Source organism: Sminthopsis crassicaudata, chromosome 3 (assembly GCF_048593235.1).
Source record: "Sminthopsis crassicaudata isolate SCR6 chromosome 3, ASM4859323v1, whole genome shotgun sequence".
In the NCBI taxonomy this organism is placed as follows: Eukaryota; Metazoa; Chordata; class Mammalia; order Dasyuromorphia; family Dasyuridae; genus Sminthopsis; species Sminthopsis crassicaudata.
Genome location: NC_133619.1, coordinates 232,029,244 through 232,101,332, shown reverse-complemented (window position 1 = coordinate 232,101,332; position 72,089 = coordinate 232,029,244).

Genomic DNA, 72,089 nt, shown 5'->3' with positions numbered 1-72,089 from the left:
TATGCATTTGCATCTCCAGATAAAGGGAGATTTATATCAATGTACACTTACCATCTGTTATAAGTCATGTGGAAAGAAATCTCAGCAGAGAGAGGATAATCAGATTTTCGAAAGTCATCAAGTAAGATGCACAATACAGTATTTTGTGCCTCTGTTACTTATATAGTACAGGGAAGAAAATGGTGGGCAAGAAATCTGGAGATATGGGATACAATGTCTTTTTTCCAATACTAACTCTTGGTTCAGGTTCAGAAAAGTGACTTAGTAGAATTGGCTCTTAATACCTTCATCTGCAAAAAAGAAACAACACCTCATAGAGATATTATGAGAATTAAATGAGACAATAAATGTAGAACTACAATGGGAAAAATGTAAAACACAAATTGAAAAGATTTAGCAGCTGTTTTGATGCCATAGTATTCTCTTACCAAGTCACCTTAGAACAGATGCAAGATTAGGGAAAGGATGCAGTAGATACGTAATCCCAGAACTGAACTCAAAAAGATTTATCTTCCTGTGTTCAAATCCAACCTTAGACACTTACAAGTTGTGTGACCTGAGGAAATTACTTAACCCTTTTTGCCTCAGTTTCTCCATCTGTAAAATGAACTGGAGAAGGAAATGTCAAACTACTTTAGTGTCTTTGTCAGGAAAACCTCCAAATGAAATGACTGAACCACCACAATCCTGTCTACTTTCCCCTCCCAGAGAGCCAACCCATCTTAAAAATAATATTTTATGTAGAAAGAGGCAGAAGAGAAGAACATTGAGCAAAACCAATCAACAAAATTTAAAAATATGAAAATATGAACAATATTTCAAATATGATAAGGTAATAGTGTCTTTTCATTTTTTCCAGAGCCAGGACTGTGCTTTGGCTTTGCAATTTTGCAATGTACACTTGTTGTTTTTTTTTTTTTTTTTTTTTTTTTTTTTTTGTAGTTGTTCTTTACATTTGCATTGCTACGATTATATATATATTTTAATCTCTGTTTATTTCACTCTGCATCAATTCATATATGTCTTTATATACTTATTTATATTCATTATATTAGGGTTTCTCATAGTTTAGTATACTATATCAGATTAGTAAAGTATGATGATATATCACTATAGTAAATTGCTGGACTTGAAGTCAGGGGACTCGAGATAGAACCTTGCCATAGGCACTTTACTTCCATGAAAATGCCTCTTAAATTCTCAGAACCTTTATTTCTTTAAATTTTATCCTCATAAAATGTGGATAACAGCACTGTACCCCCCCAATTAATTTAAAGAGTTGTTATTAGGAAAGTATTTCTCAGTTCTTAAAGTCATTTTTTTTAAAGAAATTGTCTCTTAGTTGTAACATAAAAATAAAACCAATGCAAAAAAGGGATTTATTTTTTTCTCCTTGAAGAAAAGAATTTATTAGGAAATATATATATCTCAAGAGTTGGAATCTACTTTTCAGATTTTACTAAAAGCACAAAGTATCAAAAAGAACTATACACATACATATGCATACAGTTCCGCAGGAATAGAAGTGACCTGGCATGGAATGGATACAACTTAAGAAGAAGCTTGCTTTAATGAGAATACTTTACACTGCAAGCAAAAGAGCAATATAATTCAAACAATCAACTATGTTTCTCAAAAATTGTAATAGGTAGAAGTTGAAACTAGACATTGATGTGAGAGAGAGAGAGCAAAGAGGTTAAAAACTGAAAAACTAAAAGAAAGATTGACTTGCTGATTCTTAGATTCTGTCCCAACCAACTTGGAGACTTTTGTTAAAGCCAACAAGAAGAACACTGGGATAATAACATGAGCAAGTCCAGTGTGTTATCTCCCTGAAAAAAATTATTTTGGTTATTGGGGTTTGCATATTGGAAAGAAGTCAAAAAGTCAGTTAAAAAACAGAATTATATAATTTAGAATTTTTTGTTGGGAATTCCTTTGGAATACTAGGGAATATAAATTGCTAATAATCCATGATCTGAGACCCAAATATTATAGTTTCATCCCTAGAAAGTAATACTGAAGTGGAGAAAAGGAAACTCTTTTTGAAAAGTACCATATTTTCTCCTTATTTCTTTGTGAGTACCCAAATGAAGACCGTACAGAAGAACTATAAAATAATAACTCTAATATCACTGATAACCACAGAGGCATAATATTTATTGACCAAAAGTTCAATATTATGGAAAATGAAGTCAAGTGGGCCTTATGAAGTCTTACTAACAATGAGTTACTTAAAACTCTAAAAGACAATGCTTTTAAAGTGCTGCGTTCTATATGCTACCTAATAGAAAAAAGTAGAAATGTCTACTGTATTAGAAAAGAATCAGTTTACATTCCAGCCTCCAACAAAGCATCATGTAGTTAAAGCTGTGATTATTCTAGCAATAATATATAGCTGTGAGAGTTGGATTGTAAGAAAACTGAGCACCTCAAAATCAACACTTTCAAATTGTGGTATAGGAGAAGACTTTTGAGAGTCCCTTGAATAGCAAAGAGTCAAATCAGTCGATATTTAAAGAAATTAATTCAGACTGGAAGTACAAATGCCAAAGCTGACATTTACATACTCAGGCCACATAATGAGAAGACAGGAGTCATAGGAAAAGACCCTGATGTTGGCCAAAAGGAGAAGGGCACCACAGAGAATGAGGTGAATAGTTAACAAGATAGAAGCAATGAATATGAATTTGAACAGACTTCAGGTGATAGTAGGGGATAGAAGGATCTGACTTGCTGTGCTTCATAGTCACAGTCAGATGTGACTGAACAGCAACAATAAATCATCCCCTAGAAAATAAACACTGTGGCAGAACTTTCTCTCAGAGACACCAGGGGTGTTGAATGAAGTCTAGGGAGTAAAAACAGGAATGCAATCCTATAAAAAAAATTTCAAAACCTTCTTTAAAAGAAGGCTTTAAAAAAACCTGACTATCACAATTCAAGAAAAAATGAGAGTGTGACTTGAAAAGGAGAACTCAAGTGTAGTGCCCGAGATCCCAGCAGTTCACAAGGAGTTTCGTTTCTGTTTATGTGTTTGTTCTTTTAGAACTATAGACTTGGTGGTTGTGCTTCTAAATACAGGTGGGAAGAAAGGACAGCAAAAGACTTTCAAGGAAGTTTCAGAATACAAGTAGAAATAGTTACTTCCCAAGGTTGGGGCAATGGAAGTATAAGAAGAATCTGAGGTCAAAGGATAGAAAACCTAGCTGAATTTTAAAAGAGGCTAAAACTGAAGAAAAAAACCAACAACAAAAACCTCTTTAAAGTTAGATTTCAAGGATTCATGCCAGGAAACTTGTGGATTTGCAGCTCCTGCTCTAAGGAAGGGCAAAAAGAACCTCTGAGAGAAAAAAGGGGAGAGAGGTCAGTATGAAATTCCTCTCCCAATCCTTCAAAAGAGTCCTTCCCTTCACCCTATTTCAGCACCCATGAAATCCAGAGCTTGAAACTGCCAGAGGCCAAAGTGAAATCCTGGCTCACTGAGTCCAAGTTAGAGCATATCCCTGAAGGGAATGGAGAGAGGCTGGACTAAACCTGGTCCACTGACAACTAGAAGAATCTGAATAGCTATAGCAGCACTGAGGCAAAACAGAGAGAAGTCTCAAGGGAAACAGACCTAGCAGGCCAGATGCTACTAGACAGGGAAGGGGAGGGACAGATGTCTTTTGGAAGAATCTCTACCAAGTTACAAAGGCAATGGAACTGAATATGCAAATGAGAAATAAGCTTTATTCCAGGGGAAGCCTCGGGATTCTTTGATGTTGTTCCCCCAGGAATCAACCAACAACAGCTTGTTGAAGGGGACAGAGTAGAAAAGGACAAGCACAAGGCAAGCTGGTGTCACTGACTACTTTCACAGGTTTAAAACCAAGTAGCTCAAAGTTCTTTCTAGACAGGCAGATCTTTCCCAGACCTCTCAGTCTTGGGCTACTGAGTCACAAACAAAATGGAAAGAAGAGGGAGAAGATGACCCAATCAGGATCAGTATTTATCCTGATGATTTGCAAATATAAACCATAAAAAAGACTGCCACAAAACATCTTTCTTTTGTGGTCCCCTTATGAGAAAGCTACAAGCTTGAGTTTCTCTCAAATCTACATGACTACTAGGTCGTATTATGGATAGGGCACTAGGCCTAGAGTGAAAAATAACTGAATTCAAATATAAATCAAATGCTTACCACCCATCTCCCAGAGTTGTGAGGTTCAAATGAGATAATAATTGTAAAGTGACACGCACATAGTCATATAAATTCTAACTTTTTGTATTATTAAAAGCTGTTAAATAAATGTCAAAATTTTAAAATTATTTAATATTAAACTTTTAAATAAAAATCAAATTTTAAGATTTTAAATCAAATTATTTAGCATTTGAAGTTATTCTTCCAATACCTCTCTTTCACAATCCCTTATGGTTCTCTCTCTGATTCCATGTACTCGATACAAACCAAACTACATAATTAAACTTCTTCTATAATTCCCTATTCCCCATATCCATGCAATTGTATATATCCCTTTCCTTGTCCACTTTTTCTTCTTTCCTTTCCACTTTTAGTTGCTCTCCTTCTCCTTCCTTGCCCTTCATGAATCATATAAAAAACTTGCTCCCTGAGGAATTTTCATTAATTAATCCTCAGCAATTTGGTACAGTTTATTCCTTAAGTTTTAAGGAAAGTAAAGATTCTAAGAGATAGAGGAAAAAAGGAAATGAATTTATTTCTTTTTTTGCTAATAGTTTTTATTTACCTGATATATGCATGGGTAATTTTACAACATTGACAATCGCCAAACCTTTGTTCTAATTTTTCCCCTCCCCCCCAGATGGCAGGTTGACCAATACATGTTAAATATGTTAAAGTATAAATTAAATACAATATATATATATATATATATATTTGTTTGATAACTTTTTGAGCATAGTTCCAAATTGTTCTCCAAAATGGCTGGATGTATTCACAATTCCACTAACAATGTATCAGTATCCCTGTTTTCCCACATGGAAATGAATTTCTGAAAAGGACAGGATAAGATTTGATGTTTCATGAGAGGTTAGGAGGAAATAGAGCAAAAAGATGTGGAAAAGAAAGAAGACAAATCAGTAAAGAAGGATAAGGAAGGAAGCAATAATTTATTAAGAACTCTCTTTTAAGGAGTTCACAAACATTATCTAATGAGATACTCACAACAACCCTAGGGGTTAGGTGTCATTATGATTTTACAACTGAAGAAACAGAGGTAAACAGGGGTAATGTGTGGCTTGCCCACAGTTACACAACAACTAAAAGTCTGAATCTGGACTTTGACAGGTATTTCAGACTCTTGGCTCAGCACTTTATCTGCTAGAATAAGAGAAAACTGATTATTTAACCCCAGTCTGATCACTTCTTACTCTGCTTTTTACTAGTATTTAAAGATGAAGTTTGTCCTACCTATGTACTTATAGATCTACATAAAGAGTTCCTTAATGACAACAGCCATATTTTTGTTTTGCACTGTCCACAGGGCTTGGGGCACTAACCTGCATAAGTAGTAAAGTTCTAGAGCTAGTTTAAACTAGCTAGAGAGCCACTTATTAAAAATTCAGTGTAAGCATTTATACTTCAGAAACACACTATAAATCAGTCTTTATTATTTTGTTGATTTCTAGACTTAAGAAAGTATTGGAGAAAATGTTAATGATAGAGATTTTTTTTTTTTTTTTTAATCTCTGAGGCTGGGGTTAAGTGACTTGCCCAGAGTCACACATCTAGGAAGTGTTAAGTGTCCGAGACCAGATTTGAACTGGGTCCTCCTGAATTCAGGGCTGGTGCTCTACCCACTGCGCCACCTAGCTGCCCCAATTATAATTAAATTAAATTTAAATTTAAATTAAAAAATTTAATTAAATTAAAATTAAATTAAATTAAAATTTAAAGTGGTGTTATGGATCTAAATTATTGTGCATTGCCTAATGACTGTCCCTTCTAATTTTCCTTCCTATTTTTCCATAATTCTGTGAGTTGTAAAATACTGCCTAGCCCTTTTTGTCACACCTGAGGGAAGAAAGAGCCTTTTTCTTACAAGTATACTCCCACATCCTTCATTCCAATTAGATTGAAACAAAATTTTTTTTAGAAATATGATCTAGTCTTTTCATGTAAATTCTACTCATTATGCTTTTAGTCATATATCTTTCATAGAGTTTCATTAATCAAATCCTTTATTCATCATAAAAGCAAATAAAGTCACGTTACATGGAAATAAATCTTCACCCACATTTAACGGGGGGGGGGGGGGAAGAGGGGGGGGAATAGGAACACAATGGTAGCCCAACATCAAAACACTCTAAAATCTATTCACCATTACCAATTATCCTACTAAGCAATATGCATAAAGTCCCTTCAAGGTAAAACATTTTTGCACTTTTTTGGGTCTTTGGTTATGTTGGTTATGAACTATATATATATATATATATATATATACACATGCATATATAAATACACACATGCTTATGTATATATATATATATATATATATTTATGCACACATTCATACACACATGTATGCACATATGCAAAGAGAGAATATATTACTGTCAGTTACATGGAAAATATGTTCACAACTGACTCTGGGGGAGGGGAAGAAGAAAGTATACATTTTTAAGTTAAACCTGTTTTACTGACATTTACTCAATCACTTTTGAAAGTCTAGACAATCTATAAATTTAAATTTTAAAACTACAAATCAAGTTCTGATATATAGCATTTCCTATTTCTTGAGTTATGAAAACACTAAAAATTTAAAATTGATATTCAATAAGGGAATTAGAGATGATTCTAGCACATACACACTTTATATGTTAAATTACTTTTTGGACAACAATTATGTCTAGGCAAAAATCTTTGGTAGTCACTATTTGCTCTTAGATGAAATAAAAATCTTCTTGGCATTAAAAGCCTTTGCAATTTGACTCCCAAACTTCTTTAGTCATACAAATGCATCATTGCCCATTCTGCACTCTGTTTTTTTCCATGCAGAATGACTTATTAGCTCTTTACTATATACAACATTCCATTACCTACCTTGATAATTTAACAAAAGCTGTAACTGATCAGAAATGCATTCTCTCATAAACTATATTTCTGAGAATCCTTAGTTTCTTTAAAAGCTCAGAAACTCCTACATAAGATTATGTTTGATATTTGCATTACTGGTGTACTCTACTGATTAAAATTTAATTAAATTACTTGGTATATACTTCATGTTTATTAATTTGTGTTTATTGAATCCCTCCAATAATATTCTGAAATATAGATTTGTATTTTTAAAAATTTTTGTTGTTGCATCTCCACAATACTTAGCCCAAAATCTTACACAAAGAAAGCACTTGACAATGTTGTGCCACAGTTCTCTTTTATTATACTAACTTAGTTTCCCTAAATTGTCCTGCCTAGTTTCCCCTGAATTGTTCTGCCTCAGTTTCCCTGAATTGTTCTGCCTCAATCCCCTTACCTGCAACTCCCCTATTCAGTTCATTAAGGCTTATATAGCTCAGAGGTTATAAAAATTGTCAGTGTGTAAACTCAAGATAAAGGGGAGTCCAGCCTACCTGGCTGGACACATCTTTAACTCCCAGTTTGTTAGAATTTATGGTCCTATCTCCTATCCTGTCATTGTTCTTCTTTATCCCAAGTTACCAGAATGTCAGGTGCTTCCCCCCACCCCATCAGAACCAGATTGATAGTCCATTCACAATCTCAATGCTCTGACTCCACCCCTGCCTCAGTCTACTCCTGCAGCTGAGCCATGTGTGTATATATATGTCATTGAGAACTCACATCGATTGCTGGATGCTTTGGACATCAACCCTGGGGGCAGCATGCCCCCAGCACAATCTCTCCCTCTCAGAAATCCAAATAAAATATTAAAAACTATCTAATCTCTATCTTGCCTCAGTTTCTCCAGAATTACAACAAATGTCATTTTTTTTAAGTCACTGAACAATGATTTCATTATTTTTACCATTTTTTATGGTTAATGGAATTTTGCCATTGTTTGCAAAGCATTTTGCCATTATTCAAATTGCTTAAAATATAAAAAATATTATTTGGACTGATGTATAATTATCAATAAAGCAGTAGATAATCCAAAGTGATTTCTACTTTGTTATAGACATTAATTATTTTACAGGAAGTTTGGCTTCCTGAATTATTTCTTTGTTCTCCTAGTGAAATGGATTTTCATTTCCTGATCATACACTGAAATATGGATTGGGAAAGCTACCCAGACACATACTATATGACTGGGGAATCCAGTAAAACAGTCATTAAGAATTTGTTGAAGCTTTACCATGTGCCAAATCCTACACTAAAATGGGACTTAAAATCTGCTATACATGGATTATTAGTAGGAAGTTGTAGTAAACTTAAGAAATTTATATAAAGATCAAGAAGCCTTTTTTTCTTTTTGTTTCAAAAACACCTATAATTTAAAGGTCAGAAATAATGTTACTTTTTTCTTGGCAGAAAAATCAGCAACTTTTAAATTGTAATAATTATAGAAGGGGATCCTCTCATAAACTATTCATAAAAAATGGTCTACTAACTCAGCTTAATACTTGTTTAATACACAAAGCTACAACTAAGCATTAACTTTGACTAGTATATAATTACACAAGGCATATGTTCCATATTCTTCCTAAAATAGTTACTGTTCAAATCTAAAATTTCTATCCTTCTGAAATGGAAAGATAATACTGAGCTAGCTCCCATTTAAAATTACTAGACTACATGCCAGAACTCCAGATTTTAAGGGTGTCCCATCCATATCTTATAGTAATTCCATTCATGAATCATAGGTATATCAAAGAAAATATAGCACAAATAGTTTTAAGTATACAACATTACATCCTACATATATATCTTTGCTGAAAATAATGCACTTGATAGTAAACAATAACCAAATGTTGAACCATTGCTTCACCAGAAAAGCACACAAAAAGGGGTGGGTAGTCAGAAAAGATCATATTAGATCACTACAATTTCTTGTAACTAAAATTGCAGTTCTTTCAAAAAATGAATTGTTTCTCTTCATATCTTCAGTTACATCTTCTTCTCTTTCCTCCTACTTCTGCCCTCTTCTTTCTTTCTTCCTCATCTTCCTCTTCCTCTTCCTCCTCTTTCTCTTTCTCCTTGTTCTTCTTTCTTCTTCTTTTCTTTTTTCCCAACCTCTGCCCTTCACCTCTTCTTTATTTCCTCTCAAAATAACTTATATCAATAAAGTAATATCTAGTGCACACCCAGTCCCTCTAAAATTAATATTTAAATATTTGGGTCACATATACATTTTGTATTTATTGAAGCATATAATAAAAATTTTTGCCCTATTTTAATTTGAAGTTCTACTAGTCAGATTTTCAGTTTATTTTTAACAATTATTTTCAAATAGGTAATTCTTTCCAAAGTAATGTGTGTGTGAAGTTTTTTGATCACTGATTTACTAAGATCAATAATTTCTGCTTCTTTTTTCATTTTTTCCTATTTAACCAGTTTTCTATCTCTTAATCATTGCCAAATAGTTTTCATTCATGATATTTTTGCTTTGTAATACACTTTTTGGTTTAGAAATCTTATTGGCTTTTTGTCTTTTTTTCCATTATTTTTCTTAATAATCACAATATTTTGTTCCTTTTAATGAACTATGTTATTATGTGTTTGAGCCTTATAAAGTATCACCTTGGTATTTAGTATACTACTAAATCTGTAAATTAATTTCTGGAATGTTGTCATTATGTTTTTTGTTATAGTGCCAAGATCCAGGTTGAACAACTAGTTATTTCAGTTATTTATTTTTAAGTAGTGTTTTGTAATTGTATCTTATAAAAGTATTGATCATGTTTTGATAGACTGGGCTGTTTTATCCATTATTTTTAAATCCTGCACTTAATTTTTTTTAATTAAAATTTTTATATACATAATAAAAGAGAAAGATAGTATTATTCACCTAATTATGAATTTCAATTTTACAGTGTTTTCTTTTAAAATATACAATACATTTAATATGCAGCTTCCAAAGCTGTCCTACTTGTCCTTGATTTCTTCTATTCTCTCTCTCTCTCTCTCTCTCTCTCTCTCTCTCTCTCTCTCTCTCTCTCTCTCTCTCTCTCTCTCTCTCTCTGTCTCTCTCTCTCTCTCTGTCTCTCCTTCCTCCCTCCCTCTGTCTGCCCTTCCATAGTAAAATTTAGAAAAAAAGGGGAGGGCTAAAAACTCTACCCACAGGGAAAAATATGCATAATCAAGCAAATAGAATTTCCACATTGGTAGTTTGACTATGTTTATAAGTTTTGTTTATTTTGTTTTTTGTTTTTGTTTTTTTTTTACTCCATCACCTCTTCCTCAGAAGATCAGCAGCATGTTTTATCACCATTATGTTGTACTAGGTTGTTCATTTCAGTTTTTTTTTTCTTTTAAACTCAAAGTTTTTTTTTTTTTTTTTTTTTTTTTTTGGGGGGGGGAACATTGCCATGTGCACAGCAGAACATGAGAGGAAACAAAATATAAAGTAATAAATTTGAAATTCAAAGAAGCATATATAATAAATTTTACACATTGGTTTCATAGCTGCTTTTTTTTTGCTACTTGTATGTTTTCTTTTGTTCTCTGCCATGCATTTTTTATTTTATTCTTTTCTTTCCCTTCCTCCAACAAAAGGGATACAAGTAAACAAAAAGATAGATAGATAGATAGATAGATAGATAGACATAAACATATATATATACAGAATATATATACATACATATGCACATACATATAGCAGATTTAGCACATAGCACAGATAGCAGATTTCTATACATATACATATACATTAATATGCATATATGTAAGACCATACTATGTTTGTTGTTCTCTTTCTTCTGAAGATAGATAAGATATTTCTTTATATATAGATAGATAGATAGATAGATAGATAGATAGATAGATAGATATAATGTGTGTGTGTGTATTTATATATGTCATTGAGAACTCAATTGCTAGATGCTTTGGACATCAGCCCTGGGGGCAGCATGCCCACAGCACAAACTGTCCCTCTCAGAAATTCAAATAAAATATTAAAACTATCTAATCTTTATTTTGCCTCAGTTTCAAATCTAACTCTACCAATTCTTCTATTTTCTATATTACAGCAATATTCCAACTCTAGTTATTTTAGTCTAAACTCTATCTTTTATTCTTTTGATATATTCTATCTAATAGAATATAACTAATTCTATATACTATACTAATATTATTTTACTTCTACATACTATTTTGCCCTCTTATCATTTAATCTCCCCTCCCCAAAAAGAATCCTTCTTTTATCTTCTTCATCCATCCCTCCCCTTATCTTCTTGTTTCTGTATAAATTTAGAAGGCTTTTATGGTGTGTGTGGGTGGGTATGTATGTGTGTATGCATTGTCCTCTCTCTCCGCTTCTTATGAATCTACATACCTTATATTATACTATACTCCTCCCATTGTATTATTCTTTTATTCTCTTATTTCTTTATCAATTATTTAGAAGACTTTTATTTCTTTTTAAAATATATATGTTGTTCTTTCTTTAACACAGATTTGAAGAGCAGGGTTTTCTTTAAAACTCCTTCAATTATTCTCTTTTCTCTCCCCATAAACCTCATTTCTTTTTAAATTTAGAAGACTTTTATACCTTTCTAGATATATATATATATATATATATATATATATATATATATATATATATATATTGTTCCCTCTTTAACCCATTTCCAATAAGAATAGGGTTCCAAAAAAACTAGCCTCAACCTCAATCTAATTCTTCTGTATCAGTTCTTCTCACATCTCATTTGTAAAAGTGATTATTCTTTATTCCTTTCCTGACATGATTTTGCTTATTAAAATCACAATACTCAGCTCTACCACAGTCTTTCTTTAGAAACACCTAATTTCTAATGACAATTTTAGACCATATGGTTTAGATTTCTATAAAATTTGTTCTTATTGAATTGATTATAATTAGTCTTTGGTATTTATATTTCTCTTGGATCTCAAGGAAAATTTTCTAATAAGTTCAGGTCTTTTTCCAACAAAATCCTGAAAGTATAGCATTTCATTAAATGTCCTGTATTATTCAGGATTATATTTAACTTTGCTGTGTTTGCTTTTCAGTCACAGCTTCAGTTCTTTTACTTTTCTAATATATGGACCAATATGTAGGTCATTGCTAGATCTTGTATCTAATTGTGGCTCTGCTGTATTTAATGGTTTTTCAATTGTTGTTCCTCACATTTTCTCCTTAACCTGGAAGATTCACAATTTGACTATGATATCCCTCTAGGTTTTCCTGGTAGAATCTCTTTCAGGTGGTATTTGGTGGATTTTGTTGTTGTTGTTTGTACTCTCTTCTCTTGTTCTAACACTTAAGGACAATTTTCTTTAATTAATTCTTATATTATTGTGTAATTTTTTCTTATTATAGGTTTCAGGTAGTCTCATCATTTTTATACTTGTTTATATGCTAATATAGTCATTGTCTCACATGGAATAGATAATTAGCCTTAAGTGCTTGATTGTCTGATTCAAGCATACCATTTTGGAGTTTCATCCCTCTACAAATAATATTCCATTACCTTTATACATCACAACTTATTCAGCCATTCCCCAATTGATGGGCATCTACTCATTATCCAATTTTTTACTACCACAAAAAGAGCTACTACACATATTTTTGCATATGTGGATACTTTTCCTTCCTTTATGATTTCCTTGGAATACAGAACCAATAAAGGCACAGCTGGGTCAAAAGTTATGTACAATTTGATAGCCTTTGGTCATAGTTCCAGATTGCTGTCCAGGATGGTTGGATCATTTCACAATTCTACCAACAATGCATTAGTGTCCCAGTTTTCCCACATTCCCTCCAACACTTATCACTGTCTTTTCCTGTCATTTTAGCCAATCTGAGAGATGTGAGGTAGTATCTCAGAGTGTTTTAATTTGCATTTCTCTAATCTATAATGATTTGTAGCATTTTATCATATGACTATAGGTGGCTTTAATTTCATTATCTGAAAATTGCCTGTTGATGTCCTTTGACCATTTATCAACTGAGCTCATTTGATTTTTAAAACCTTTTTTGAGTTCTTCTAGAAGTATTTTTGAGCAGGTGACCATTTGATATTATTCTTTGGGGTAAAAGAGGCTTTTTCTTTATTTTCCTTATGTGAAGATGAACATTTTCACTATTCCCATAATAACAATTTATGGTTGAGTTCCTTCTCCTTTGCTATTCATTTTTTAAACATTATAATCACCATTATTGTTGAGTTGTAGAAGATAATGCTTCTGGCCTCAGGTATTATTTCAGTTCTTTCCTATGGCATAGAACCCAAACTGAAAACTCCACTCTTCAACAAATGCTCATAGCCAGAAGCACCTCTGCCCAAATGCTTCTGCATTTACCAGGCATTAGCTTGTTCCTTCTCACCCAGAGCTGCTTCTCAGCAGGAATAACATCAGGTTTGGTGTCTCTTATCAGCAGAAGTTCCCTCAATTTTTAATGCTCAAATACCAGACTCCCCAAACTGTCCAGGAGATAAAATTTTCTTGCTGTTTGAGGCCAATAATCCAGGAGGAGTTTATACAACAAAGGGGACAAACCTTTGACTTGGTAACTTTTTTTCAGGTCCTCCCTAGTTTCCTCAGGAAGACTACTATTCTGTCCTAACTCTTGTTTATTTTTATCACTCTTTATTAGCACTGAGGTGCTATGTATTTTTTTTTTTTTTTTGGAAATTGGAAGAACTTGGAATTTTATGATTTATTTTACAATATTCCCAGAATCTAGGCCCTATTCATTCAATTCATTGTTAAGAGTTTTAAATTATTTTGCACTTAGTTTTATTGACAATGCTGTTTCTTTGCATAAATATTTGTCCTATCTCTGCTTATTATAAGTCTTGCTAAATTTGTATGAAATTTTTATTTTATATATTTTATAATATCATTTATTATTTTAAAATATAATAATAATAGCATAATATACATAATGGAGCTCTTATCCATATCCTTGTAATATTTAATTTTTAAAATTAATTAATTTTAATACACATTGCTTTATGAATCATGTTGGGAGAGAAAACTCAGAGAAAAGGGGAAAAAAGATGGGAGATGAAAAAATAGAAAAAAGAAATGAACATATTATGTGTTGATTGATATTCAATCGTCATAGTACTTTTTTCTTTCTATATGTAGATGGCATTTTCTGTCCAAAATTGGGATTGTTCAATATTGATCATAAAAATGTCAATTAAGACAACTATGAGATACCACTACACATCTTTCAGATTGGCTAAGATGACATTAAAAGATAATGACTAATATTGAAGGGGATGTTGGAAAACTGGGACACTAATATATTGTTGATAGGATTGTTAACTGATCCAAGTATTCTGGAGAGCCATTTGGAACTATGCCCAAAGATTTATCAAACTCTATCCTTTGATCCAGCAGTGTTTCTATTGGGCTAATATATAAAATGAAAATATCTTAAAAGAGAGAAAGGGACCCACATGTACCAAAAATGTTTGTGGCAGCCCTTTTTGTACCAGCAAGACGCTGGAAACTGAGTGGATGCCTATCAGTTGGAGAATGGATGAATAAATTAAATATATGAATGTTATGGAATATTGTTATTCTGTAAGAATCAATTCTGTAAGGATGAATTTATAGAGGCTTGGAGAGACTTACATGAACTGATGCTAAGTGAAATGAGAAAAATCAGGAGATCTTTGTACATTGAAACAAGAAGATTCTTTTTTTTTAATTTTAATTTTATTTTATAATTATAACTTTTTTTTTGACAGTACATATGCATGGGTAATTTTTTACAACATTATCCCTTGCACTTACTTCTATTCAGATTTTTTCCCTTCCTCCCCCCAACCCCCTCTCCCAGATGGCAGGCAGTCTTATACATGTTAAATATATTACAGTGTATTCTAGATACAATATATGTGTATAGAACTGAATTTCTTGTTGCACAGGAAGAATTGGATTCAGAAGGTAAAAATAACAGTTTACACTCATTTCCCAGTGTTCCTTTTCTAGATGTAGGTGATTCTGTCCATCATTAATCAATTGGAATTGGATTAGCTCTTCTCTATGTTGAAGATATCCACTTCCATCAGCATACATCCTCGTACAGTATCATTGTTGAAGTGTATAATGATCTTCTGGTTCTGCTCGTTTCACTTAGCATCAGTTGATGTAAGTCTCTCCAAGCCTCTCTGTATTTCTCCTGTTGGTCATTTCTTACAGAACAATAATATTCCATAACATTCATATACCATAATTTACCCAACCATTCTCCAATTGATGGACATCCATTCATCTTCCAGCTTCTAGCCACTATGAAAAGGGCTGCCACAAACATTTTGGCACATACAGGTCCCTTTCCCTTATGGCAGGGTCAAAGGGTATGCACATTTTGATAACTTTTTGGGCATAATTCCAGATTGCTCTCCAGAATGGTTGGATTCTTTCACAACTCCACCAACAATGCATCAGTGTCCCAGTTTTCCCACAGCCCCTCCAACATTCATCATTATTTGTTCCTGTCATCTTAGCCAATCTGACAGGTGTGTAATGATACCTCAGAGTTGTCTTAATTTGCATTTCTCTGATCAATAGTGATTTGGAACACTCTTTCATATGAGTGGAAATAGTTTTAATTTCATCATCTGAAAATTGTCTGTTCATATCCTTTGACCATTTATCAATTGGAGAATGGCTTGATTTCTTTTAAATTAAAGTCAATTCTCTGTATATTTTGGAGATGAGGCCTTTATCAGAACCTTTAACTGTAAAAATGTTTTCCCAATTTGTTACTTCCCTTCTAATCTTGTTTGCATTAGTTTTGTTTGTGCAGAAACTTTTTAATTTGGTGTAATCAAAATGTTCTATTTTGTGATCAATAATGGTCTCTAGTTCTCCCTTGGACACAAACTCCTTCCTCCTCCACAAGTCTGAGAGGTAAACCATCCCATGTTCCTCCAATTTATTTATGATTTCGTTCTTTATGCCTAAATCTTGGACCCATTTTGATCTAAGCTTAGTATGTGGTGTTAAATGTGGGTCCATGCCTAGTTTCTGCCATACTAATTTCCAGTTTTCCCAGCAGTTTTTGTCAAATAATGAATTCTTATCCTTTGGGTTTGTAAAACACTAGATTGCTATTTTTATTCACTATCTTGCCCTGTGAACCTAACCTATGCCACTGATCAACTAGCCTATTTCTTAGCCAATACCAAATGGTTTTGGTGACTGTTGCTTTATAATATAGCTTTAAATCAGGTACACCTAGACCACCTTCCTCTGAGTTTTTTTTCATTAGTTCCCTTGCAATTCTCAACCTTTTATTCTTCCATATGAATTTTGTTGTTATTTTTTTCTAGGTCATTAAAATAGCACTAAATAAAAAGATTAGTTTGGGGAGTATTGTCATCTTTATTATATTCGCTCGGCCTATCCAAGAACACTGAATGTCTTTCCAATTATTTAAATCTGACTTTATTTTTGTGGCAAGTGTTTTGTAATTTTGCTCATATAATTCCTGACTCTCCTTTGGTAGATATATTCCCAAATATTTTATACTATCGACTGTTATTTTGAATGGAATTTCTCTTTGTATCTCTTGCTGTTGGATTGTGTTTGTAATGTATAAAAATCCTGAGGATTTATGTGGATTTATTTTGTATCCTGCGACTTTGCTAAAATTCTGAATTATTTCTAATAGCTTTTTAGCAGAGTCTTCGTGGTTCTCCAAGTTTACCATCATGTCATCTGCGAAAAGTGACAATTTGATTTCTTCATTTCCTACTCTAATTCCTTGAATGTCTTTCTCGGCTCTTATTGCCAAGGCTAGAGTTTCTAGTACTATATTGAATAGTAATGGTGATAGTGGACAACCTTGTTTCACTCCTGATCTTACAGGGAAAGGTTCTAGTTTATCACCATTACATATGATGTTTACTGAAGGTTTTAAATATATGCTCCTTATTATTTTAAGGAATAGTCCATTTATTCCTATACTCTCAAGCGTTTTTAGTAGGAATGGATGTTGGATTTTATCAAATGCCTTTTCTGCATCTATTGAGATGATCATATGGTTTTTCTTAATTTGATTATTAATATGGTCAATTATACTAATAGTTTTCCTAATATTAAACCAGCCCTGCATTCCTGGTATAAATCCCACTTGGTCATAGTGTATTATCCTGGGGATGATTTTCTGAAGTCTATTTGCTAATATCTTATTTAAGATTTTAGCATCAATATTCATTAAGGAAATTGGTCTATAGTTTTCTTTCTCAGTTTTCGATCTACCTGGTTTAGGTATCAGTACCATGTCTGTGTCATAGAAGGAATTTGGTAGGACTCCTTCTATCCCTATTTTTTCAAATAGTTTACATAGCATTGGAGTTAGTTGTTCTTTAAATGTTTGGTAGAATTCACCTGTAAATCCATCTGGTCCTGGGGACTTTTTCTTAGGAAGCTGGTTAATAGCTTGGTCTATTTCTTTTTCTGAGATGGGACTATTTAGACTACTTACTTCTTCCTCTGTTAATCTGGGCAAGCTATATTTTTGAAGGTATTCTTCCATTTCATTTAAGTTATCGAATTTATTGGCATAAAGTTGAGCAAAGTAGCTCCTAACTATTGTTCTAATTTCCTCTTCATTAGTGGTGAATTCACCCTTTTCATTTTCAAGACTATCAATTTGCTTTTTCTCTTTCCTTTTTTTAATCAGGTTTACTAAGGGTTTGTCTATTTTGTTGGTTTTTTCTTTTTTTTTTTTTATTTTATATATATATATATATATATATATATATATTTTATAATATTATCCCTTGTATTCATTTTTCCAAATTACCCCCCTCCCTCTCTTCCCTCCCCCCGACGACAGGCAATACCATACATTTTTTTTTTAAATTTTTTAATATATATATATATATATATTTTATAATGTTATCCCTTGTATTCATTTTTCCAAATTACCCCCCCTCCCTCTATTCTCTCCCCCCGACGACAGGCAATACCATACATTTTACATGTGTTACAATATAGTCTAAGTACAATACATGTGTGTGAATATCATTTTCTTGTTGCACAATAAACATTAGAATCCGAAGGTACATGCAACCTGGGCAGACAGATATTAGTGCTAACAATTTACATTCCCCTCCCAGTGTTTCTTCTCTGGGTGTATCTACCTCTGTCCATCATTGATCAACTGGAAGTGAGTTGGATCTTCTTTATGTTGAAGATTTCCACTTCCATCAGAATACATCCTCATACAGTATTGTTGTTGAAGTGTACAGTGATCTTCTGGTTCTGCTCATTTCACTCAGCATCAGTTGATTTAAGTCTCTCCAGGCCTCTCTATATTCCTCCTGCTGGTCATTTCTTACCGAGCAATAATATTCCATAACCTTCATATACCACAATTTACCCAACCATTCTCCAACTGATGGACATCCATTCATCTTCCAGTTTCTAGCTACAACAAAAAGAGCTGCCACAAACATTTTGGCACATATATGTCTCTTTCCGCTCTTTAGTATTTCTTTGGGATATAATCCCAGTAGTAGCGCTGCTGGGTCAAAGGGTATGCACAGTTTGATAACTTTTTGGGCATAATTCCAGATTGCTCTCCAGAATGGCTGGATTCTTTCACAACTCCACCAGCAATGTATTAGTGTCCCAGTTTCCCCACATCCCCTCCAACATTTGTCATTATTTGTTCCTGTCATCTTAGCCAATCTGACAGGTGTGTAGTGGTATCTCAGAGTGGTCTTAATTTGCATTTCTCTGATCAGTAGTGATTTGGAACACTCTTTCATGTGAGTGGATATAGTTTCAATTTCTTCCTCTGAGAATTGTCTGTTCATATCCTTTGACCATTTATCAATTGGAGAATGGTTCGGTTTCTTATAAATTAGGGTCAGTTCTCTATATATTTTGGAAATGAGACCTTTGTCAGAACCTTTGTTTTTAAAAATATTTTCCCAATTTGTTACTTCCCTTCTAATCTTGTTTGCATTAGTATTATTTGTACAGAAACTTTTTAGTTTGATGTAATCAAAATCTTCTATTTTGTGATCAATAATGATCTCTAGTTCTCCTCTGGTCATAAATTCCTTCCTCCTCCACAAGTCTGAGAGGTAGATTATCCTCTGTTCCTCTAATCTATTTATTATCTCCCTCTTTATGCCTAAATCATGGACCCATTTTGATCTTATCTTGGTATATGGTGTTAAGTGTGGATCCATATCTAATTTCTGCCATACTAATTTCCAGTTTTCCCAACAGTTTTTTCCGAATAATGAATTTTTATCCCTAATGTTGGAATCTTTGGGTTTGTCAAAGATTAGATTGCTATAGATGTACCCTTTTTTGTCCTTTGTATCTAATCTGTTCCACTGATCTACCGGTCTATTTCGTAGCCAATACCAAATGGTTTTGGTGACTGCTGCTATATAATATAGCTTTAGATCAGGTACACTTACACCACCTTCCTCTGAGTTTTTTTTCATTAGTTCCCTTGCAATTCTTGACCTTTTATTCTTCCATATGAATTTTGTTGTTATTTTTTCTAGGTCATTAAAATAGTTTCTTGGGAGTCTGATTGGTATAGCACTAAATAAATAGATTAGTTTGGGGAGTATTGTCATCTTTATTATATTCGCTCGGCCTATCCAAGAGCACTGAATGTCTTTCCAATTATTTAAATCTGATTTTATTTTTGTGGCAAGTGTTTTGTAATTTTTCTCATATAATTCCTGACTTTTCTTTGGTAGATGGATTCCCAAATATTTTATACTCTCAACATTTGTTTGGAATGGAATTTCTCTTTGTATCTCTTGCTGTTGCATTTTGTTAGTGATATATAAAAATGCCGAGGATTTATGTGGATTTATTTTGTATCCTGCCACTTTGCTGAAATTTTGAATTATTTCTAGTAGCTTTTTAGCAGAGTCTTTGGGGTTCTCTAAGTATACCATCATGTCATCTGCAAAAAGTGATAGTTTAATTTCCTCATTTCCTACTCTAATTCCTTGAATCTCTTTCTCGGCTCTTATTGCCGAGGCTAGCGTTTCTAGTACTATATTGAATAGTAATGGTGATAGTGGGCAACCTTGTTTCACTCCTGATCTTACTGGGAAAGGTTGCAGTTTATTTCTATTGCATATTATGCTTACTGACGGTCTTAAATATATACTCCTGATTATTCTAAGGAATAATTCATTTATTCCTATACTCTCAAGAGTTTTTAGTAGGAATGGATGTTGTATTTTATCAAATGCTTTTTCTGCATCTATTGAGATGATCATATGGTTCTTATTAATTTGATTATTAATATGGTCAATTATATTAATAGTTTTCCTAATATTAAACCAGCCCTGCATTCCTGGAATAAATCCTACTTGATCATAGTGTATTATCTTGGAGATGATTTTCTGAAGTCTTTTTGCTAATATCTTATTTAAGATTTTAGCATCAATATTCATTAAGGAGATTGGTCTATAATTTTCTTTCTCAGTTTTCGATCTACCAGGTTTAGGTATCAGTACCATGTCTGTGTCATAAAAGGAGTTTGGTAGGACTCCTTCATCCCCTATTTTTTCAAATAATTTATATAACATTGGGGCTAATTGTTCTTTAAATGTTTGGTAGAATTCACATGTGAATCCATCTGGCCCTGGGGATTTTTTCCTGGGGAGTTGATTAATAGCTTGTTCTATTTCTTTTTCTGAAATGGGACTATTTAAGCAATTTATCTCCTCTGTTAATCTAGGGAGCCTATATTTTTGGAGAAAGTCATCCATTTCACTTAAGTTATCAAATTTATTGGCATAAAGTTGGGCAAAGTAACTCCTTATTATTTCTCTAATTTCCTCTTCATTGGTGGAAAGGTCCCCCTTTTCATTTGTAAGACTATCAATTTGATTTTCCTCTTTCTTTTTTTTGATCAAATTTACCAAAGGTTTATCTATTTTATTGGCTTTTTCATAAAACCAACTCTTGGTTTTATTTATTAATTCAATAGTTTTTTTACTTTCAATTTTATTGATTTCTCCTTTTAATTTTTGTATTTCGAGTTTAATTTTTGGTTGGGGGTTTATAATTTGGTCTTTTTCTAGCCTTTTAAGTTGTAAGCCCAATTCGTTAATCTTCTCTTTCTCAATTTTCTTCAAATAAGCCTCTAAAGATATAAAATTTCCCCTTATTACTGCTTTAGCTGCATCCCAAAGATTTTGATATGATGTCTCATCATTATCATTATCTTGGGTGAAATTGTTAATTGTTTCTATAATTTGCTCTTTCACCCAGTCATTCTTTAAGATGAGATTATTCAGTTTCCAATTACTTTTTGGTCTATTTACCCCTAACTCTTTACTGAATGTAGCTTTTATTGCATTGTGATCTGAGAAGAAGGCATTTATTATTTCTGCCTTCCTACATTTAATTTTGAGATCTTTATGTCCTAATATATGGTCAATTTTTGTATAGGATCCATGAACTGCTGAGAAGAAAGTATATTCCTTCCTATTGCCATTCAGTTTTCTCCAAAGGTCTATCATACCTAGTTTTTCTAATGTTCTATTTACTTTTTTAATTTCTTTCTTGTTTGTTTTGTGGTTTGATTTGTCTAAATCTGAGAGTGCAAGGTTGAGATCTCCCACTATTATAGTTTTACTGTCTATTTCTTCTTGCAGTTCTCTTAACTTTTCCTTTAGAAAGTTAGATGCTATACCACTTGGTGCATATATGTTTAGTATTGATATGGCTTCATTATTTATGCTACCTTTCAGCAGGATATAGTTTCCTTCCTTATCTTTTTTAACGAGATCTACTTCTGCTTTTGCTTGATCTGAGATAAGGATAGCTACCCCTGCTTTTTTGGCTTTACCTGAAGCATAATAGGCTCTGTTCCAACCTTTTACCTTTACTCTGTATGTATCTCCCTGCTTTAAGTGTGTTTCCTGTAGGCAACATATTGTAGGGTTCTGCTTTTTGATCCAATCTGCTATCCGTCTCCGTTTGATGGGATCGTTCATCCCATTAACATTTACAGTTAAAATTACTAATTCTGTATTTCCTGCCATCGTATTATCCCCAGATTATACTTTTTTCCCTTGACCCCCCTGATCCCCCTCCCCGATATTTAATTTACAGACCCCCCTTGTGACGCGCCACCCTCCCTCTTTTTTTTTTTTTTTAGGATCCCTCCCCCCTCCCTCCAAGTCCCTTCACTTATTCTCCTTTTCCTTTCCCCTTTTCCTCTCCCCCCTTTTAATGAGGTGAGAGAAAATTCTCTGAAAAACAAATATGTTAATTATTTACTCTTTGAGCCTCTTCTGATGAGAGTAAGATTCACACAATGATTCTCCCCCTCACTAAGTTCCCTCAGATATGGTGTATTTTCTATGTCTCTTCCTGGGATGTAGTTTCCCTCTTTTTATCACTCCTTCCCCTTTTTCTGAACCGACCTCCTTCCCTTTACCACACCCCCCTTTTTTTCTTTTATATCACTAAAATCAAATTATCCTTGAGTATTTTTTATATACCCACAACAGAGTTACAGTTCTCAAGGGTTCTGTGTACCTTTTTCTGTTTCTCTTCAGTCTTGTGGATGTAGATCAAATTTTTTGTTTAAGTCTGGTTTTTTTCTTAGAAACATATAGAATTCCTCTGTTTCATTGAATGACCATCTTCTTCCATGGAAAAAGATGCTAAACTTAGCTGGGTAGTTCATTCTTGGTTGCAGTCCTTGATCTTTTGCCTTTCGGAATATCAGGTTCCAGGCCCTTCTATCTTTTAATGTGGAGGCAGCCAGATCTTGGGTGACCCTTATTGTGGCACCTTGGTATTTAAATTGTTTTTTTCTAGCTGCTTGCAGGATTTTCTCCTTTGTGTGGTAATTCTGCAGCTTAGCCACAATATTCCGTGGTGTTCTTTTTTTAGGGTCTATTTCAGAAGGAGTTCGATGAATTCTTTCCACATCTACTTTCCCTTCTGTTTCTATTATCTCTGGACAGTTCTCTTTGATAATTTCCTGTAAAATAGAATCTAGGCTCTTTTTTTGGTCATAGTTTTCTGGAAGTCCAATAATCCGCAGATTATCTCTCCTAGATCTATTTTCCAGGTCTATAGATTTTCCCAGTAAGTATTTGACGTTGTTCTCCAGCTTCTCATTTTTTTTGTTTTGTTTGACTGATTCTTGGGTTCTCTGTGAATCATTCATTTCTATTTGTTCCATCCTGACTTTTAAGGAGTTATTTTCTTCTTTCACAGTTTTTAGTTCTTTTTTAAATGCCCAATTTCGTTTTTAAGTGAATTATTTTGCTCTATTGAACTTTTTTCCATTTCCCTAATTTTTTTTTTTTGAGAATTATTTTCTTTTTCCAATTCAGAAATTCTATTTTCTTGAGACTTTTTTATCTTTTCCAATTCAGAAATCCTACTTTCCTGTGTTTTTTTAACCTTTTCTAATTCACTAATTTTGTTTCCCTGCATCTCCTGTGAATTCTTTATTTTTTCCAACTCCAATTTCAGGACGTTGTTATTCTCTATCATAACTTCCCTTTCCTTGCCCCATTTTTCTTCGATCTCCCTCAATTTTTTAAGAGCTTCTTCTAGGAGAGAGTTATGTGATGGGGGGCAGGAATCGTTCCCCTTTAGGTTGTTGTCTGCTGATTCTCTGCTGTCAACTTCCTCGGGGTTGGTTACCCGCTCTTTCTCTGTATTGAAGGAATCTATAGTTTTTCTAGCTTTTTTGCTCATACTTAAAAAAATCTTTTGGGGTCTGTCCCTGGGGTAGGAAATTATTTATTTACTTCTTTACCAGCTTCCTCCCAGACCGGATGGATGCAGCGGCTCCTGCGCCTGAGCTAAGATAGAGCTCTGGGAGAGAGTTCCCCACCCCCTTCCTGGAGGTGCCTCAGAGGTGATTAGCACTACTGTGCTTCGAGGGCGTAGAATAGTAAAGACAGCATGAAGCCCAGCCTATGTGTCCGGGTGGGGAGTGGATGTCTGCAGCAGGTGACGTGAGAAGCCCCTGCGCTCAAACTGGAAGTGTCTTCCAGAAACTGCGGTCCCTAGTTCAAAGGTTCCGCTTTTCTGGGACTTCCTGGAGCTGAGTTCCACTCCCTCCAGCTATGCTAGGCAGTGTGTGTTGCCTTGGGCCGTATCCACCCACTTGTCAATCTCTTAACTATTCTCAGGTGGTAGCTGAGGCCACACCCCCTGGTGCCGAGTCAGCTGAGTCACCCCCCAGATCGGGGAAAATCTAATTTGAGTTTTAAAATATTTTGGCTTTCTCTTCTGAACTGCTAAATAATTAGCAGAGAAGAGCTAACAGCCTGTGCCAGATTCCTTTACCTCAGTGGCTTCTCTGATCCCAGAGCCCTTCCCAGCGCAATGGGCGCAGTGTGCCCCTACCCCACCGTCTGTGCTGGTCTTTCTTGTTCCTCCCCTGAGAACTGACCTTTCCTGTTGAAACTCCAGATTCTCTTCAGCTGGTAAGTCGTGCTTCCAGTCCTTGTGGTATCTATCAGTCCTGAGCTAATTTTGAGACTTAATTTATCTAATTGGTTGTGAGGGAGTGAGGACGTTCACTGAGTCGTGTGTTTCTTCTCCGCCATCTTGGCTCCGCCCCCCTATTTTGTTGGTTTTTTCATAAAACCAACTCTTAGTTTTATTAATTAATTCAATAGTTTTTTTTTACTTTCAATTTTATTAATCTCACCTTTTATTTTTTGAATTTCAAGTTTTGTGTTTGTCTGGGGGTTTTTAATTTGTTCCTTTTCTAGAAATTTTAGTTGTAAGCCCAATTCCTTGGCCCTCTCTTTCTCTATTTTATGCAAGTAGGCCTGTAAAGACATAAAACTTCCCCTTATTACTGCTTTGGCTGTATCCCACACATTTTGGTATGATGTCTCATTATTGTCATTCTCTTGGGTGAAGTTATTCATTATGTCTATGATTTGCTGTTTTACCCAATCATTCTTTAGTATAAGATTATTTAGTTTCCAATTATTTTTTGGTCTATTTTCCCCTGGCTTTTTATTAAATGTTATTTTGATTGCATTATGGTCTGAAAAGGATGCATTTACTATTTCTGCCTTACTGCATTTGATTTTGAGGTTTTTATGCCCTAGTATATGATCAATTTTTGCATAGGTTCCATGAACTGCTGAGAAGAAAGTATATTCCTTTCTGTCTCCATTTAGCTTTCGCCAAAGATCTATCATATCAAACTTTTCTAGTATTCTATTTACCTCTTTGATTTCTTTCTTATTTATTTTGTGGTTTGATTTATCTAAATCTGAGAGTGCAAGGTTGAGATCTCCCACTATTATAGTTTTGCTATCCATTTCCTCTTGCAGCTCTCTTAATTTCTCTTTTAAGAATTTAGATGCTGCACCACTTGGTGCATATATGTTTAATATTGATACTGCTTCATTATTGATGCTGCCCTTTAGCAGGATATAATACCCTTCCTTATCTCTTTTAATTAGATCAATTTTTGTTTTTGCTTGATCTGAGATGAGGATGGCTACTCCAGCTTTTTTGGTTTTGCCTGAAGCATAATAGATTCTGCTCCACCCTTTTACTTTTAGGTTGAATGTCTCACCCTGTTTCAGGTGTGTTTCCTGTAAACAACATATAGTAGGACTCAGTGATTATTTCCTAAAAAAAAAAATTAAGGATGTTCTATCTTTTCAAAAAAAACAAAAAACAGGATAGATCTTGTTTGTGTAGACTAGAATGATTTAGATGGTAATAATTTGTTGAATAATTAAATGATAAACATTGGCATTTAGGGGGAAGTTTGGGGGGGAATCAAAGTTCTTTTGAGTGCAAAGGACATTATGAAAAATTATTTCAAGATTATTTTAGTCACTCCTCTCTCCAGTCTATTTTAGCTTATGAAACATAATGGTTACATGCAGTCTGAATGGTTTCAGCTGTTCTTACAGTTATAGATACTATGTAAGCAACAGATGGAAGATATGTCAATGTGACAAATCTGCTCTGGTGTTAGGTCATTAGTTGTTTCGTTAGATAAATTGATAAATAACAAACTTTTCTAGTATTTCTGTTTGTGACATTTAAGAAAAAGATTCATCCTTCTTTAGTATAATTTCTTAAATACTAAAAGAGTACTAAAAACATTTTATGTAAGCCTTTCAAAAACATTTAATAAATTGTGTTTTGCATATTAAGTTTATATGATGGTTATTGCTACTGGGTAGAGTACAGGCTAGCTCCCTGGAAGGCTTCAGTGTCATCCAGAGTCAGGACAAATTAAATTCCTTGGTCTTTAGGGGGAGAAGTGAAGGAGGCAGGCAAGCTGCCACAAGGCTTGCCAAAGATCTCTCCTGGATTCTGGAGTCAGGAGTCTCCATCCTCTCTACTCCTCGTTCTGCTACCAAGTGCCTCTGACACCCCCCCTCTGCCCTCCAATACTTGCCTACCAAACACTCAGCAAGCACCAATGGTGAGGAGGGCCAGTATCCAAATATATGCTAATAGAGCCATTGTCTCACATCAAATAGGTAGCCTTAAGTTATCTCTTGTCTGATTCAGAGTTTTTACTGTTTAGGAAATAGCAAGGTTTTCTCTTCCTCCTGTCCTGGCACACATTCCCCAAATAAAATTGTTATGGAATAAGATGTTGGGGGCAGTTGAGCCTCAAAAGTGTCTCCATTCCAAATGTGGAATATCCACAATGGTTGAAACAACATAATCCTAATATTTAATCTTTTTTCATGGGAAAAAATAAACTAGTACTAATTTCATTTTTCTTAGGCAATTGGGGTTGTCACTTGTCCAAGGTCACACAGTTAGGAAGTGTTAAGTGTCTAAAGCCAGATTTGAACTCAGTTCCTCCTGACTTCAGGGCTGGTGGTCTATCCACTGTGCCACCCAGCCACCCCACTAGTACTCATTTTCAAGAAAAACTTTAGTTTCATGAGCTACCAAGTTTACTTCAAGATTGGTCTCTTTGTACATTATTCAAATGATAAATAATATTTCCTGATAAATGTCCAGAGATTGAATACCATCAATCATTGTTATTAAGAAGAACAATTATCATAGTTTAATGTCACCATGATTTAAGAAAGATTTGTTTTCAAATACTGACTAATTTAGTAGGATCATAGATTTAGAGTTGGAAGGGACTTTAGAGGTCATTCAGTCCTCATTTGCAAATGAAAACCTAAGGACTCAGGGAATTTAATTGACTTCTATAAGGCTACATAGGTGAACCTATAATGGAATCTTTAGAGCATACCCAGGTTACCTGACATTGAGGTACCCATGTCAGGGATTGCCTGGACAAGTCTAGATTCTTTAACATGGAAGCACTCTTAAGTTACTATGAGTTTATTAGCTTAGTAGCACATGATTAACAAGTCCTCCCAAATCACTTGTAGTATTATATAATACCAATAAAAGAAATATATTATCAATAATATCAATCAAAAGCTGGTAAAATAACTAAATCTATTTTTCAGTAATGACCATAAAACCATCAAGTCTTTAATTATTAATCTCACTATGTGTGGTTGGAACAGCATTCCCATCAGAACTTCCTGGAACCTTCCTACAGTTTCTTTTCTTCCCCCACCTGATTGGCCCCAGCTTCCTAGATTCAATTTCCTAATCTAGGGGTCATTTTAGTCATGTACAACTTCTCATAATCCCATTTAGAGTTTTATTGGCAAAGATACTGTAGTAAACGGAAGCAAGCAGTATTAAGCTTCTTTCCCAGTAAAATATATGAGGTCAGATTTGTACTTAGTTCTTCCTGACTCTAAGCCTAGTTTACCCACTGTACCATCTAGCTATCCTATCCTAGAATATTCTAACATAATCTTTGTGTTGAAATTCACCATTAACCATTTGGTATGCTGATATCTTCATCTTCCCTTTATCCTTTCCCATTAGAGTAGGTCAGAAATCAAAAGTCTCTGTTATTGGTTTTGTTTATCCTTTGTTCTCAAAGAGGATGACAACATTAGGGAAGTGATGCCCCAACATACAAGAAATTGAATTGAAGTGCAGGTATATTATGCAAAGTCATCAGCCTCATTTTCTCCTCCAGAATCATTTGTGTCCAGTGGTAAGATATAGATCAGGATAACTGGAGATGCAATGGGAAACCTTTCTGAGAGGATAAGTCTCTGTACTATTAAGCTGATGGTGAACACTCAACTGGAGATTCAAATCTTACAAAGTTTCTGCCTCATCTCAATAATTTTTTGGGTACAAGTAAATCTTTTAGAATTTGAGAGACCACTGAACTGACACCAGCAGCAGAGATTTTTGCCCCCTACTGTTTTCCACCAGTCATTTCAGCTTAGGAATTGTCCTCAGTCCCATATATCTAACAATCAGTGATGGAAATTTAGACAAAGAGTCTTTATTTTCTCAAATTTATTTTTTCATTTATAAATCACTTACTATGTTCAGAATAATGTGATTATAAAAGTTATGGTTTACAAGGCTCAGATTTTCCCCAAAATGTATAATATAAATTGGATATGGGATAAGTAGTTTATTTTTACTAACAACAATAACAAAAAAAATTAAGCATAAAAAATAACAGGATGCATTAATTTTACATGATAGTTGAAATAAAATTTAGTAAACCCTTATAACTATAATTACAGTATATTGAGAGATTAATGTTTATGTTTCAAAAATATTGCTAATCAAAGAGTTTACATTTGACCATGGTTAGTCATTATCCAATCAAACAGTTGATCTCTTTTTTTTTTTTTTTTTTTTTTTTTTTTACCTATTGTCTGGCCTTTCCAATGCAAATCCTTCAGTGTTACCCACTGAGGGAGAAAAAACTTCAAAACTTATGAAATTTTAGAAAATCTTTTGACAATTCAACAAAGGAGAGAGATGTGGTGAAAAGTGTGGTTCCTTCTTAAAGTCTATGAGAGATTTACATCATATAAAGTTCAAGTAAGGGCATAAAGACAATTAGATACTAAGACAGCCCACAAAGCTGTTTGCTTTATACACACACACACACATAGATTAAGATCTAAAAGGAAGTTTATTAAAACACCTTGAGTCAATCACTACCTATCTTGTTTAAAGTTTAATAGGATTCCTTTAAGTAAAGGTAAAAACAAGATTAGTAGAAAACTTCTCCCAGAGAACGATTCTGCACAGAATACTTCAGTAAACTTCAAGTTTTTCAGATTTCCCCAAACAGAACAAATATGCACATCAGTATGACCATACACTGGTGAAAAATTAAGAAATCTTGGGGCAAAACAAAATTCCTCCTGATACATCTCAAAAGAATTGGAAAAGAGACCTCAGGCTGGGGTTGGGCTTCACCAGTGTAAAGTACAAATGTCACTAGACTAACTTCACAAAAACACCAAATGGGGACCAAATGGGGCTAGCCGAGTTTGGCTGAAACCTCATCAGGAATCATAGAAACTTTCACCTCCTGGAGTCTGCACATAGAGTCTCAGAAAAAAAATGAGTCAATCTCTGCTGATTAGAAATACCAGGTCCAGCTGTGCTGCAGAAACACAACTCTGAATGTGAAGGAATCAGCATTCCCAATAAGTGCAGAAACATTGGGGTAGAGAAGGAACTTTTTTTTTTTTAATTAATTTTTTAATTATAACTTTTTTTTTTTTTTGACAGTACATATGCATGGGTAATTTTTTACAGCATTATCCCTTGTACTCACTTCTGTTCCGAATTTTTCCCTCCTTCCCTCCATGCCCTCCCCTAGATGGCAGGAGTCCCATACATGTTAAATATGTTATAGCAGGGGTCCTCAAACTACGGCCTGTGGGCCAGATGCGGCTCACTGAGGATGTTTATGGGGCTTGCCTGGTTACAGCAAAATCAGACTGGAAGCGACATTCAACCTAAACTCGCATTAGCAATGCACACTTCCGGCACTGGGCTGAGGTGGAGGAGACAGAGTGGGAGGTGATACAGAGGTAAGGTGAGTTCCCAGGCTGGGGTTTATGGTGTGGGGAAGGGAGAGAGTTGTAGAAGACGGAGAACTGAAAGCCCATGGCCTTGTAAAGTAATGGAAGCCACCACAACAGACAGGCACGAGGCTGCACATGTCACGGCCTCTGCAGGGGGAATATATGGGCTGTATCTGGTGTGGGGGTATAGTAACAGTTAGTACTGCAAGTCCCAGCTTGACTCTATCATTGTCATTATGTTGTAATGACAATGTAACGGCTTTCTCTCTAACGCATGTTGCGGTACTGACTGCTATTGTTGCCCAGAGTGAGGTTCCTGGTACCAGGCCATGGCCCTGTATCCATAGTGACCTCATGTCTGGCTGTTGTGGTCATCAGTTTTATCATTGTGTGTATGTTCTGTAGTTTCATAAAGAGATGGAATATTGCTAACATATGTCATCACCTTATAATCACTGGGGGTCTGACTTTAGTGCCCCCCACTTATCCTGAGTATGAGGGGGTGCAGAGCTGGTGTGCTGCTTCCTCCCCCTCCAGATTCTTAAGGCCCCATACACTTGTGCAGCTTCAAGTCACATGATGGCCTTCCCCAGAAGCCTGAGTGGTGACTTGTGTGCAGTGAAGGTTTGAAGTGGGAGAGAGAGTGCAGGAAACAGAGGTATCACAGCACAGAGGCAGCTTGGAAGAAGTTGGACATTGTAGTCTGTATGTCTCTGTGTGGGCAAAGTTATTGCTGGTATATTGTTTTTGTAGCACTGTATTTATATTGATATTTTACTAATAGCAATTTGGAATTCCTTAGAAATAATGATGCCAAGAAAAAGAAAATTTGACTTGGAGTATATAGGATATTCAAAGAACAGTGGACTTATGATTACTTTTTCATGCAGTACAAGGAAAGAGCTGTATGTCTTCTATGCCAGAATATAGTGTCTGTGTTCAAAGACAATAATTTGCATCAACAATATGAAACTCAACTTCTTTCTGTTGTCAAAGAAATGTGTCCAGAGAAGGCTGATTTATTTAATACAGTGAGTCTTTCAGGACCTACAATTACATGGAGGATTGAAGAAATAGGAGACAATCTGCAACAGCATTTGCAAAACACCACAAAAAAAAATTTCATATTTTTCCTTGGCACTTGATGAAAGCAATGATGTCCATGATTCTGTACAACTTCTAATTTTTATTTGTGGGATGAATGCTTATTTTGAAGTCATAAAAGAGCTTTCTGCACTGCAAAGCATCAAAGGAACAACTACAGGAGAGGATATCTATGAAAAGGTTTGCCAAACTATGAATGGTTTGGAGCTGGACTGGGCTAAACTAGCCAGCTTAACAACTGATGGTGCCCCTAGCATGGTGGGGTCTAAGAAAGGAGTAATTGCTCGCATTAACCAAGAGATGGACAAACATAACCATTCTCATCTAATAGCCATACACTGCCTCATCCACCAACAAGCACTGTGTAGTAAATCACTGAAATGGGACTCTGTTATGAAAATTGTGGTATCTTGTGTTAACTTCATTAGAGCTAATGCAATAAATCACAGACAATTTCAGGAATTTCTGTCTGAGCTAAATGTTGAGTATGAAGATGTTCTATATCACACAGAAGTTCAATGACTGAGTCAAGGGAGAGTTTTGAAATGTTTCTATGACTTACTTCCACAGATTACAACTTTTCTGCTTTCAAAAAACAAAGAAGTACCGGAGCTCAATGATGCAGAATGGAAATGGCACCTTGCCTTTCTGACAAATGTAACAGAGCTACTCAACAATTTCAATATTCAACTTCAAGGAAAGGGGAAGCTCATCTGTGATATGCAATCACATGTCAAAGCATTTGAAGTAAAATTAGGCCTCCTCATCAAACAAGTGAAGGAGGAAAACTTCTGCCATTTCCCTACAACTCAAAATCTGTTTGCAGAAAAACCACTGATTGCATTCCCAAACAAAACATGTGTGGATTCATTGGAAAAATTGCAAAAAGAGTTCCAATTTAGATTTAAAGAGCTTCATCTCCATGAACAGGACATACAGCTTTTCCGCAACCCATTTTCTGTTGACATTGAAAATGTGGATACAATTTACCAAATGGAACTGGCTGAACTGCAGAATTGTAACTCTCTGAAAGACACTTTCAAGTCAAACAGCCTTCATAATTTCTATGCATCTCTCCCCTCTGAGACATATCCTCATCTCAGGAACCATGCACTCAAAATGACAACCATCTTTTGCAGTACTTATGTCTGTGAACAGACTTTTTCTAGAATGAAACATTTGAAATCTCCAACCAGATCAAGACTAATGGATGCACACTTGCATCACTTGTTGCTACTAGCAGTGACAAATATGAAACCAGAAATTGACCATTTCATTAGCAAAAGCAGGCCCATAGTTCCCATTGAAATACTGGTAAGTTTGTTGCTTTAACTTTACTTCATTTTAAATATTGTATTTGTTACCATTATGTTTCTTCACTTCAAGATAAGGTATATGCAGCGTGCATAGGAATTTTTTCATAGTTTTTATTTTTACTATAGTCTGGCCCTCCAACAGTCTGAACTGGCCCCCTATTTAAAAAGTTTGAGGACCAGTGTGTTATAGTATATCCTACATACAATATATATGTGCAGAACCGAATTTCTTATTGCACAAGAAGAATTGGATTCAGAAGGCAAAAATAACCTGGGAAGAAAAACAAAAATGCAAACAGTTTACACTCATTTCCCAGTGTTCCTGCTCTGGGTGTAGCTGATTCTGTCCACCTTTGATCAATTGGAACTGAATTAGATCTTCTCTTTGTTGAAGATATCTACTTCCATCAGAATACATCCTCATACAGTATTGTTGTTGAAATGTATAATGATCTCCTGGTTCTGCTCATTTCACTTAGCATCAGTTCATGTAAGTCTCTCCAAGCCTCTCTGTATTCCTCTTGCTGGTCATTTCTTACAGAGCAATAATATTCCATAACATTGATATACCACAATTTACCCAACCATTCTCCAATTGATGGGCATCCATTCATTTTCCAGTTTCTAGCCACTACAAAAAGGGCTGCCACAAACATTTTGGCACATACAGGTCCCTTTCCCTTCTTTAGTATTTCTTTGGGATATAAGACCTATAGTAGCACTGGTGGATCAAAGAGTATGCATAGTTTTATGCTTTTTGTGTATAATTCCAGATTGCTCTCCAGAATGGTTTGATTCATTCACAACTCCACCAACAATGCATCAGTGTCCTAGTTTTCCTACATCCCCTCCAACATTCATCATTATCTTTCATATGAGTGGAAATAATTTCAATTTCATCATCTGAAAATTGTCTGTTCATATCCTTTGGCCATTTATCAATTGGAGAATGGCTTGATTTCTTATAAATTAGAGTTAGTTCTCTATATATTTTGGAACTGAGGCCTTTATCAGAACCTTTAACTGTAAAAATGTTTTCCTAGTTTGTTACTTCCCTTCTAATCTTGTTTGCATTAATTTTGTTTGTACAAAAGCTTTTTAATTTGATATAATCAAAATTTTCTATTTTATTATCAATCATGATCTCTAGTTCTCCTCTGGTCCTCCTCCATAAGTCTGAGAGGTAAACTATCTTATGTTCCTCTAATTTATTTATGATCTCATTTAGGCATAAAGAATGAGGACCCGTTTTGATCTTATCTTGGTATGTGGTGTTTAGTGTGGGATCTATGCCTAATTTCTGCCATACTAATTTCCAGTTTTCACAGCAGTTTTTGTCAAATACTGGATTCTTATCCCAAAAGGTGGGATCTTTGGGTTTGTTAAACATTAGATTGCTATACTTATTCACTATTTTATCCTATGAACCTAACCTATTCCACTGATCAACTAGTCTATACCTTAGCCAATACCAAATGGTTTTGGTCACTGCTGCTTTATAATACAGTTTTAGATCAGGTACAGCTAGTCCACGAGAAGGAACTCTTAAGTAAACTTATTCCAGGTAACAGGGAAGAACTGGAGTGAAGCTAGAGGTACCAACTCTCCACCTAATGATTAGAGGTGCTTACACTAGTACTTCTCATTAATTTAAAAAAATGAACCAGTGAAGAAGAAGCAACCCATCTATAGAAACTTACTGTGGAAACAGGGAAAACAGGCTCATCTGCAGAGAAGGACAGTGAAGTTTAAAAAAAACTAAACCAAACCAAACCAAAACAAAACAAAACAAAAAGCCTTCTTTAGCCCCGATGGTAATATTGAATGGCTTCCTCCCTAGAGAGAATTTATAAAACTTAAAAAAGAATTTAAAAATCAAATGAGAGACATTGAGAAAAACTAGTAAAATATAAAATAAAATAAAAACCATTCAACACAAACAAGGAGATTGCGGGGGTGGGAGGGGGAAGTTAACTAACTAGAAAAAAATACAGAGCCTTAAAGACAAAATTAAGTCTAAAAATTAGAATTAGGAAAGAGGAAATCAGTGAAGGTATGAGAAAATTACCAAATAATATAAAAATGAAAAAATAGAACAGAAGGTATAATATAATAAATATAATATAAATATAATAAAATAATAAAAATAGCAGATCTGGAGAACAGATCAAAAAGAGAAAATATAAGAATAATTGGACTACTTTAATGCTGTGACCAAAAAAAGAACCTTTACCATAATAATGCAAAAAATAATCCAAGAAAATTATCCTGGAACATGCGAGGGAAATCAGAAATAGAAAAAATATACTTATTGCTACTTCAAAGAGATTGTTTGTTAAAAAAAAAAAAAAAAAAAAGAAGAAGAATTTATTGCCAAGTTTCAAATACAAAAAAAAGAAAAAATCAATTCATATAAAAATTATAATTGTACAAGACTTAGCAGTAGTCATAATAAAAGACCATAGGTTCTAGCATATTTACTAGCAATTAAAAGAACTAGACCTGTGAATGAAAATATGATACCCAGAAAAATTATGCTTAATATTAAATGAAAAAGATATTCAATAAACTTGAAGATTTTCAAGACTTTCCACCATTTCTGAACTCAATAGAAAATTTTACATATAGGAGCCAATATCAAATTCAATCAGATCAATTTAAAAAAAATTAACATGAACAAATTATTTATGTTTTTTACATGGAAATATATACCATATGTTTAACACTGACATTAGTAATTGAATAGTTTAAAAGAAATATTGGGACAGAGTTAAGATAAAAATAATGATTATGTTATATAAATTAGGTGCATAGAACATTAGACACATTGGCATGGGTGGGGAGGGCTCGTAGTTTTGAAAACCTACTCATATTCGGAATGGGTTACATAGTCAAAAAAAACATTTATACCATAGAGGGTAGCACCCTCAAAAATCTATAAAGAAATAAGAAGAAGAGATAGGCAGATGAGGAAACAAAGGATGGCAGAAGAAGATAAAGGAGGAATCAGTGGGTAGGGGAGTTAAGTAATAGGAAGGCAAGATAAGAAGCATAAGAAAAGCAAATAATTTTCAGGAACAGGAAAAATGTATGTATATGTGTGTGTACATGTGTGTATATATCGATATAACTATATATGTATATATAAATATATTCTTAGTTTACTATAGCCTCCTTGAGGAAGATGGGGAAATGTAAGGAAAAAAAAATAATGTGAAAAAAGTGCACATCAGAGAACAAAAGAACAACCTAAAAGGAAGTAAAGAAAAGATGCACCTTCATGAATATAATTTCTTCTACTATTACACGTCTTTTCTTGAACTGGAAATTTATTGTTATATATTTTGAATCCTCCCTGATGTTCTTCTGGACACATGTGTTCTGCCTTGTTTTGTTTTGTTTTACCCTTTTCTGTCTTTTTTTTTACTATGTTTTTTATATAATATTAAAAAAGAAAAAAAGAAAACTCCTCCCAATATCTCATGGTCAGAAAAGTCAACTTGAGCTTCAAGGCTATGAGACAGTGAAGTCAGATTTATACTGGAAAACAAGTGAACTATACAATAAAGGGAAATTTCAGTTATTGAAAGCAATAGTCAAAAAAACTCATATAAGGCTATGAATATCACAGAAAAAGTAATCATCTCATGCTTTTGTCAATGTTATAAGAGCTGAACAAATTTAATTAAGTAGACTCATAAACTCTACATCCTCTAAGGGGACAAGCCTTATTAAACAGATTCTCAAGGTAAACTAAGTCAGGTTACAGATTATATTACATATAGAGATTTCACAATGGACTGATTAAGAGAAGAAATGTACCTATCATTAAGTTAAACAAGAAAAGTAGACATCATGAAATTCCTTTCTTAGTTAATAAATAATTAAATCACTTTGAAAAGCTAGAACTTCCCTTTAGTTTCTATGTAGGGAATGGCAAATAGTTAAAATTATTATTCCATAAAAATGATTTTGGTCAGATGAGGTCAATATTAACCAAAAAGTCTTAAGTTAAGGAAAAGTAACATGAGGAATGGCCCTGCTCTGCAAACAATAAATATAGAAAATTAGGCCTTTTGTCTCTTGCAAGCAAATGAAGTCACAAAATTTCAAATCAAGAGCAAATAAAATATTAAATACATATTAAATAACATAAAATCTCTTCATTCTTGGAAAACCACTCTAAATACCCTTTAATCAGAATATTTTGCCATGGGTTTAAGGTTTCTCATATAACCGTCTGATCCACGGAAAATTTCTTTGAAAATTCTAGAATAGGCCTGGTTCTCAGAACAGCTTTGGAGGTGGATCCACTTCTCTGGTTCCAAGTTACTTGGACATATTCCATAGTGCTGCTAAAACCTTCTAATGATAATGGTTTAACACAATTTAGTTTAATCTAGCATAGCCTCCTAAATAACTAGTTCATGTAGTGAAAACCATCTCAAATTTTATGGAGTTAATTCTATTGAAAACAAGATTGATAAAAACATCAAATTAGGAATCCATACTTCACCTTAGACTTCATAGAATTTCAATTTTTACATATTTCTTGCTCTTTTTATCTTTACCTTAATTCTATACATGATATAGAGGAAACGTTTTCCTCTTATGACTCCTTTGCTGTGAAGAAATTTTCGTGACCCCAACTACAAGTATATGAAATAAGTGTATAAATCAAAAATTTTCTGATAATTTTCTGAAAATAGTCATAATTTCACAACCCCCATGTTCAATTACACAATTCTACATTAGAGTCATGATCCATAGTTTAAAAAAGCTTTAATATAGACAATATCAATTACATTCTGAAGAAATGATCTTAAAAATGATTCCTATTGGTGTGCCTTGTAAAAATGAGTCCTTTTTTAATATTATTAAATAGTATCTTCAAAATAAAACAAAAAAAAGATTTAACTTTTTTACAAGGATTAATGCATTTTTGCATTGAAATTCCTTAATTAACTTTTAAGCACTGAGCACATCGTTATCCTATCATCCTATCCCTCTTTGATGAAAAGACATAAGATATATTTATCTCATTTATTTATCTATTTATTTACATCTATTTCTCTAGATATACATATATATACATACATACATATATGTATATACATTACAATATCAAAGAAAAAGATGATACTGGGCAGACTTGATGCTACATATAAATGCATAATTATTAACAAGGAAACAGATGGCAAATCTAAGACCTCATTTCCCTTATTGCTTAGGATAGGAACTGAATCACAAAATCAAAATAGAGACTGTAAGATCTTTCATAGTTATATCACATTATAATAACTCAGAGATGTTTGAGTATTACAATAAGATACATCAAAAACAAAATTTGTATAGTTAGGCTTCCTTGGTTACAGAAATTTGGTTTGAAAGGATAAATAGTGAAATATAGTTTTAACAATATAAGACTATCCATTCAAGGATACAAACTGATATGACATAACTTAACAGGGGAAAACTCCCTTAGCTGTGTTTGATTCCATGTTATTTACATTTTATCATAGGCAGGCTCAGAATTAGTCAGGTGAGAAAATTTACTAGTCAGAAAGAAAATGGCATAATGAGATACTGAGATAAGAGACCTTTTTTCCCTATAGAAGATGATCCCCTCAATTTTCCAAGTCACAGACATCCAGCAGATTTCAGATCACACTCACTTTGAATAGCACATAGCATTTTCTTTGAATGGTGGATTATTGGCTTAATGACAGTTCAAACAATAATATCTGAAACCAAAACAAAGAACAATATCAAAATCGTATTCCCAAGATTTTGCCTCAAATATCAAATTTTACTCATCACAGTTTAGGCCTAGGTTAATATTATTTTTCTTACATTGTTGCAATTATCATTAACAATGAACACATATAAGGCCTTACGTTATTTAAGTTGATTCCATCCTGGGAATAGTCATATCCTGGGGTCCAAAATATATAATTCATTAAAAATCCAGAAAAATACTGATACCTTACTGAAAGGCTCCAAACTAAGAGATATCCCTACTTCCTATTAACCTCTGATACAAAAATAAAATTTTCAAATCTAAGGACTGTTGATATTAAGTTGGCTGAATGATGTAACCTCAATACATACTATTTCAAAATACAATTTCTATATGTGATAGTTAAACAAGTTTTCTTTTTTCCCCTCCTTTCCCTCTACTTACTCCCCAGATGGCAGGTAATCCAATATATATTAAAGATGCAATTCTTCTATACATATTTCCACAGTTATTATGCTACACAAGAAAAATCAGATCAAAAAGGAAAAAAAAATAAGAAAAAACCAAAATGTAAACAAACAACAACAAAAAGAGTGAAAATGCTGTGTTGTGATCTATACTCAGTTCCACTCTGCCTGGTGCAGATGGCTGTCTTCGCAAGACCATTGGAACTGGCCTGCATCATCTCATTGCTGAAAAGAGCCATGTCAATCAGGAGTGATCATTATACGATCTTGCTGTTGTGTACAATGATCTCCTGGTTCTGCTCACTTCACTTAGCATCAGTGCATGTCAATCTCCCCAGGACTCTGAAATCATCCTGCTGATCATTTCTTATAAAACAATAATATTCCATAACATTCATATATCATAGCTTATTCAGACATTCTCCAACTGATGGACCACTCAATTTCTGGTTTCTTGCCACTACAAAAAGGGCTGCCACAAAACATTTTTGCACATAAGGGTCCCTTTCCCTCCTTTATGATCTCTTTAGGATAAGTCTCAGGACAGCCTTACACTACTGGATCAAAGGGTATGCACAGTTTGATAGTTCTTTGGGCATAGTTCCAAATTGCTCTCCAGAATAGCTGGATCACTTCACAACTCCACCAATAATGTTTTAATGTCCCTGTTTTCCCCACAGACCCTCCAACATTCATCATTTTCTTATCTTTTCATCTTAGCCAATCTGAGAGGTATGTAGTGATACCTCAGAGTTGTATTGATTTGCATTTCTCTGCTCAATAGTGATTCAGAGCACCTTTTCATATGACCAGAATGGTTTCAGTTTCTTCACCTGAAAATTGTTTTTTTCATATCCTTTGACCATTTATAAACTGGAGGATGGCTTGAATTCTTCTAAATTTGAATCAGTTCTCTATTTATTTTAGAAAGGAGAGCTTTATCAGATTCTTTGAATGTATTTTTTTTTCTCAGTTTATTATTTCGCTTCTAATCTTGTTTGCCTTGGTTTTGACTGTACAAAAAACTTTTTAACTTAATATAATAAAATTATCCATTTTGTATTCAATAATATACTCCAGTTCTTCTTTGGTCACAAATTCCTTCCTCCTCCACAGATCTGAGAGGTAAATTATTTTTTGTTCTTCTAATTTGCTTATAAGATCATTCTTTATGTATAAATCATGAATCCATTTCTACCTTATCTTGGTATGGGATATTAGGACAGTGCCTAGTTTCTCCCATACTAATTTCCAATTTCCCAGCAATTATTTTTCAAATAGTGAGTTCTTATCCCAAAATCTGGGGTCTTTGGGTTTGTCAAACACTGTATTAATATACTCATCGAGCTAAACAATTTTTAAAGCATTCTAGTAGTTGTTACTCTCTGAGCACTTGAAGATTTCCATAAATAAGACCACTTTGTCAAGAAAAAGATGTCTGCCCCATTAAAACCAGAACTCCAATACCAGGTTTAATCTCACTTAGGCAAGAATTGTATCCATTACTCCATGGAAGCCACATGAGAAATGGAAAAAAGAGGAAATAAGCATTTCCCTCATGCAAACCTGAAGATACAATTTTAATCAGTCCACATAATTCACAGGTGGAAAGAAACTCTGTTTTAAAAGTAGTTAATTTTGTACAGCAATTGTGTTATCTATCTTCTCTCTTATCTTTGCAGCCAATCAAGAGACTCTTTGGTATTTCCAAATGCATAACTGAAAGCAGTTCTCCAAACTTTCTACATGATGGAAGTGAATATTTGCACATGCTTTACATAATCTACCCAGGACGACAAATCCAATGTAACCCCAATCCTAAAGCCTATTGGAAATCTCTTCTCATTGGTAGAGTTACATTGGCAAAAGTGGAAGTCAGGGAATTCATTTCCATTAATGAGGAAGCCCTATAACAGTGAATTTTGGAGTTTGTGTTACACCAAAAACATTAAGGGGTAGAAAAGAGAGTCAGTGCTTAAGCATAATTTTTTTTTTAAAGAGTCACCTGCAAGTAACAAGAAGGCCAGTGTCCTAGAGTATATAGTAGGGAGTGAAGTATAAGAATACTGGAAAGCAGCAGAGATCAGGTTATGAAAGACTTTAAAAGCCAAACAGAAGCTATATTTTTATCCTGAAGGTTAGAGGAGCCACTGGAAATTTTTTGGGTTTTTTTGGTTTTTTCTTTAATAAAGCAAGGAAGGGGAGAGCAGACAGAGCTATGCTTTAAAGCAATCAAGTTAGCAGCTACATTAAGTAATCAAGTCACAAGAAACTTATAAAGGAAAATCAACCAGAATGTTATTGCCATCATCCAGGAATGAAGAGATAAGGACATAGAGAGATTCTTTTTGCCTTCTAGCTTGGGGTACTGGCTAACATCAATTAAACTTGTTTAAAAAGTTATGATAACCTATGCTAAAATTATTTTATTCATTCACCAATTTTTGTATCACCATCTTATTTAGGTAGATCATATTAAATTTGCCTCAAATGAGTGTTATATCTTCTCATTTTATTTTTTTTTTCTTATAAGAACTTATTGCTTTTGATCTTTTCTATTACAATTTGGTGGTTTTATCATACACAGATCCTTGATTCAGAAACAAATTCCACATCAGCAGCAAGTTATTTCTTATCTGTTTAGATAAAATCTATTTCACTTTCAATCCATTATTTTGTGCTTACTATGTACAATATTTCTCAGTTTTTTGTTAGCAGAATTATTTGGAATAATCAGTGTGTATCTTCAATATTATGTACAAACCTTTGAATTTTTTGTTTCTTACCTTGAAACATGTTTTCAACATTATTTTTACCTTCATACCCTATGCTTCCTTTTGTCCTGGCATCCTCAAGTATCAAAGTATTTTTTTTTAAGTTTCAAATTAATTTTTATTTAATTTTATAATTATAACTTTTTTTTTGACAGTACATATGCATGGGTAATTTTTTTACAACATTATCCCTTGCACTTACTTCTATTCAGATTTTTTCCCTTCCTCCCCCAACCCCCTCCCCCAGATGGCAGGCAGTCTTATACATGTTAAATATATTACAGTATATTCTAGATACAATATATGTGTGTAGAACTGAATTTCTTGTTGCACAGGAAGAATTGGATTCAGAAGGTAAAAATAACAGTTTACACTCATTTCTCAGTGTTCCTTTTCTGGATGGAAATGATTCTGTCCATCATTAATCAATTGGAATTGGATTAGCTCTTCTCTATGTTGAAGATAACCACTTCCATCAGCATACATTCTCGTACAGTATCATTGTTGAAGTGTATAATGGTCTTCTGGTTCTGCTCGTTTCACTTAGCATCAGTTGATGTAAGTCTCTCCAAGCCTCTCTGTATTTCTCCTGTTGGTCATTTCTTACAGAACAATAATATTCCATAACATTCATATACCATAATTTACCCAACCATTCTCCAATTGATGGACATCCATTCATCTTCCAGCTTCTAGCCACTATGAAAAGGGCTGCCACAAACATTTTGGCACATACAGGTCCCTTTCCCTTCTTTAGTATTTCCTTGGGATATAAGCCCAGTAGTAGTATGGCTGGGTCAAAGGGTATGCACATTTTGATAACTTTTTGGGCATAATTCCAGATTGCTCTCCAGAATGGTTGGATTCTTTCACAACTCCACCAACAATGCATCAGTGTCCCAGTTTTCCCACAGCCAAGTATCAAAGTATTAATTTGGAGACTTTGCTTTTACATTTTTCATAGAATTTGTCTGTCTTCTCATTCTCTATAACAGATGCTGGCACATAAGAGGCAACAATATTTATTGGACCTTTTTTTGCAAAAGTTTATCATAAGCACTACAATATGAGCAAGATAAGCATTATTTGTATAAAATTATATATTGACTTTTTAATATTGTATGTCTACACACAATCAACACCACCAACTCTTTTATTTTCCTCTCAAAGAAAGATGTATGTTCCACCCTACTATACAACTACAACATTTTTTCTTCTGATTTCATTTATAATAAGAATATTAAAACTGTTATAATTCCCTTCCACTAACATTGTTCACAGTCATTAGATAAACATCTTACATTTGAAGTACCAATGGCTAAATTAATGTTTACAAATATTCTAAATACTGTGTGATAGTAATCCTTAGGGATTACTTAAATTACTTACTGCCAAAGAAAATAAGTCATTATTCCAGTAAAATGTAAAATTCTTGAGTGCAGGGACTATTTTCATTTTTTCTTTTTGTCTCTAATATCTGGGAGATCTAACAAGTGTCTAATCTATGTTTATTGACTCAAATCAACCCTTTTTTATAATTATGAAACATTCATGTTTCATAGATTAATTTTAGGTACTATAAAGAGAAAGTTAAGCAAAAAGATGGTAGATTTCTACCCAATGACAACATCTTCCACTAACTTTGGTTCAATTAAATTTTATTCAACTTGATTCAATAAATTTTGGTGAAGTTTATATTGTGTTAGGGACTGGAAAATACAAAAATATACAATTATTTCATCTCTAATCATAAGGGATGTAAGTATCATAGGTATGAGAAAACATATAAGCAAACATATATAGCATAGGAGAGAATTTAAATCTGTTTTCAGAGATTCTAACAAATGTTAGATGAAATTTTGAAGAGAGAGAGATCAGTTTGAGTGAGGGGTCTGAGGGTAGGCTTCATGGAAGGAAGGTTACTGATCTTGTATTTGAACTTGTGAAGTTCATAAAGGGACAATATGAGGAAAAGAATGGGAAGACAATGTAGTATAAAAACCAGGGATAGTTAGTGTTCCATATTTTTTATCTCTTATAGTGCCTAAAGAAAAAGGCAAAAAATAAACACATGAAATAATAGAATGAAGACAGACTATATGAATCCTTAAACACTTATTTTTTTTGGTATTTTATTCCATTAAGTATAAGAATCTCATCAAAGTTTTTGATTAGAGGAGTATTGTGAACAAATCTGTGTATTAGGGAGATCAATCCAGAAAGTGTATGGAGGATACATTAGTGAGGGAAGTAAATGAAAGCAAGGAGATAATTAGTAGACTATCATAATAGAACAAAGAAATAGAGGATGAGAGCCTAAACTTCAAAATAGTAGTAGCCTGAGTAAAAAAAAATGCTTCTATTTGAGAAGTATTATAGAATATTCCAATTAAAATTTTGCTCTATCTTTTCTAAAAGAAAAAAGAATGAAATTATCTCTAATAAAAAGGGAATTACAATATTCAGTAGCCATAAGAAGAATCAGTCATGAAATTCTCTAGTCAGATTAATAATGCTTTAGTTCATGTAAGTCCATGTAAGTATTAACATTCTTATTTTTTAACTTATATTGTAGCATAAAAACAATATGCATATATTATAGAACACATTGTACAATTATAGAAAATGTAAAACAAAAGGCATACTCCTAATATAATAGATTCACATTTCTATTCTGTGATTTTCTTAGTGCTATTGATTTAGAATATGAAATATTCAGTGTGCTTCATATTTAGGAAAATTGATTCATACTTTCTCTTCAAGGAAAACCTCATAGAATTCAAATAATTTCAGCAAATATTTATTGTTATTATTCTGTGCTGAACCCTGCACTAGGTGGTATATAGATACAAGACAAAAAAAAAATGTTGGATTTTCAATGGGTCATGCTGATTATGTAATTATCAACAAATTCAAAGGAAATGGGGGGACAAGATAGCATGAGCTTGTGTCATTAGGGAAAGATTCTCAGAGGAAGTAAAATTTCCCAAGTATAAGGAATTACACAAAAGAAAGTTTAAAAAGCTGAATAAAAGTTTTCTAAACAGTGCATTATAAAATGACAGGTATCTATATATATTCTATATATAACCAGGCATGAATTTAATATAAACTGGAATAGAAGAATCATTAAAATAGTGAAATAAATTTACTTGGACTATAAAGTACCAAAACTGTAATATCCATGTCAGTTAATTTGGTGATATTGCATTTACTGGCAAATCATTTTCCTGTAGGAACAGGACTTTCTCATGCATGTTTTTATCCTATACTGATATTTTTTTTACCCAGGACAGCTGGAGATGGATGTAGTCCAGTTTTGCTCTTATTTGATTTATTCTTTAAACTTGACAAAGATTTGACTCCATTTTCTAGAAGTAATTCTGATGCCAGTTGCTTGATTTCCCAAGAATTTTTCTAGGTAGTTGTAACTATTAATTTCCAAATGAGACAACATGATCCATGTGAGAACACTTGGTTTAATTTTTACTATTCTGCTTTAATTTATAAAAGCAAATATAGCTTTTCCTAAATGGTTTCTTTTATGGAAGTTTGCCATAATGGAAAGGGTACTAGCTTTGGAAACAGAGGGCCTGTGTTAATATCCCTCCTCTGATGTATGCTACTTTGCATGACTTTTAATAAAACATTTAACTTCTCAAGACCTAATTTTACTTCCCTGAAAAATTAGGAGATTGGTCTTCAAGTTGATTTGGTTCTTTTCAAAACTAACCTAAAAATGTAAGGGAGCAGTATAGTTCCTGCCTTTAAGAAACTTCATTATAATGGGGTAAGTCAACACATAAAAGGACTCTGATGAAAAGAAGTATAGCAAGAGAGTTGAAAATGATGGCCAGAGTGCATTTAGCCAGATACAGAGATGGAAAGAGATATGAAACCTGTTTCAAGAAAAATAAAATGAAAGTTCTTGCTATCTGAGCCTGTGTTCCAGTAATAGATTACAGGGTTCAGATAAGGGACAGTTGAAGATTGGGGCTGGAGTTCAAGTAGCATTGTTCAGAGATGAATGATCCTATGGTCTTATTTTTTTCAAAATAAGTTTTTATTGATCATTATTATATCATAATTACTCAATGTCTTTTCCTATCCCCTTCCCAGAGAATCATGCTATAAAAGAAGTAATATTTTGGGATTAAGAGGGAAATAAAATCAGCATAACAAATCAAAATTTGGGGAAAAGTCTAAAAACCTATTCACTATGTTACCCTGTTTCCATGAAGGGTTGGGTTGGTTGTGTTTTGTCATATTTCATCACTTAATTCTTAATTGACCTTTGTAATGTGCTATATTTACTTTTGATTTTGTTATTGTTATTAAGTCATTTTTTTTCAATAATGTCCAACTCTTCAAGTGTGATCTCATTTGGGGTTTTATTACCAAAGATGGAGTGATTTGCCATTTCCTTCTTCAGCCCATTTTACAGATGAGGAACTAAGGCAAACAGGGTTAAATGATTTGTCCAGATCATACAGCTAGTACATATCTGAGACCAGATTTGAATTCAGAGAGCAAGTTATGCTGACTCTAGACCCAGTACTCTATCCATTGTTATACCCTACTGCCCACTTTTGTATTATTGCTGTGCTACTGTTCTTTCCATTTCTACTGCTTTCTTGGCTGTGTACCACTGTGACTCAATTCATATAGATCTTTCCATCCTTTTTTATATTTACCACACATAAATAATTTCTTACAGCAGAGTAATATTCCATTATATTCATATACCATAATTTGTTTAGCCATTTCCCAGTTGAGGAACATTAACTTTGTTTTCAATTCTTAGCTATCAAAAAAGGTACTGCTATAAATTTTTTGGTGTGTATGAACACTTGCTTCTTATTGATGGCTTCCTTTGGATATGAGCCCAATAATGAAGTCATTGGTTTAAAGGATATAAACATTTTAGTCATTTTATTTGCATAATTCTAAATTCCTAAATGAGAACTATCTTTGACTATTGCATTTATCCACTTCTCCTTTTGTTCTGTTACCTAGCATGTATCTCTACCCATCCTGTCTTTGAGATCAGTATTTATTATATAATGAATAGATTTCCTTTTAAAGTTATTATTTTTGCCTTTCTTCTTCATTTCTAATGAATTGTTCTCATTTGTTTTTTCAGTGAGAATTGCCATTGCATATTCAGTAATTCTCTTCTGCTCAATATTTTTGTTGTGTAAAACATACATTCTGCTCTCACAATTCTCATTTATCTTTCCAACTACTCTGGAACAATGTACTATAGTTCCATGTTTTTCCTTACCTTCCAGAAGATTTCCTGCTTCATCAAATATTGAATTGTTTTCTTTTGTTCTGAAGTATTTATTCATATGTCCCTAAACTGATTTATTAGATCTGGAGGCCATACTTTCTTCTATTCTTAGTGTGTTTTCCTGTTGATTTATTTACTTATGCTCACAGACTTTGAGTTTTTTTCTTACTGAGATCTTTGGTAATTTTAATCCCCCAAACCCTCTGCCTTTCCCTATAGACCCATATATTATTTTTTTAAAAATTGTTCACTTTTTAAAAGAAAAAAAAAAAACATTTCTCCTCTGATGTTAGTTTCCTTGGATGCAGGATCTCAAAGCTTCCCAGTTTCCTCCAACACTGGGCAATTCACAGTTCACCAATCTAGGCTACTCCAACTGATTTTTGATTGAATAGTACTGGCACCAGATGGATGCTGAGTAATTTCCATCAGACAATCTTCTGGGCCAGCAACAGCAGTTCAGATAGCTGCTTCTCAGGTACTCTGGAGTTGTCCTTCCTGGTCCTAGCAGTTTAGAGTTTTGCAATGCTGGTACTATGGGATTATCTCTTAATTGCTGACTATTTATTGCAGGCCCAGTATGTTCTTGCTCCTGAAAGGATTTAGTATTGCTAACTATCACATTGCTGACCATCATGAAGTAAATACATACAGTTTGCAGTGGAGTCTGAACTGCCTTGGAAAGGGGTAGGGAGGCAAATGAATAGGATTAGGTTTTATTAAAACCTTCTGGAAGCAGAGCCAAGATATGGAATAAAGGCAGGAACTCAGTCAACTTCTCTCCCAAACCACTCAAAATCCCTTTAAATAATGACTCTGAACAATTTTTAAAGCATCAGAATATCCAAAAGATATAGGACATTTTCCAGCCAAAAGCACCTTAGAAGCTCAGCAGGAAAGGTGGGAGTCCAGCACACAGTGCTGGTGGAGATATGCCAGTGCAGCCCCAGCCCCAGCCCCAGACCCTGAGTCACATACAGTACTGTTGGTATCCAGACCTCTCAGCCCAGAAACACTAAAGAGTATCTGGAAGATCAGCTTTAAAGGTCTGTAAAACCAGGGTTGGAATTCAAACATGCAAACCCACACAGGGCAATCTGGTGCAATCTCCCTACCTGGCTCCAGCCATGGCCTACCCCCAGCCTCTGAATCACCTGCAATTCTGGTGGCTTCCAAACCTCTCAGCCCAGAAACATCAGAGAGGACTTGGAAAGTCAGCTTAAAAGGTCTATAGAACCAGGGTGGGATGGGAACTCAATGTGCAATCCAAGCATAAGGCATATCAGGTCAGCCTCCTGCTCATTCCCAGCCATGGCCTGTCCCCAGCCTCAGAAAGAGGAGACCTCAGAATGAGCAGAAATGCTGAAGGCTTCTGTATCTCTCAGCCTGGAGACACCAGGGAGGACTTGGAAAGTTTCAGTGGAGAGGGTCTGTGCAAATGGGGTGGAGTCCAGAATATAATTCAAGCACTGGCCATGCCACTGCAGCTTCAGTCCCAGCCCCAGCCTGACCTTTGAATCAGAGTCTGCAAAAGCCACTTAGAGGGTCTTCAACATAGCAGATCAACAACCAAGAATCTCAGTCCTGACTAAGTAGCAAGGCAGACCAGTGGCGGGGGAGGGGGGAGGGGGAGAGGTAGCTGAAGGCAAAATCTGGGAAATCAGGCTATTTCCTGGAAAGAGCAGATAAAGCTACCCCCTGCTGAGAGCAAAACTAGTGCAAAGTCAAGACTCAGAGTTGCATAGGAAGCTTGGGATACTGACCCCCTTTGCTTAAAGAGAATAACTTGATGACAAAAATAAAAAATAGGATAAAAAATAAAATGAGCAAGAAATAGAAAAGGGCTTCTTTCACCATAGAAAGCTACTATTGTGACAGGTAACTCCAAAACACCAACCAAGATGAGAACAAAATTTCCATAAAGGAAATGTCAAAGAATGATACGAATTGGGCTTAAGCTCAGATAGGCTTCTTGGAAATGCTTATAAAAGACTTTAAAAAATAAATAAGAGAGGCAGAAGAAAAAATGAGAAAACAAATGAGAGGTATGCAAGAGAGAATCAACAGCTTGGAAAAGAAAAGCAATCTCTTAAAAAATAATAGGACAAATGAAAAAAAAATCACCCAAGAATACAATAGCTTAAAAGTAGAATTAATCAAATGTAAAAAAAGAGATGCAAAGAATAACTGAAGAAAATCACAATTAAAACTAGAATGGGATAAATGGAAGGTAATGACTCTGTGAGACATCAAGAATTAGTCAAACTAAAAAGAATGAAAAAAAAAGTGGAAGACCGTGTAAAAGACCTCATTGAAAAAAAAAAAAAAAAAGCTAATCTGGAAAATAAATTCATAAGAGACAATTTTAAAATTACTCATATATCTGAAGGCTATGACCAAAAACAGATTCTGAATAGCATTCTTCAAGATATCATCAAGAAAAACTGTCCTGATATTCTAGAAACAGAAGGGGAAAAAGTCGTTGAAAGAATCCATCGATCACCTTCAAAAAGAAAACCCCAAGGAATAGTGTTGCAAAAGCACAGCAATAATCTCAAGGTAAAAATTGCAAGATGCCAGACCAAAGCAATTAGTTTCAAGAAGCAATAGTCATGATTGCACAGGACTTGGCAGAGCCTAAAATAAAGGATCACAGAGCCTGGAATACATATTCTGAAAGGCAAAAACATGGGGTTACAACCAAGTGATTCTCACCCAGTGAGAATTGGACGTTCAATGAAGTAAGAGAATTCAGAACTAAACTGAAATTTTGATCTTCAGAAACAGGACTCAAGTGAAGCATAGGAAGTTAAACAGAGGAAAATAGAAAGATTAAACTGTTTATATCCTTAGATGGGAAAGCAATATCTGTAATTCTTTAGAACTGTATCTCTTATTGTGGAAGATAGAGGGCAACATCACATGTACAGAGGATGTGGTTGTCGATAGTTTCTGATGTGATACCATTCAGTAGGTTATAAAATGCATCTTACTGTATAAAAAATAGTAGGAGAAAGGGGGAAAGACAAGGGAGGGGCTGGATAGAAGGGAGAGCAGAAACACCAGGAGAAAGGGATAAGAGAAGGGGGAAAGGTGATAGAAAATAGGACAGATATTGGGGGGGGGGTTAAAAACAAAAGGCTGTTTAAGGAGAGACAGGATGAAAAAGAACAAATGTCTACACAGGGGAGAAAATAGGATGGAAGGAAATACAGAGCTGGTAATCATAACTGTTAATGTGAATAGGATGAATTCTCCCATAAAACAGAAGCAAATAGCAGAGTGGATTAAAAAACAGAATCCTACAATATGTTGCTTACAACAAACACATTTGACACAGATACATAGAAAATAAAGGTAAAAGGATGGAGCAAAATTAATTATGCTTCAGCTGAAATTTTTAAAAAGGAGTGATAGGAATTCTGGTCTCAGATGAAGCAAAAGTAAAAGTATATCTAATTTAAAAAATAAATAAGGAACTTATATCTAGTTGAAAGGTACCATGAACAATGAAGTGGTAAGGATACTAACTGTTTTTGTAACAAGTGGTAGAACACCCAAAATCCTAAAGAAGATATAAACCAGTTACATGAAGAAATAGAGAGTAAACCTATATTCATGAAGAACCTCGGCCTTCTCTCAAATTCTGACAAATCTAACCATAAAATAAATAAGAAAGAAGCTAGGAAGGTAATAGAATCCTAGAAAACCTAGAAATACTAGACCTCTGGAGAAAATTGAATATGATAGAAAGGAATACCTCACAATAAAATACAGAAAAGCAGAAAAAGTAAAGGCTTCCTGTTCAGACCATAGTTCAATAAAAATTATATTCAACAAAGAGACCAGGGAAAGATAGACTAAAAACCAATTAGAAATTAATTAATCTAATTCTAAAGAACAAGTGTGTCAAACAGCAAATCACAGTAACAATCCATCCAGGAGAATGACAAAAAGGAAACAATATGCCAAAACCTATGGGATGCAGCTCAAGCAGTTCTTAGGGGAAATGTTATATCCTAAATAGTTACATGAAAAAAAAAAAAGAGAAAGAGGAGATCAGTTAACTGAGCATGCAACTAAAAAAGCTAGGAAAAAACCAAACTAAATATCAAATCAGAAATTCTGAAACTCAAATGAGAGATTAATAAAATGGAACCTAAGAAAACTATTGAATTAATTAATAAAACTAAGAATTTGTTTTATGCAAAAAGCAACAAAATAGATTAAACCTTTGGTTAATTTGCTTAGAAGAAGGAAAGAAAAAAGCAAATTACCAGCATCAAAACTGAAAGGGTGAACTCATCACCAATGAAAAATTAAATTAAATAATTAGGAGCTATTTTGCTTAACTGTATGACAACAATTGTGATAATCTAAATGAAATGCATAAATACTTGCACAATATAAATTGCCCAGATTAACATAAAAGCAAATAAATCACTTAATTAGTACCATTTTAGAAAAAAAAGGTGAATAAGCCATGAATGAACAACCTAAGAAAAAACTCTCCAGGGCTAAATGGATTTACAATTGAATTCTACCAAACATTTAAAGAAAAAATAATCCCAATATTATGTAAAATTTTTGGAAAATTAGGTAAAGAAGGAGTCCTGTTAAATTCCTTCTATGACACAAATATGGTACTGATACCTAAACCACAAAGAGCCAAAACAGAGAAAAAATTTAAAGACCAATGTACCTAATGAATACCGATGAAAAAAATTTTAATAAAATATTAGCAAAGAGATTAAAGCAACTTAGAAGCAGGATAATACATTCTAATCAAGTGGAATTTATACCAAGAATGCAGGGCTGATTAAATAACAGGAAAACTACTGTCATAATCAGTAATAAAACCAATAAAAATCATATGATAAACTCAATAGATGCCAAAAAAGCTTTTGACAAAATATAGCACCCATTTTCATTAAAAAAAAAAAAAAAAACAACTGGAAAGCATAGGGATGAAGGAAGCTTTCCTTAAAATAATAAGCAATTTCTATCTAAAAGCAATAGAAAGCATTATTTGTAATGGGGAGAAGGCGGATGCATTCCCAAGAAGATCAGGGAAAAAGAAGAATGACCATTATTACCACTATTATTTAATATTTTACTATAAATGATGCCTTTAGCAATAAAAAAGAATTGAATTAAAAATAGGTATCAAAGAGATGAAAATATCATCATTCTTTGCAGATGACATGGTAATATACTTAGAGAATCCTAGAAAATTATCTAAAAACCTACTTGAAATAATTAACAACTTTTAGCAAAGTTGCAGGATATTAAATAAATTCATACAAATCATCAGCATTTGTATATATTACTGACAAAGCCCTTCAGCATGAGATACAAAGAGAAATTCCACTTAAAATAACTATAGACAAAATCAAATATTTGGAGGTCGACCTATCAAGACAAACACAAGAACAAAATTACAAAGCATTTCTCATGCAAATAATGTCAAATCTAAACAATTGGAAAACGTTTAATTGCTCATTGGTAGGCTTAGCTAAAAACAATGACAATTCTGTCTATATTTGTCTGCTTGTTCAGTGTCATACCAATCTAACTACCAAATAATTATTTTTATAAAACTAGAAAAAATAATAACAAAATTCATCTGGAAGAACAAAAGTTCATGAATATCAAGGAAATTAATGAAAAATAAAAGAGATGGTGCATTAGGAGTAGCAGACTTAAACTCTTTTATAAAGCCATTAAAATCATTTGGTCCTAGCTAAGAAATAGAGCTATGGGTTAGTGGAATAGATTATATACACACAAAACAATAATCAATGGCTATAGTAATATCATATTTGATAACTCTCAAAATTACAACTACTGTAATAAGAACTCATTACTTCACAAAAAATGTTGAGAAAGCAAAAATAAATAAATAAAATAAATGAACGAATAAATAAATAAATAAATGATGTCACAAACTTGACATAGACTTACATCTCACTCTCCATACCAAAATGAGGTCACAGTGGGTTCATGATTTGGGCATAAAAGATCATACCATAAACAAATTAGGAGAGCAAGGTATAATTTACCTATCAACTTTGGAGAGGGAGGAATTTTATGATCAAAGAAGAACTAGAGAACATTATGAAAGTCAAAATAGACAACTCTGATTAAATTACATTAAAAAGTTTTTGCACAAACAAAATCATCATAAGATTAAAAGAGAAGTACAAATTTGGGAAAAATTTTTACATCCAGTATTTCTGATAAAGGTCTTATTTCTAAAATATATAAAGAACTGTGTCAAATTAATAAGAGAACAAGTCATTTCCCAATTGATAAATGATCAAACAATATGAACTATTTTCAGATAACAAAATTATAGCTATTTATAGTCATTTGAAAAAAATCATTATGAATTAGAGATGCAAATTAAAACAACTCTGAGGTATAACCTCACACTCTCAGATTGGCTAAGATGACAGGAAAAGATAATGATAAATGTCAGAATGGGTATCGGAAAAACTAGGATATTAATGTTTTATTGGTGGAGTTATGAAATGGTCCAACGATTCTCAAGAGCAATTTGGAAATATTGTCAAAAGGACAACTAGCAGTGCCATTACTAGATGTGTATCCCAAGGAAATCATAATTGAGTAAAAGGACCTACATGTACAAAAATGTTTGTAGCAGTGCTTTTTTGTGGTAGCAAAGAACTGGAAAATGAGTAGATGCCCATTGGTTAGAGAATGTTTAAATAAGTTGTGGTATGCAAAGGTAATAGAAAAATTATTCTATTAAAAATGATGAACAAGTTGATTTTAGAAACACCCAGAGAGATTTACATAATCTGATGCTGAGTAAAAGAAGCAGAACTGTTTTTTGTTTGTTTGTTTGTTTTTTTGTTTGTTTTTTCTGAACACTTGCTGTATTTTCTCCTTGAACTTAGCTATAATGTTCTTAGGAATTTTCATTTTGGCATGTCTTTCAGGAAGAGATCAGTGGAATTTTTTTTTATTTCTATTTTATCTTCTGTTTCTAGAAGATTAGGGTAGTTTTCCTTGATAATTTCTGAAAAGATGATGTCCAGGATCATTTTTTGATCATGACTGTCAGATACACTAATAATTTTTAAATTTTTCCAATGAAATATTTCATTTGTTTCTCTTTTGGTTTTATTTTATTGTATCTTGCTTTCTCATAAAGTCATTAGATTCCATTTGCTCAATTGAGCTTTTGTATCCCTTTTCTAATAGGACAATTTAGCTTTTAAAAACATTTTCTTCATTAGCTTTTTGATTTCCTTTTACACCACTCTCAATTCTTTCCCTAAATTTCCCTCTATCCTTTACTTGATTTTCAAAATCTCCTTCAAACTCTCCTATGACTTGAACCCAATTATTATTTTTCTTGGAGGCTTTGGATGTAGGAGTTTTTAGGACTTTGTTATCATTTTCTGAGTGTGTATTTTGATCTTCCTTGTCATCATAATAACTTTTTTTTTCTTTTTTCAAGGGGGAGATAAAAATGAGAACAAAAGGGAAAAAGCACAAAAGACAGAAAAAAGAAATGAACATAGCATATGTTGATTTACATTCAATCTCCATAGTTCTTTTTCTGGATACAGATGGTGTTTTCGAATCAAAATTTATTGGGATTGTCTTGGATCTCTAAACCACTGAGAAGAACCAAGTCTTTTATACTTGATCATCACACATTCTTGCTGTTATTGTGATATATACACATATATATATATATATATAGTGTGTATATATACATATATACACACATATATCTATCTATATCTATATCTAGATGATAGATAGATAGATAGATAGATAGATAGATAGATAGATAGATAGATAGATACTAGAGCAAGAAAAAAATTATAACAAAATTCACCTAGAGGAACAAAAAAGTCAAGAATATAAAGGGAATTAGTTGGGGGGAAAACAAAGGAAGGTGGCCTAGCCATACCAAAACTATATATTATAACATGGAAATCACCAAAACAATGTAATACTATCTAAGAAACAGAGTATTGGATCAAGGGAATAGGCTAGGTACACAAGACACAGTAGTCAACAACAATTGTAATCATTTGATAAAACCAAAGACTCAAACTCTTGGGAAAAGAACTCCCTATTTGACAAAAACTACTGGGAAAACTATAAAAAAATGGAATAAAGTAAATATAGACCAACATCTCACATCATATACCAAAATAAGGTCAGAATTGGTACATGATTTAGATGTAAAAGCTGATACCATAAGCAAATTAGGAGAGTAAAGAATATTTTACCTATCAGATGTATGGAGAAATAGAGAAGAATTTATAACTAAATGAGAGATAGAGAAGGATATGAAATGCAAAGTGGATAGACTACACTAAATTTTTAAAAGATTTTGCATAATAAACATAACAATACTCTATTCTACCTGCCTCTGACTATAACAAGTTAAACTCTGAAACTTATATTGTTGGCATATCAGTATATAAATAAAATAGAAGTAAATTGTTGAGTTAATTTCAGTAAGAGATCAGAAATAAAAGTGAAAATTTTGGGTAGCACAAACATAAAGGTAAGTAATAACTGAAATTTCTGGCTTGCAGTAGATATAGTATACATCCCTGTTGACTTGACTTAAATCTGCCAGATTAAATGATATTAAAAAAGAATAGAGTACACTGAAAGATAAGAAACCCAGAGAGAATTCAGGGAAATATGCAATTTAAGGAGTCAGAAAGAGAAAAAATGAACCAGCAAGTATGTGGTTAGACAGGTAGGAGGAGAGATGTAAGCCATAGTTATTGCTAAAAAACAAAAAAGGAAACTATCATTCTTTGCAGCAATGAGAGATGAAATACATCCCAAAATTAAAACATGCCTAATTAACATTATTCTGATCACTTTTATCCTGAATTATCAAAATTGGTTCATTTATATACTTACTTATTTTTTAAGTTTTCTTTTTACTGTGATTGAGGAAACAAGCATATTATGTTTAACACATACTATAACCAACAATAAACACTAGGATTAAAAAAAAAGGAAATGATAAATGAATAAACATTTCTACATATCTCTAAACATCTCTTTGATATACAAAGATAGTATATTTAGAGAACCACAGAGAATGAACTAAAAAAACAATTCAAACAATGAACAACTTCAACAATGTTGCAGGATAGGAAACAAAACCCACATAAATGATTAGCATTTCTATATATTTTCAACAATATCCAGCAGAAAGAGATAGAAAGAAAACTTCCTTGAAAATAATGGAGACATTCCCCAATTAATAAATGGTCAAAGGATATGAACAGACAGGTTTCAGATGAAGAAATCAAAGCTATCCACAGCCACATGAACACATGATCTATATCATTTTACTTAAATTGAAGTAATTCTTAATGCCGCATTACCACTATCAGATTGGTCAATTTGACTGAAAAGGAAACTGATAAATATTGAAAGAGGATATGGGAAAATTGAGATGCCAAGGCACTATTAGTGGAGTTGTGGAACTTTCTAGAATCAACCATTCTGGAAAGTAATTTGTACCTGTGTCCAAAAAGCAACCAGACTGTGCATATACTTGGATATCTCAATATCACTAGTCAAACTCTATATGGAACTGGTCTGGATCATCTTACTGTGGAAAAGAACCACGTTGATTAGAATTGATCATGGTATAATATTGTTGTTGCAGTATACCCTGATCACCTGGTTCAGCTCATTCCACTTAGCATCTGTTTATGTAAGTCTCTCTGGCTGATCATTTCTTATAGAATAATAGTATTTAATAACATTCATAAAACATAACGTATTCAGCCATTCTCCAACTGATGGGCAAGCACTCAAGTTTCCTTTTTTTTCCACTACAAAAAAGGCTGCCACAAACATTTTTGTTCATGTGGGCTCCTTTCTCTTCTTTAAGATCTCTTTGTGATATAAGCCCAGGAGAAACACTGCTGGATCAAAGGGTATGCACAGTTTGATACTCCTTAGGGCAAAGTTCCAAATTGCTCTCCAGAATGGTTATATCAGTTCACAACTCCACCACCAAAGTCCAAATTTTCCCACATCCCCTCCAACATTCCTCATCTTTTCCTATCATCTTAATCAATCTAAAAATGTATAGAGGTACCTCAGAATTGTCTTAATTTACATTTCTCTAATCAATAGTGATTTAGAGCACCTTTTCATATGACTAAAAATAATAATAAAAATAGCATTATAATTTAAATTTCATAAAGCACCTTACAAATGGTATCTTATCCTCAAAATAACTCTGGGAGGAAAGTTCTATGATTGTTCTCATTTTACAAATAAGAAAGCTAAAGAAAAAAAACATGACTTGCTCAAGATCACACAATACTGAAGCCATAATTAAAATCAGCTTTTCCTGACTCCAGATCCAGTATTCTCCCTACTTATATTATTTTTGCCAGGAGCACCACTGGAAAATACCAACAGGACTTGGATACAGTAAAGACTACTTTCTTTATTATTATGAAATCATTAAAAGAAAAGTTTTCTGAAAAGAAATCTGAAGATAAAAGTAATTCACAATCTTTTTAAAATATTGATGCTAAACAACAACAAAAAATGACAATAATGCCTATTTTTGTTTACTTTTAAGTAGTTTTTCCTCTAGTGGTAAAATTAAATCCAGCACTAATGATGAACCTGATTTTCCCCAGGGGATGGAGGGTGGTTAGTGGAGAGAAGAGAAAGACTAAAAAATAAACCTCTGAAAGATTTGGAGAGGTGAAAAGGAAGAAATTATTTCTATATTCTATTTTTCACATTTACATTAACATTGAAGAATATATAAATATTTCTGTGTAAAATGCATGTAATTATAATTGTTTTCATTACTACCATAAATATCTCTTGCTTCTTTCTGGTATTAAAAGCAAACATCTTATTTTTTTATTTGTTTGCTATACTTTAAAGTTCCCAGGATGCTATATCAAATATATTTAAGGAATCTTAGTGCTTTGAATTCTGACAAATATGTCACATCAATATGACAGCCTCACAAATCTTTAGTCTATTCTGTTTGCTTGTAATGGACACTACTGATATTTTTATTAAGGAAAGTTCAGAGTGTTAAACCCTTGCTTGTCCATATCATAAGTCATTGTATCACCTCCTTTGAAACAGATACTTCCACAGTCAATTTTAAAATATGTGTTTCTTAGGACAAGTATCCTGATTTTTATTCATAGTTGTATCTTGAGATAAGCATTTATTAATAGTAATTGGGTATATAGAAGTGATAAGCAGATAAAAAGAAAAGAATACTAATTAAAAGAATACACCAGGTTGTCAATCTTTCTACACAACTTTTCTGACCATTGTGGTGCAAAAGCACAATTGACAGTGGACATCATTCCAAAGCCAAATGAAATGTTTACACAACTGGAAAGATAGTTACTGTTATGCGTGCAAAAGTCACAATTCCTACTAAGGAGCACAACAACGTCAAGAACAGAGAGAAGAAAGCCCAAAGAAAAATGTCTAAGTTGTGTTTACAAAAAAGCTATTTTTTGTAAAATTCAACTTTTGTCTTCAACTTCAACTACTTATGTAGATGTAAATCCATAGTCAAAAAGGCAAGATCTATATATGTATAAATCAAATACTTGAAAATTTTAAATATTCTTACGAACAGGCATTTCTTCCAGAGACTACAAACTTTTAAAAATATTTCAACAATTCCTTTAATCTGGCCAAGATGGCGGCGTGGAGGCAGACAGCTGCTTGAGCTCCTCGTTTTCTCTCAGAACTTACTTCATGACAAGCCTCTGACTTAATGCTTGACCCAGAAAGAAATCAACAAATAATCACCAAGAGAAGACATCCTTGAAAGTCGCCAGAAAAGGTCTGTGTTTGCTCGGGGGAGGGTCAATCAGACTGGGTGCAGACTGAGGGCAGGCAGCCAGAGCAAGACAGGCAGCTCACACAGCTCAGACCAGAGGGGGAGGGGTGTGATCTCTGCCGTTTTTGTGAAAGGGCTTTTGCCCCAGTGTGGATGCTCCGTCTTGGCAGCAAGCCAGGAGCGGTGGAGAGGGTGTAAACAATGGAGGTGAAGATTAAAACCCCAAAAATCCATTGTCTCTCAGAGCCCCGCCACCCCCAACCCCCACCTGGACTGACTGGGTGCGTTCTCAGAGCCTCAGAGCGCAGACTCAGTACAGTCATTGCTGTTCTGTTAGTGGCTCTCTACTGCCCTACCCCCAGTCTGTAGAGGAAGCCCATTAATACCATCCAGTCCCATCCCCCACAAAACAGACCAATTGTTTCTCTTGTCAGTTTGTTTTCTTTGATTCCTACTCTGACAAAATGAACAAAAAATTCAAAAGGGCTCTAACCATTGACAGCTTCTGTGTGGAGAGGGAGCAGACTTCAAATGCTGAGGAGACTAGGAACAGACTGTCCCCAGATGTATCCCCTGGGAGGGATATAAGCTGCTCCTCAATACAAAAGAACCTCATAGAGGAAATCAAAAAGGCTCTCACAAGAGAGCTGGAAGAGAAATGGGAAAAGGAAAGGGAAGCTTGGCAAGAGAGCCTGGAGAAGTCACCCCTTCATTCAAAGAAAGAATGGATAAAGAAATCAAATCATTGAGAAACAAGATTAGTGAGCTGGAAAAGGTAAACAACTCCAAGGAAAACAGGATTAGTGAGCTGGAAAAAGAAATCAGCTCTCTAAAAAATAAAATGGATAAAATGGAAAAAAATTCCATAGAAGATAAAAACTCAATTGGACAATTACAAAGAGATATAAAAAAAGTGAGTGAAGAAAATACATCATTGAAAATTAGACTGGAACAAGCAGAAATGAATGACTCAAGGAGAAACCAAGAGGGAGTCAAGCAAAACCAAAGAAATGAAACAATTGAAAAGACTGTCAAGTACCTTACCAGAAAGACAATAGACCTGGAAAACAGATCCAGGAGAGACAATTTGAGAATAATCGGACTCCCTGAAAAATGGGAGGAAAAAAAGAGCTTGGATACCATTTTCAAGGAAATTATCAAAGAGAACTGCCCAGACATTCTGGAAACAGAGGGTAAAATAGACATTGAAAAAATTCATCGATCACCTACTGAAAGGGACCCTAAAATCAAAACGCCAAGAAATATAGTGGCCAAGTTCAAGAACCATCAGACAAAGGAAAAGATATTGGAAGCTGCTAGAAAAAAGCAATTCAGATATGGAGGATCCACAATAAGGATAACCCAGGATCTAGCAGCGTCCACATTAAAAGAACGCAGAGCCTGGAACATGATATTCCGAAAGGCTAAGGAACTTGGTATGCAGCCAAGAATAACTTACCCAGCAAGAATGAGCATCGTTTTCCAGGGAAGAAGATGGACATTTAACGAAATAAATGAATTCCATCTATTTTTGATGAAAAAACCAGACCTACATAAAAGGTTTGATCTTCAAATACAGAACTCAAGAGATTTCTAAAAAGGTAAAAAGAAATCTTGAGAACTATACTTCTGTCAAAAAAATATGTAAAGAACATATGTACAATTTGTCTTAGAAACAAGAGGTGGAAAGGAGATTATATCATAAAAAAGTGTAAAGTGGTGGTACTACATCTCATGAAGAGGCAAAGGTAACCTATTGTATCTGAGAGAAAGAAAGGAGGGAGATGAACATAGAGTGTATCAATAGACATATTCGATTTATGGTGAAACTTCTTCCACTTCATTGAAAAGTAAAAGGGAAGGAGTAAGCTAAGAGGAAGGGAATAAAGTAATTTCAAGGAAAAGGGGTAAAATAAGGGGAGGATCTTTAAGGTGGGGGAGGGATCCTAAAAAGGGAGGGCTGTGAAAAACAAGTGGTGTTCACCAGTTTAATACTGGATAGGAGGGTAAGAGGGAAGGAAAGGGGAAAAGCATAAGCAGGGGTTAATAGGATGGCAAGCAATATAGAATTAGTCCTTCTAACCATAAATGTGAATGGGGCAAACTGCCTCATAAAGAGGAAGCAGTTAGCAGACTGGATTAAAAGTCAGAATCCTACTATATGTTGTTTACAGGAAACACACCTGAAACAGGGTGAGACATTCAAACTAAAAGTAAAAGGGTGGAGCAGAATCTATTATGCCTCAGGCAAAACCAAAAAAGCAGGAGTAGCCATCCTCATCTCAGATCAACCAAAAACAAAAATTGATCTAATTAAAAGAGATAAGGAAGGGCATTATATCCTGCTAAAGGGCAGTATCAATAATGAAGCAGTATCAATATTAAACATATATGCACCAAGTGGTGCAGCATCTAAATTCTTAAAAGAGAAATTAAGAGAGCTGCAAGAGGAAATAGATAGCAAAACTATAATAGCGGGAGATCTCAACCTTGCACTCTCAGAATTAGATAAATCAAACCACAAAATAAATAAGAAAGAAGTCAAAGAGGTAAATAGAATACTAGAAAAGTTTGATATGATAGATCTTTGGCGAAAGCTAAATGGAGACAGAAAGGAATATACTTTCTTCTCAGCAGTTCATGGAACCTATACAAAAATTGATCATATACTAGGGCATAAAAACCTCAAAATCAAATGCAGTAAGGCAGAAATAGTAAATGCATCCTTTTCAGACCATAATGCAATCAAAATAACATTTAATAAAAAGCCAGGGGAAAAGAGACCAAAAAATAATTGGAAACTAAATAATCTTATATTAAAGAATGATTGGGTAAAACAGCAAATCATAGACATAATGAATAACTTCACCCAAGAGAATGACAATAATGAGACATCATACCAAAATGTGTGGGATACAGCCAAAGCAGTAATAAGGGGAAGTTTTATATCTCTATAGGCCTACTTGCATAAAATAGAGAAAGAGAGGGCCAACGAATTGGGCTTACAACTAAAATTGCTAGAAAAGGAACAAATTAAAAACCCCCAGACAAACACAAAACTTGAAATTCAAAAAATAAAAGGTGAGATTAATAAAATTGAAAGTAAAAAACTATTGAATTAATTAATAAAACTAAGAGTTGGTTTTATGAAAAAACCAACAAAATAGACAAACCCTTAGTAAACCTGATTAAAAAAAGGAAAGAGAAAAAGCAAATTGATAGTCTTGAAAATGAAAAGGGTGAACTCACCACTAATGAAGAGGAAATTAGAACAATAGTTAGGAGCTACTTTGCTCAACTTTATGCCGATAAATTCGATAACTTAAATGAAATGGAAGAATACCTTCAAAAATATAGCTTGCCCAGATTAACAGAGGAAGAAGTAAGTAGTCTAAATAGTACCATCTCAGAAAAAGAAATAGACCAAGCTATTAACCAACTTCCTAAGAAAAAGTCCCCAGGACCAGATGGATTTACAGGTGAATTCTACCAAACATTTAAAGAACAACTAACTCCAAAACTATGTAAACTATTTGAAAAAATAGGGATTGAAGGAGTACTACCAAATTCCTTCTATGACACAGACATGGTACTGATACCTAAACCAGGTAGATCGAAAACTGAGAAAGAAAACTATAGACCAATTTCCTTAATGAATATTGATGCTAAAATCTTAAATAAGATATTAGCAAATAGACTTCAGAAAATCATCCCCAGGATAATATACTATGACCAAGTGGGATTTATACCAGGAATGCAGGGCTGGTTTAATATTAGGAAAACTATTAGTATAATTGACCATATTAATAATCAAATTAATAAAAACCATATGATCATCTCAATAGATGCAGAAAAAGCATTTGATAAAATCCAACATCCATTCCTACTAAAAACTCTTGAGAGTATAGGAATAAATGGACTATTCCTTAAAATAATAAGGAGCATATATTTAAAACCTTCAGTAAACATCATATGTAATGGTGATAAACTAGAACCTTTCCCTGTAAGATCAGGAGTGAAACAAGGTTGCCCACTATCACCATTACTATTCAATATAGTACTAGAAACTCTAGCCTCGGCAATAAGAGCCGAGAAAGAGATCCAAGGAATTAGAGTAGGAAATGAAGAAATCAAATTGTCACTTTTCGCAGATGACATGATGGTATACTTAGAGAACCCCAAAGACTCTGCTAAAAAGCTATTAGAAATAATTCAGAATTTTAGCAAAGTCACAGGATACAAAATAAATCCACATAAATCCTCAGCATTTTTATACATTACCAACACAATCCAACAGCAAGAGATACAAAGAGAAATTCCATTCAAAATAACAGTCGATACTATAAAATATTTGGGAATATATCCACCAAAGGAGAGTCAGGAATTATATGAGCAAAATTACAAAACACTTGCCACAAAAATAAAGTCAGATTTAAATAATTGGAAAGACATTCAGTGTTCTTGGATAGGCCGAGCGAATATAATAAAGATGACAATACTCCCCAAACTAATCTATTTATTTAGTGCTATACCAATCAGACTCCCCAGAAACTATTTTAATGACCTAGAAAAAATAACAACAAAATTCATATGGAAGAATAAAAGGTCGAGAATTGCAAGGGAACTAATGAAAAAAAACTCAGAGGAAGGTGGTCTAAGTGTACCTGATTTAAAGCTATATTATAAAGCAACAGTCACCAAAACCATTTGGTATTGGCTAAGAAATAGACTAGTTGACCAGTGGCATAGGTTAGGTTCACAAGGCAAGATAGTGAATAAAAATAGCAATCTAATCTTTGACAAACCCCAAAGATCTCAAATTTTGGGATAAGAATTCATTATTTGACAAAAACTGCTGGGAAAACTGGAAATTAGTATGACAGAAACTAGGCATGGACCCACATTTAACACCACATACTAAGATTAGATCAAAATGGGTCCAAGATTTAGGCATAAAGAACGAATCATAAATAAAGTGGAGGAACATGGGATGGTTTACCTCTCAGACTTGTGGAGGAGGAAGGAGTTTGTGTCCCAGGGAGAACTAGAGACCATTATTGATCACAAAATAGAACATTTTGATTACACCAAATTAAAAAGTTTCTGCACAAACAAAACTAATGCAAACAAGATTAGAAGGGAAGTAACAAATTGGGAAAACATTTTTACAGTTAAAGGTTCTGATAAAGGCCTCATCTCCAAAATATACAGAGAATTGACTTTAATTTAAAAGAAATCAAGCCATTCTCCAATTGATAAATGGTCAAAGGATATGAACAGACAATTTTCAGATGATGAAATTAAAACTATTTCCATTCATATGAAAGAGTGTTCCAAATCACTATTGATCAGAGAAATGCAAATTAAGACAACTCTGAGGTATCATTACACACCTGTCAGATTGGCTAAGATGACAGGAACAAATAACGATGAATGTTGGAGGGGCTGTGGGAAAACTGGGACACTGATGCATTGTTGGTGGAGTTGTGAAAGAATCCAACCATTCTGGAGAGCAATCTGGAATTATGCCCAAAAAGTTATCAAAATGTGCATACCCTTTGACCCAGCCATACTACTACTGGGCTTATACCCCAAGGAACTACTAAAGAAGGGAAAGGGACCTGTATGTGCCAAAATGTTTGTGGCAGCCCTTTTCATAGTGGCTAGAAGCTGGAAGATGAATGGATGTCCATCAATTGGAGAATGGTTGGGTAAACTATGCTATATGAATGTTATGGAATATTATTGTTCTATAAGAAATGACCAACAGGAGAAATACAGAGAGGCTTGGAGAGACTTACATCAACTGATGCTGAGTGAAACGAGCAGAACCAGAAGATCATTATACACTTCAACAATGATACTGTACGAGAATGTATGCTGATGGAAGTGGATTTCTTCAACATAGAGAAGAGCTAATCAAATTCCAATTGATTAATGATGGACAGAACCAGCTACATCCAGAAAAGGAACACTGGGAAATGAATGTAAACTGTTATTTTTACCTTCTGAATCCAATTCTTCCTGTGCAACAAAAAATTCAGTTCTACACACATATATTGTATCTAGAATATACTGTAATATATTTAACATATATAAGACTGCTTGCCATCTGGGGGAGGGGGTTGGGGGAAGAAGGGAAAAAATCTGAATAGAAGTAAGTGCAAGGGATAATGTTGTAAAAAATTACCCATGCATATGTACTGTCAAAAAATGTTATAATTATAAAATAAAATTAAAATTAAAAAAAAACAACTCCTTTAATATAAATTATTGTTGTTATTTGTCCTTCACTCTCAAAATGACCAAAACATCAGGGAAGTGATGTAATGACATGCAAGTGAATTAAATTTAAGTGAGGTTGTACAAAGGCTGTACAAAATCATTTGCCTCACTTTCTCCTCCAGAGACATTCAGGTCCAAGTGGCAAGATATAGATGTACCTATGCAAATATAGGGAGAAAAAATATTAAGAACTGAATTAGAAGGTCTCAAGTAATTCAAAAATACAGATAAGTGTTCTCACTAAGGAAAAAATTGGTAGATTAATTAGTATATAGGCACATGGATCTGGAATCAAGAATAAATTACTTCAAGAACTGCCTCTGAATACCTGAATCATCACTAAATAGTTACTTAACCTCTCTGTGTCAGTGGATACTCTGAAATTTAATTATGTATCAAATATATACATTTTTATTTTTATGATTATTTGATGCAAAATTGATGCAATACTATTTTCATACTAATTTCAAATGTCATAACACCAGAAAGCTGAAATCTATTATTTATAGCCCAAATTTATAGCCCAATCCAGTTATGATTAAATCTATCTTTCAAATCAACAAGAAGAGTCATACATTCAGAAAGAAATTAATACATTCTAGAACAACCTTATGCAAATGTACCTTTTGTTCCTTTAATCAAAACTTACTTGGATGGATGATAGCACTAAATAAAACATAAAACATACTATTTCATTCTTTTGATGTTCTCACTTTCTTGTTCATTACTTCAATAACAAGCTCAAAGCAACTATGTACATGAGAATAACACAGAAGTGAATTATGGCATTCTGTGTTAAATTCATTTTGCCCATTAAAGAGCAAAGGAGACAGATCTCATCTATATTTCAGTGTTCTCTATTTGTGGGGATTATAGATTTTATCAGTGAAATTTATCATAGGTAACAGAAGTAATATTATGTTGAAGGTATTGAGTAATTTCTGTTGAGTTACCAGAACATGGGAGAAAGAAAATTGGGCATAAATTATAATAGATGAGAATTCAGTTAAGAGTTTAAGGTGATCTTTTTTTTTTTTAATTGCAATTCTCAAAATGCATGAATTAAGAGAGAATTCTTGGTACACATTGCAGAAAGACATATTTCTTGAAGGATATAAATATAACATAGAGTTAAAGATACAGACAAGATGACCAATTTTCCAAAACACACATAATATTCATATGAAATAACTATCAATAGAATCCATGAAACTTCTAAAGTTTCACTTTTCAATTATCTATCCTTTCCTATATTCTGTGTTACTCTTACAAATGCTCCAAAAGGATACAGATAGTTTCAAAATTATATAGGAAAAGGTAAGTCTCACCTCCTGCTAACTCTTCCTGTTTCCTTACATTGCTAATGTTCAATAGTCTCCATTTACTCCTCAGAAAATCTATATACTTTAGTTCAACCTCCAGGGTAGTAAGCAAAACAATTTCTCCTGCCTCCTGGGTGTCAGCCCATGTCAGATTGAAAGTTTTCTGTGTTTTCATTTTGAAGTTTCATCTGCACTCCTAGATATCCCAATGAGGAATAGTGAAAACATACAAAGCATTTTTTTGCAAAAGCCAAAGACATTCCCTTGACAAAAAGAGCTCTACCTCAAAGCTATAATTTGCCTTTTTAGAAAACTTTCTAGAAGTCATGACCATCACAAACTGTCATAATATTTTTATAATATTTTAAGGTTTGGTATCTCATTTTATCCTCAATACAGTCTTATGAGATAGGTACTATTATTATCTGCATATTACAGACTTGGAAACTGACGAAGACAGAGGTTAAGTAATATCCTAAGGAAAAAATTAAAAAAAATAAAGTTATGTCCCAGGACACTACAACAGTAAATGTCTGAAATTGCATTTTAATTAGATTTCCATAATTGTTGGTCTAACAATCTATTGCACCACATCTGAATATCATTACATTAAAAGAAATAACCCAGGCAAAACTTTAGATTAAGTTATTTTACCTTTTTTTTCCTATTTATAAGGAAATAAAAGATCTTATAAAGTAACTCACCATAGTCTTGATAAGTTTTGATAATACTATAACTTACTAATATTAATATTCAATAATCTCCCAGTCCACATATAATCACACCCATATTCATTTTCTATGGAAAATAATGATTAATAAAAATGAATAAATTGCTAATGGTATAATTTTAGACATTATGTTTGTGTGAAGGAAGCATATTTGTGTTATGAGTCTTACCAGTATTCCTTATGTTTTATTGAAAGTCATGCTATATATGTATAATACATTATGACTACTAGGATTTTCCTAAATGTAGGAAATGGCATGTCAAGTTTTGAAGCAGAATACATGATTGGAACCATTATTTCTAAGTCTTCACACTCTCATCTGTGGCACAGCATGACTTGTAAAATTACGTCAGATAGATTTGGCATGATAATTTTCAGTCTTGTAGGGATGAAGATAACATATAACCATACTAGTTTAATTAGGAAATACATTAATGTGGTTTCACATGCAAGCTTCTTATAATTTGTGTTGGAAAGAAATACAAAAATGGGCAAAAGAAGTAGTCTCCAAAATTGGGATGGGTCTTTTTTGGACTTAATTAATTTCATCCCCAATAGAAGTTTAGAAAATACTGAATAATCACTTCTTAGATATGGTAAAGATGGAATTCTTTTGGGGGTAGTAATTGGACTAGACTACAATGAAGTCCCTTTCTCCTCCTAAATGACTCTGAATTTCAAAGTCACTGAATATTATTCCAGGCTTATCATTGATACCTGATTTTTTTTCCATTAAACTTTTTTTTTTTTTTTTTTTTTTTTTTTTAATCCAAGAGGCAATATTTCCTTTTATTGGAAGTCTTTTTTTTTTTTAATTTTATTTTATAATTATAACATTTTTTGACAGTACATATGCATGGGTAATTTTTTACAACATTATCCCTTGCACTTACTTCTATTCAGATTTTTTCCCTTCTTCCCCCAACCCCCTCCCCCAGATGGCAATATACGTGTGTAGAACCGAATTTTTTGTTGCACAGGAAGAATTGGATTCAGAAGGTAAAAATAACAGTTTACATTCATTTCCCAGTGTTCCTTTTCTGGATGTAGCTGGTTCTGTCCATCATTAATCAATTGGAATTGGATTAGCTCTTCTCTATGTTGAAGAAATCCACTTCCATCAGCATACATTCTCGTACAGTATCATTGTTGAAGTGTATAATGATCTTCTGGTTCTGCTCGTTTCACTCAGCATCAGTTGATGTAAGTCTCTCCAAGCCTCTCTGTATTTCTCCTGTTGGTTATTTCTTACAGAACAATAATATTCCATAACATTCATATAGCATAGTTTACCCAACCATTCTCCAATTGATGGACATCCATTCATCTTCCAGCTTCTAGCCACTATGAAAAGGGCTGCCACAAACATTTTGGCACATACAGGTCCCTTTCCCTTCTTTAGTAGTTCCTTGGGGTATAAGCCCAGTAGTAGTATGGCTGGGTCAAAGGGTATGCACATTTTGATAACTTTTTGGGCATAATTCCAGATTGCTCTCCAGAATGGTTGGATTCTTTCACAACTCCACCAACAATGCATCAGTGTCCCAGTTTTCCCACAGCCCCTCCAACATTCATCATTATTTGTTCCTGTCATCTTAGCCAATCTGACAGGTGTGTAATGATACCTCAGAGTTGTCTTAATTTGCATTTCTCTGATCAATAGTGATTTGGAACACTCTTTCATATGAGTGGAAATAGTTTTAATTTCATCATCTGAAAATTGTCTGTTCATATCCTTTGACCATTTATCAATTGGAGAATGGCTTGATTTCTTATAAATTAAAGTCAATTCTCTGTATATTTTGGAGATGAGGCCTTTATCAGAACCTTTAACTGTAAAAATGTTTTCCCAATTTGTTACTTCCCTTCTAATCTTGTTTGCATTAGTTTTGTTTGTGCAGAAACTTTTTAATTTGGTGTAATCAAAATGTTCTATTTTGTGATCAATAATGGTCTCTAGTTCTCCCTGGGACACAAACTCCTTCCTCCTCCACAAGTCTGAGAGGTAAACCATCCCATGTTCCTCCACTTTATTTATGATTTCGTTCTTTATGCCTAAATCTTGGACCCATTTTGATCTAATCTTAGTATGTGGTGTTAAATGTGGGTCCATGCCTAGTTTCTGCCATACTAATTTCCAGTTTTCCCAGCAGTTTTTGTCAAATAATGAATTCTTATCCCAAAATTTGGGATCTTTGGGTTTGTCAAAGATTAGATTGCTATTTTTATTCACTATCTTGCCCTGTGAACCTAACCTATGCCACTGATCCACTAGTCTATTTCTTAGCCAATACCAAATGGTTTTGGTGACTGTTGCTTTATAATATAGCTTTAAATCAGGTACACTTAGACCACCTTCCTCTGACTTTTTTTTTCATTAGTTCCCTTGCAATTCTCGACCTTTTATTCTTCCATATGAATTTTGTTGTTATTTTTTCTAGGTCATTAAAATAGTTTCTTGGGAGTCTGATTGGTATAGCACTAAATAAATAGATTAGTTTGGGGAGTATTGTCATCTTTATTATATTCGCTCGGCCTATCCAAGAACATTGAATGTCTTTCCAATTATTTAAATCTGACTTTATTTTTGTGGCAAGTGTTTTGTAATTTTGCTCATATAATTCCTGACTCTCCTTTGGTAGATATATTCCCAAATATTTTATAGTATCGACTGTTATTTTGAATGGAATTTCTCTTTGTATCTCTTGCTGTTGGATTGTGTTGGTAATGTATAAAAATGCTGAGGATTTATGTGGACTTATTTTGTATCCTGTGACTTTGCTAAAATTCTGAATTATTTCTAATAGCTTTTTAGCAGAGTCTTTGGGGTTCTCTAAGTATACCATCATGTCATCTGCGAAAAGTGACAATTTGATTTCTTCATTTCCTACTCTAATTCCTTGGATCTCTTTCTCGGCTCTTATTGCCAAGGCTAGAGTTTCTAGTACTATATTGAATAGTAATGGTGATAGTGGGCAACCTTGTTTCACTCCTGATCTTACAGGGAAAGGTTCTAGTTTATCACCATTACATATGATGTTTACTGAAGGTTTTAAATATATGCTCCTTATTATTTTAAGGAATAGTCCGTTTATTCCTATACTCTCAAGCGTTTTTAGTAGGAATGGATATTGGATTTTATCAAATGCCTTTTCTGCATCTATTGAGATGATCATATGGTTTTTCTTAATTTGATTATTAATATGGTCAATTATACTAATAGTTTTCCTAATATTAAACCAGCCCTGCATTCCTGGTATAAATCCCACTTGGTCATAGTGTATTATCCTGGGGATGATTTTCTGAAGTCTATTTGCTAATATCTTATCTAAGATTTTAGCATCAATATTCATTAAGGAAATTGGTCTATAGTTTTCTTTCTCAGTTTTTGATCTACCTGGTTTAGGTATCAGTACCATGTCTGTGTCATAGAAGGAATTTGGTAGGACTCCTTCAATCCCTATTTTTTCAAATAGTTTACATAGCATTGGAGTTAGTTGTTCTTTAAATGTTTGGTAGAATTCACCTGTAAATCCATCTGGTCCTGGGGACTTTTTCTTAGGAAGTTGGTTAATAGCTTGGTCTATTTCTTTTTCTGAGATGGTACTATTTAGACTACTTACTTCTTCTTCTGTTAATCTGGGCAAGCTATATTTTTGAAGGTATTCTTCCATTTCATTTAAGTTATCAAATTTATCGGCATAAAGTTGAGCAAAGTAGCTCCTAACTATTCTTCTAATTTCCTCTTCATTAGTGGTGAGTTCACCCTTTTCATTTTCAAGATTATCAATTTGCTTTTTCTCTTTCCTTTTTTTAACAGGTTTACTAAGGGTTTGTCTATTTTGTTGGTTTTTTCATAAAACCAACTCTTAGTTTTATTAATTAATTCAATAGTTTTTTTTACTTTCAATTTTATTAATCTCACCTTTTATTTTTTGAATTTCAAGTTTTGGGTTTTTAATTTGTTCCTTTTCTAGCAATTTTAGTTGTAAGCCCAATTCGTTGGCCCTCTCTTTCTCTATTTTATGCAAGTAGGCCTGTAGTGATATAAAACTTCCCCTTATTACTGCTTTGGCTGTATCCCACACATTTTGGTATGATGTCTCATTATTGTCATTTTCTTGGGTGAAATTATTAATTATGTCTATGATTTGCTGTTTTACCCAATCATTCTTTAATATAAGATTATTTAGTTTCCAATTATTTTTTGGTCTCTTTTCCCCTGGCTTTTTATTAAATGTTATTTTGATTGCATTATGGTCTGAAAAGGATGCATTTACTATTTCTGCCTTACTGCATTTGATTTTGAGGTTTTTATGCCCTAGTATATGATCAATTTTTGTATAGGTTCCATGAACTGCTGAGAAGAAAGTATATTCCTTTCTGTCTCCATTTAGCTTTCGCCAAAGATCTATCATATCAAACTTTTCTAGTATTCTATTTACCTCTTTGACTTCTTTCTTATTTATTTTGTGGTTTGATTTATCTAATTCTGAGAGTGCAAGGTTGAGATCTCCCGCTATTATAGTTTTGCTATCTATTTCCTCTTGCAGCTCTCTTAATTTCTCTTTTAAGAATTTAGATGCTGCACCACTTGGTGCATACATGTTTAATATTGATACTGCTTCACTATTGATGCTTCCCTTTAGAAGGATATAATGCCCTTCCTTATCTCTTTTAATTAGATCAATTTTTGTTTTTGGTTGATCTGAGATGAGGATGGCTACTCCTGCTTTTTTGGTTTTGCCTGAAGCATAATAGATTCTGCTCCACCCTTTTACTTTTAGTTTGAATGTCTCATCCTGTTTCAGGGGTGTTTCCTGTAAACAACATATAGTAGGATTCTGACTTTGAATCCAGTCTGCTAACTGCTTCCTCTTTATGAGGCAGTTTGCCCCATTCACATTTATGGTTAGAAGGACTAATTCTATATTGCTTGCCATCCTATTAACCCCTGCTTATGCTTTTCCCCTTTCCTTCCCTCTTACCCTCCTATCCAGTATTAAACTGGTGAACACCACTTGCTTTTCACAGCCCTCCCTTTTTAGGATCCCTCCCCCACCTTAAAAGATCCTCCCCTTATTTTACCCCTTTTCCTTGAAATTACTGTATTCCCTTCCTCTTAGCTTACTCCTTCCCTTTCACTT